The sequence below is a fragment of the Somniosus microcephalus genome, chromosome 11 (assembly GCF_052327205.1).
Source record: "Somniosus microcephalus isolate GS21.2 chromosome 11, FLI_Smic_1.0, whole genome shotgun sequence".
Taxonomy (NCBI): domain Eukaryota; kingdom Metazoa; phylum Chordata; class Chondrichthyes; order Squaliformes; family Somniosidae; genus Somniosus; species Somniosus microcephalus.
In genome coordinates, this window is record NC_140997.1 from 155,220,109 (window position 1) to 155,292,001 (window position 71,893).

Here is a 71,893-nt window from a genome sequence, read left to right on the forward strand (position 1 = left end):
CGCTCCCAGCTGCTGACCCCACCCCCGCTCCCAGCCCCTGACCCCACCCCCTGCTCCCAGCCCCTGACCCTACCCCCGCTCCCAGCCCCTGACCCCACCCCCGCTCCCAGCCCCTGACCCCACCACCGCTCCCAGCCCCTGACCCCACCCCCGCTCCCAGCCCTTGACCCCACCCCCGCCCAGCCCCTGACCCCACCCCCGCTCCCAACCCCGCTCCCAGCCGCTGACCCCACCCCCGCTCCCAGCGCCTGACCCCACCCCCGCTCCCAACCCCGCTCCCAGCCCCTGACCCGACCCCTGCTCCCAGCCCCTGACCCCAGCCCCACTCCCAGCCCCTGACCCTACCCCCGCTCCCAGCCCCTGACCCTACCCCCGCTCCCAGCCCCTGACCCTACACCGCTCCCAGCCCCTGACCCTAACCCTGCTCCCAGCCCCTGACCCCACCCCGCTCCCAGCCCCTGACCCTAACCCCGCTCCCAGCCCCTGACCCCACCCCCGCTCCCAGCCCCTGACCCCACCCCGCTCCCAGCCCCTGACCCCACCCCCGCTCCCAGCCCCTGACCCTACCCCGCTCCCAGCCCCTGACCTTACCCCGCTCCCAGCCCCTGACCCCACCCCCGCTCCCAGCCCCTGACCCCACCCCCGCTCCCAGCCCCTGACCCCACCTCCGCTCCCAGCCCCTGACCCTACCCCGCTCCCAGCCCCTGACCCCACCCCCGCTCCCAGCCCCTGACCCCACACCCGCTCCCAGCCCCTGACCCTACCCCCTCTCACAGCCCCTGACCCCACCCCCGCTCCCAGCCCCTGACCACAACCCCGCTCCCAGCCCCGCTCCCAGACCTTGACCCCACCCCCGCTCCCAGCCCCTTCTCCCAGCCCCTGACCCCACACCCGCTCCCAGACCCTGCTCCAAGCCCCTGACCCCACCCCCGCTCCCAGCCCCGCTCCCAGCCCCTGACCCCACCCCCGCTCCTAACCACGCTCCCAGCCCCTGACCCCACCCCCGCTCTCAGCCCCTGACCCTACCCCTCTCCCAGCCCCTGACCCCACCCCCCGCTCCCAGCCCCGCTCCCAGCCCCTGAACCCACTCCAGCTCCCAACCCCGCTCCCAGCCCCTGACCCCACCCCCACTCCGAGCCCTGCTCCCAGCCCCTGACCACAGCCCTGCTCCCAGCCCCTGACCCTACACCTGCTCCCAGCCCCTGACCCTACCCCCTCTCCCAGCCCCTGACCCCACCCCCTTCTCCCAGCCCCTGACCCTACCCCCGCTCCCAGCCCTTGACCCCACCACCGCTCCCAGCCCCTGACACTACCCCCACTCCCAGCCCCTGACCCCACACCCGCTCCCAGCCCCTGACCCCACCCCCGCTCCCAGCCGCTGACCCCACCCCCGCTCCCAGCCCCTGACCCCACCCCCGCCCAGCACCTGACCCCACCCCCGCCCAGCCCCTGACCCCACCCCCCGCTCCCAGCCCCTGACCCCACCCCCGCTCCCAGCCCCTGACCCGACCCCCGCCCAGCCCCTGACCCCACCCCCGTTCCCAGCCCCTGACCCCACCCCCGCTCCCAGCCCCTGACCCCACCCCCGCTCCCAGCCCCTGACCCTACCCCCGCTCCCAGCCCCTGACCCCACCCCCGCTCCCAACCCCGCTCCCAGCCCCTGACCCCACCCCCGCTCCCAGCCCCTGACCCCACCCCTGCTCCCAGCCCCTGACCCTACCCCCACTCCCAGCCCCTGACCCCACCCCCTGCTCCCAGCCCCTGACCCTACCCCCGCTCCCAGCCCCTGACCCCACCCCTGCTCCCAGCCCCTGACCCCACCCCCGCTCCCAGCCCCTGACCCCACCCCCGCTCCCAGCCCCTGACCCCACCCCTGCTCCCAGCCCCTGACCCTACCCCTGCTCCCAGCCCCTGACCCTACCCCTGCTCCCAGCCCCTGACCCTACCCCCACTCCCAGCCCCTGACCCCACCCCTGCTCCCAGCCCCTGACCCTACCCCTGCTCCCAGCCCCTGACCCCACCCCTGCTCCCAGCCCCTGACCCTACCCCCACTCCCAGCCCCTGACCCCACCCCCACTCCCAGCCCCTGACCCCACCCCCTGCTCCCAGCCCCTGACCCCACCCCTGCTCCCAGCCCCTGACCCTACCCCCACTCCCAGCCCCTGACCCCACCCCCACTCCGAGCCCTGCTCCCAGCCCCTGAACCCGCTCCCAACCCCGCTCCCAGCCCCTGACCCCACCCCCGCTCCCAACCCCGCTCCAAGCCGATGACCCCACCCCCGCTCCCAGCCCCTGACCCCACCCCCGCTCCCAACCCCGCTCCCAGCCCCTGACCCTACCCCCGCTCCCAGCCCCTGACCCTACCCCCACTCCCAGCACCTGACCCCACACCCGCTCCCAACCCCGCTCCCAGCCCCTGACCCCACCCCCGCTCCCAACCCCGCTCCCAGCCGCTGACCCCACCCCCGCTCCCAGCGCCAGACCCCACCCCCGCTCCCAACCCCGCTCCCAGCCCCTGACCCGACCCCCGCTCCCAGCCCCTGACCCCAGCCCCGCTCCCCAGCCCCTGACCCTGCCCCTGCTCCCAGCCCCTGACCATACCCCCGCTCCCAGCCCCTGACCCTAACCCCGCTCCCAGCCCCTGACCCTACCCCGCTCCCAGCCCCTGACCCCACCCCCTGCTCCCAGCCCCTGACCTTACCCCACTCCCAGCCCCTGACCCCACCCCCGCTCCCAGCCCCTGACCCCACCCCCGCTCCCAGCCCCTGACCCCACCTCCGCTCCCAGCCCCTGACCCTACCCCCACTCCCAGCCCCTGACCCTACCCCGCTCCCAGCCCCTGACCCCACCCCCGCTCCCAGCCCCTGACCCCACCCCCGCTCCCAGCCCCTGACCCCACCCCCGCTCCCAGCCCCTGACCCTACTCCCTCTCACAGCCCCTGACCCCACCCCGCTCCCAGCCCCTGACCCCACCCCCGCTCCCAGCCCCTGACCCTACCCCTGCTCCCAGCCCCTGACCCTACCCCTGCTCCCAGCCCCTGACCCCACCCCCGCTCCCAGCCCCTGACCCTACCCCCGCTCCCAGCCCCTGACCCTACCCCGCTCCCAGCCCCTGACCCCACCCCCGCTCCCAGCCCCTGAACCCACTCCCAGCCCCTGACCCCACCCCCGCTCCCAGCCCCTGACCCTACCCCTGCTCCCAGCCCCTGACCCTACCCCTGCTCCCAGCCCCTGACCCCACCCCCGCTCCCAGCCCCTGACCCCACCCCCGCTCCCAGCACCTGACCCCACCCCCGCTCCCAGCCCCTGACCCCACCCCCGCTCCCAGCCCCTGACCCCACCCCCGCTCCCAGCCCCTGACCCCACCTCCGCTCCCAGCCCCTGACCCTACCCCCGCTCCCAGCCCCTGACCCCACCCCTGCTCCCAGCCCCTGACCCTACCCCTGCTCCCAGCCCCTGACCCTACCCCGCTCCCAGCCCCTGACCCTACCCCCGCTCCCCGCCCCTGACCCTACCCCGCTCCCAGCCCCTGACACTACCCCCGCTCCCCGCCCCTGACCCTACCCCCACTCCCCGCCCCTGACCCTACCCCCGCTCCCCGCCCCTGACCCTACCCCCACTCCCAGCCCCTGACCCTACCCCCGCTCCCAGCCCCTGACCCTACCCCTGCTCCCAGCCCCTGACCCTACCCCTGCTCCCAGCCCCTGCTCCCAGCCCCTGCTCCCAGCTCCTGACACTACCGCTGCTCCTAGACCCTGACACTACCCCCGCTCCCAGCCCCTGCTCCCAGCCCCCGCTCCCAGCCACTGGCCCCTCCCCTGACCCCAATTAATGCACCCTGCCCCCGCCACCCATGCCTGCCCCTTGGCTCCTTATGCCTGACCCCTGTCACCCAACCCAGCCCTACCTCCCGCCCTCTCGCCCCTTCCCCCTTCACCTTGCCCCCTGCCACTATCTGCCCCAGCTCCTCTCCACGCAGCCCTGCTCCCAGCCCTGTCCCTGAATCCTGCCTAGTCAGCTGGCCATGCCTTTCCCCCTTCAACTGTCCCTGCCTGCCCACCCCCTTCCCTTACTCTGGCCCCCACCATTATTCTGGCCCCCCTGCCCCCACCCTTACTTTGGCCCCATGCCCCGAACTCCCAGCCCTGGAATCCCAGCCCCTGATCCCTGACCCACGACCCAATGGCTCACTCAGGACAGACAGTGTGGATCTGAACAAGCAGACCCGTTTGATTTCTTGACTTGTCCTGAGCTTACTAATCTTGGCCATGGCGGTTATCAATTTGCCTCCGTGCCTCTAGGTTACTGAAGGGGGACAAGTCAACCAATGACCTTGCTATAATTCCTGGCCTTGCTGATTTATTGGTTTATGGAGGGCTGTGATTTGTTGTTCATCACCGTGGCAGGAAGATGTGGAGGAAGCTGGTTCTGGTTTATTGGGGGCTGTACCTCCCCCTCAGGAACTTGTGCTTTGGTTTTGGCAGAGGCCGTGCTCAGGTGGTGGGGCGTGGCCCCATTGGAGGGAGTGTCTCGATGCGCCATGTTTTAATGTGGTTATACTATGGTAAAATGGGCAATCCATTTCTACACCCAATGAAAAGAAAGAACTTGTGTTTATATAGCGCCTTTCACAACCCCAGGATGTCCCAAAGCACTTTACAGCCAATGAAGTACTTTTGAAGCGTGGTCCATGTTGTAAGGACAGAATCACAGGCGGGGCCTCATTTTAACGTCTCATCTGAAAGACGGCACCTCCGACAGTGCAGCACTTCCTCAGCACTGCACTGGAAGCGTTGGCCTGGATTACGTGCTCAGCTCTCTGGAGTGGGACATGAACCCAAGACCTTCGGACTCAGAGGCGAGCATGCTGCACACTGAGCCACAGCTGACGTGTTAGGCCTCTATTGTGTACAGTCATGCAGGGCCCTTATAGCGATCAAGAGAGAGCTCCTGGACTCCCCATGAAGAACACCAGGAGATTGACTAGTGTGATATATAAAACTACTCTATGAATGGATAAGGCGCACAGGGGGTAACCCAGTCAGAGTGCTCAGATACCAAGGTAGACTTGCCAACTCTGCTTTGGACCTATTCCTGGAGGATTAATCACATGACCTCCAACAACCCCACCCTCACGCACCCGCCATTGGTCGCCCGACACATCCATCCAGGTGGCACCCCGCCTTCCCACTTTGATTGGAGAGCGGACAGACTCTGCTTTTCCCGATTGGGTGATTCTTGACTCTCAAACAGCCTGCTCCAATAGTTTTGTCATTAATAAACAAATGTGCTCAGAGAAAATGGAAAAGGCACAATTTATTTTAATGCCACTACGATTTTTCCGCTCGCACCAGTCTCCTGGAGATTAATCTTTATTTCCTGGAGACTCCAGGCAATCCTGGACGGTTGGCAACCCAATATCCAGGGCTGGCAAGTTTTTCACACACATGGTCATCTTAATGGAATTTTTGAAACTTTACTTCATCGGGGTTAGAGGTTCGGGAGAGGAATGCTGACCCCAACACTGACCCCCTAACCTCGACCTCACAAGGTCAAGAGCCCCTAACACCAGTGTGGCATTACCCCAACTCACACCAGACACTCCTTGTGAGTATGGAGAGTGAAGCCGACCATTTTAGCACCAGTTTTATCACCTGGTTGTGAGTTAGTTTTGAGCTGTGGGTCTGGGTTGTGAAGAAGGTTGTGGGTATCTTCAAAGTTATCTCACCCGAGACCATTAAAACCAGCAGAGTGAGTATGGAGACTTCCATTTCATCAGCCTGGGTTGAATTCGTACCTTGAATCCCAGAGGCCGAAGGTGAGAGGTCAATTTATTTTACTTTGGGTATTTTTGTTCTCCACTCCAATGTTCTCCTCTGCTGGAGGCATGGATTCTTACTGAGCTTACTCACCCTGATTGGCTGATGTTCCTGTGTGAGCCCAGCCCATAAGTATTTTCACTATATTTGACCATGGTTGCTGTAGGGGCAGGAAATTGGGGGTGGAGAGGGGAAGGCAGTGTTGTGTATGCACCTTTAAGAGAATAACTGGTCTCAGACTGCAATACCGGCAGTGACCACCCCTGTATAAAAGGCGCTAGTGAACCTCTGTGTTTTTAGTTTCACTATTGACTTCCACCAGTAAAGACGTGTTTTTGTTTAACTCCTGCTGTCCGTGTCTCAATCATTCACGGACGTAATACTGGCGACGAGCAGATACGAACCTACCTACAGTCTGCACCACCTCCTGGGATCCATTCCTACAGCGAAGTGAGCAGAGGTCGAGGCCAGAAGAAAAGAAAGTAAGAAGCAGTAGAAACGGGCGTCGACCGTGGGCATCCGCCCGTGTTGCAGAGTTGAAGATTGCTGGAGAAGCTGTTGGATGCGGGGCCTGGTTCCTGTCGACGGTGCTTCAGCTAATCGGGCTGGTGGCAGGTAGTGCACTGATCTTTCCTGGGCTGCGGCGGTCGCGAACTCGAGTGGGTGGTTTGCAACGGGGCCGAGCAGCGTTGTCGGGAAGAAGAGAGAGAGAGGGTGGAGCACACAGGGCGCGGCCGGTGCTACGAAGCCGGGCTGCATATAGGCCCGCGAAGAGGGAGGCAAGAGTCCCACAGGGTAGTTCCACGACGGGAAAAAAAAATTTAAAAAAATATTAAACGCGCAAGAAACCGCGAGGAGCTGCAGGTTGCAACAGGAACCGCGGAAAGCAGCGCTAACAACAGCGGGGAAGAAGGCAAAGCGCGGGAGGCGCCATTTTGTTAAATCGGGGAAGAAGGCAAAGCGCGGGAAGTGCCATTTTAGATTTGCAAGATGCCGAAGACTGGCTGTATCACTGCTTTTGATAATACAATAGAGGACTGGACCACGTATGTGGAAAGAGTCGAGGTATATTTCGAGGCAAACGAAATAGCGGAGGACGAAATGGCATCGATATTGTTAAACTTAATGGGCGCTAGAACGTACGGCCTATTGCGGGACCTGATTACTCCAGCCAAACCGAAGGCGAAGAGTTTTAACGAAATTGTTGCTGTCCTACAGGATCACCTAAACCCTGCACCGCTGCTGATAGCAGAAAGATTTAAATTCCACAGGAGAACTCAGCACAAAGATGAGAGCAATGCTGAGTATCTTACAGAACTACGCAAGCTATCAAAGCACTGCCAGTTTGGAGCAGGACTGGCAGATACCCTACGGGACAAATTTGTCTGTGGACTCCTGAGTGAAGGAACACAGAAGAAGTTACTCTCAGAGAAAGAGCTGACGCTAGATAAGGCTTTCAGCATGGCAGTATCGTATGAAGCAGCAGCCAGGGGAGCTGCAGAAATTAAACAAAAACCTCAGGATACGGCACCCACGAAATGACACGGGGATTTGCAAAATGTTATCGCTGCGGCAGAACTAACCATGACCAGAAGGACTGCTGGTCCAAAGACAAAATATGCAGGCAATGCGGGAAGATGGGACACATTGCACGAGTTTGCAGGTCTGGGAAGAAGACCATCGACAACAAAAAGGCTACTAAGGAACCGTACAAGAAAGTACAAAAGATGACGGACAATAGTTCCGAAGACCAGATGAGCGATAGTGAATCCGGGAACAGGAGACTAAGCTGTCTCAAACTTCTCAATGTAATCGCAAAAGAGGATCACCGAACCATTTGGGTCACCCTCATGATAGCAGGGTCCCAAGTTAAAAATGAATTGGATACAGGATCAGCACTAACCATCATGAATCGACGAGACTACGAGCGGCTATTTTCACACATACCCTTGAGAGAGACATCCATCGTCTTGATGACGTATCCGGGGCAAAAAGTATACCCCAGAGGAGAAATAAGGGTGCCTGTCGAATACAACGGCAAGAAAATACGGAAATTGTATCTCTACATACTGCCAAATGGTGGACCACCGTTATTGGGATGGGAATGGATCAGGAAGATAAACTTAGATTGGCACTCCATTCATGCAATGACGGTGGACGATAAAAAAGATGAAGACGTCACTCCTGGACGATTGTCAATAATCTTAGCTAACGCCAAAGAGGTATTTCAACAAGAACTGGGCACGCTTAAAGGCGTAACCGCCTCGATAAAAATAGAAGAGAATGTAGTTCCCAAGTTTTTCAAAGCAAGACCGGTACCATATGCAATTCGCCCAGCCGTCGAGGCAGAGCTGGAGAATCTGGAGAAGGCAGGCGTGTTGTCTAAGGTCGACTGGAGCGAGTGGGCGACACCCATCGTTCCTGTCATGAAGAAAACGTTAAGCAATAAGTCCGGGGAGCCAAGGAAGATTCGCATCTGTGGGGATTTCAAGGTGACGGTGAACCCAATCCTTCACACAGTACAATATCCTCTTCCAAGGATAGAAGACATCTTCGCCTCACTGTCTGGAGGGAAGCATTTTACAAAAATTGACCTAGCACAAGCATATTTGCAGATGGAGGTTGAAGAGTCCTCTAGGAAGTATCTCACGATAAACACTCACAAAGGTCTTTACCAGTATCATCGATTGGTATTCGGAGTAGCATCGGCTCCGGCGATATGGCAAAGAGCGATGGAACAAGTCCTGCGAGGGATTCCGGGGACTCAGTGTTACTTGGACGACATCCTTGTGACAGGTGAAGATGACAGTGAACACCTTAACAACCTAGAACAGGTGCTCACTAGACTACGGGAACATGGGCTGCGAGTCAACCGCCCCAAATGCGAATTTTTAAAGAAACAGATATCATATTGTGGCCACGTGATTGATGAAGAGGGGTTACATAAGTCCCCTGACAAAATTGAAGCGGTTGTTAAGGCCCCAGCGCCTGAAAATGTGTCGCAACTGAGGTCATTCCTCGGATTGGTGAATTACTATCATAAGTTTTTGCCGAATTTGTCGACAATTCTGCACCCACTGAACGCCCTGCTACAAACGGGGGTAGCATGGAAATGGAGCGATGATTGTAGGCGTGCTTTTCAGAAGAGTAAGGACTTAATCACTTCAAGGGAAGTATTGGCTCACTACAACCCAGCACTGCCGATCAGACTGGCGTGTGATGCATCTCCATACGGCATTGGGGTGGTACTGTCACATAAATTCCTTGATGGTTTAGAGAGGCCGATAACTTTTGTGTCATGCTCGTTAACTTCTGCTGAGCATAACTGTGCCCAGATTGACAGAGAGGCCCTCAGCCTAGTGTGGGGGGTGAAGAAGTTCAATCACTACCTGCACGGTCAAAAATTTACTCTACTAACCGATCATCAACCCCTTGTCTCCATTTTCAACCCTCAGAAGGGCGTACCGATAATGACAGCGCAACGGCTGCAGCGGTGGTCCCTTTTCCTAGGGGCACACCAATATGACATCGAGTACAAAGGAACTAAACAGCATGGGAATGCTGATGGATTGTCACGCCTACCATTGCCGACGGTGAAAGAAGACCTTGCAGTGGATCCAATGGAGTTATTCCACTCGACCATAGTCGAATGTCTCCCTGTGACGAATGCAAACATAGAAAAGGAAACACGGAATGACCCGACACTATCACGGGTCTATGATTTAACAGTGAAGGAATGGCCAGCACATGGCGAACCACTGCTGCCAGCATTCTCGCCGAGAAGAGAACAGCTGTCAGTGTGCAGAGGAACCTTGATGTGTGGATCCAGAGTAGTAATTCCACCTAAGTTGACGGATAGAGTGCTCAATGAGCTTCATGAGGGTCATCTGGGTGGGGTAAAAATGAAGAACTTAGCCAGAGCGTTTGTGTGGTGGCCGGGAATCGATAGAGAAATCGAAGAGATGACCAAGAGCTGTGCAGGATGCCAGAAGGATCAAAATGCCCCACCACAAGCTCCTCTGCATCCATGGGAGTGGCCCTCATCTCCATGGCAAAGGGTGCACATTGATTTTGCTGGTCCCTTCATGGACTCGATGTTTTTAATTGCGGTGGATGCACATTCAAAGTGGCCAGAGGTAATAAAAATGCCCTCAACCACCACGGAAAAAACTATCACAGTTTTACGAACCATATTCGCCAGGAATGGGCTGCCTGAACAGATTTGCTCTGACAATGGACCACAGTTTGTGTCTGAAGAGTTCCGGAGGTTCTTAAAGAACAATGGTGTTAAGCATTACACATCTGCCCCATATCATCCAGCCACTAATGGATTGGCCGAGAGGTTTGTCCAAACATTCAAGAAGGCTATCAAGGCAATGTGTAATGAAGATATACCCCTACAACGCAAGGTGGACAACTTCTTGTTTGCCTACCGGAATGCGACACATGCGGTTACCAACCAAACCCCAGCCATGATGTTCTTCAATCGAAGACTACGATGCCGCTTGGATTTGGTTAAGCCAAACGTCCGAAGAGATGTGGAGAACAGGCAGTTTCAGAATATGAATGAAAGGCCGACCAGGAGTTTTAAGATAGGTCAGCCAGTTTTGGCCCGGGACTACCGCACTGAGAAATGGCAGCCAGGAACGATTTGTACACGGCAAGGACCTCTCATGTATACCGTGGACGTTGGAGAGAGCACTGTAAGACGCCATGCCGACCAGATTCTAGAGTCACTGGAAAACGTCAACTCCACACCACGATCTGATACACCTGGCAATGAAATTGACGTACCAATTGCAGCTACCGCAGAATCGGTGATATTGGAAGCAGATGAACCAAACAACGACATTGATCTCGACTCAACATTGCCAGAAGAACCTGATACCCCAAAGAGGCGTTATCCAGACAGAATCAGGAAGCCTCCTCAAAGACTGAACTTATAATTGCTTAAACTTAACCAATGTATCTAGCAACCATAATTGTGATTGTAATTAGTTATCATTTAGTTGTTAAATGAATGTTATGTACTGTTTATCTAAAAGGGGAGGAATTGTTGTGTATGCACCTTTAAGAGAATAACTGGTCTCAGACTGCAATACCAGCAGTGACCACCCCTGTATAAAAGGCGCTAGTGAGCCTCTGTGTTTTTAGTTTCACTATTGAATTCCACCAGTAAAGACGTGTTTTTGTTTAACTCCTGCTGTCCATGTCTCAATCATTCACGGACGTAATAGGCAGCATCATAAGTTTGAATCCTATCCTCACAGCTGCACTTTCTAGAGGGGTGATTAAGAGCGGGAATCTTTGGCTAACTTGTCTCCTCCCTGCCCAAGGGGCAGAGGCCAACTGTATTTCCCCACACTGCTCCCCTGGCTGAGATAAGCTAGCTGAGTGGACCAAGCATTGACCCTGGGATTTTCTATTCTTTTGGCTTCAGTACAAGAGGCGATCAGTCATTGAATTTGCCTCAGTGGGTAGCTCTCTCACCTCCGAGGCAGAAGATTTGTGTTCAAGTCCCACTCCAGAGACTTGAGCACAGAATCCAGGCCGATATGCCAGTCACGTACTGAAGTAGCATTGCATTGTCAGAGGTGCCATCGTTCAAATGGGACATTCAACCGAGGCCCAATCTGCAGTTTTGAGCAGATGTAATAGATGCCAGGGTACTATTGGAAGAGCAGGGGAATTCTACGCGTGTTCTGGCCAATATTTATCAGACTGTAACTGGGGCCAAGAGGGTTAATTTACAAGAACAGGCTGCATAGGCTAGGTTTGTATTCCTTTGAGTAAAGAAGGTTAAAGAATGATCTGATTGAAATGTATATCGTTAATGGAATTGATAGGGAAAAACTATTTCCTCTGGTAGGGGAACCCAAAGCAAAGGGTCATAATGTTAAAATTAAATCTAGGATGTTCAAGGTTGATATCAAGGAGACATCACAAAGTTTTGTGGAAATCTGGAACTCTCTCCTCCCAATGGCTGTTGATGCTGGGGCTCAATTGAAAAATTAAAAACTGAGATTGATGGATTTGCATTAGGTAAGGGTATGAAAGTTTACAGAACCAAGGCGGGTAGATGAAGTTAAGATCCAGATCAGCCATGGTCTATTTAAATGGCAGAACACACTCAAGGGGCTGAATGGCTTACTCTTGTTCCTATTCAGGTAAAATGTAGAAGATCCCATGGCACTATTGGATAGAGAGTTGCACTATTGGATAGAGAGTTTAGCAGTTCTCCTGATGCCCCAATAAACACCCCTCAACCAACACACTCCACTGACTCAAGAAGCAGTCATGCATCATATGGACAAGCGAGGAGCTCTCACCATTTGGCTTTTCCCAGTTTATGTAAGGCTGGGGTGCAGTCCCACATCAATATTACCCCACAACACAAAGAAAATACCGCAGATGCTGGAAATCAGAAATAAAAACAGAAAATGCTGGAGATACTCAGCAGGTCAGGCAGCCTCCGTGAAGAGAGTAACAGAGCTAACATTTTAGCTCAATGACCTGAATAAATGACTCACTGGCAGCAGAGGCAGCGAGAGCAGCCCTGGGTGGAGGCTGAGCGCAGAGACAGAGTACGGTTTAAACAGAGTGCTGCAAGATGGGCGAGTCAGGGCGTTAGGTGGGGAGTGGAAGGAAGAGCTCCCTTGCTTCGCCTTTATTTTTCCTAACTTTTCACCCAGTAGGAATTGGTTCTTACTGTACACCAAGGAAAGGGTCCGAGAGTGGGAGCAGTCAAACAGCAACAACTGCGAAACTGCTAAAGTAGTGAACTTGCATTTATATAACAAGACGTTCCAAGGCACTTCACAGGAGTGTAGTCAGACAGAAATTGACAATGAGCCAAAGACGACTTCAGGGCAGGTAACCAAACTCTTGGTCAAAGAGGTAGATTTTAAGCAGTGTCTTGGAGAGAGAGAGGTGCAGAGAGGTTTGGGGAGGGAATTCCAGACAGGAAGGCACAAGACACCAGAATTCAAACGGGAAAAAATTATCTTTCACCAAACCACTGTTTGACTTCACTAACCACCCTTGTGGAGCTAACCAGTTTGGGTGGTGGGGAGTATGTTACATAAAAATTTAAAAAAAAACTAACCCTTAATGGATGGTAAATGTGGAACACATTCAGCAGAGTTACAGTAAGTGGAGGCCAAGACACACCTACCTGCAGTGGACATTGAGCAAGATGGCCAATTAAGGAGATGCTGCTTTGGTCTATTCCCTTGACACTGGAGAGAGACAATAACCTGCTCACACAACTTCCTAGCTGACTGAATGCTGGGTGCCCGTAACCCCATCTACTTTCTGTACCAAGTGACAGCAGCTCCCTATTACTTTCATCCATTTAAAGGTCACAATATTTGCTCCAGAGGAGCAGGGATTGTCACACAAAGGTCATTAAGGGGAGATTTAATAGAGGCTTTCAAAATTATGAAGATTTTGATAAGGGAGGTGGGAGGAGAAAACTGTTTCTACTGGCAGGCAGGTCAGTAACCAGATGACAGATTTAAAGATGATTGGCAAATAAGAGCCAGAGGGGAGAAGAGGAAAATAGAAGCAGTGAGTAGATATAATAATCTGGAATGCACCACCTGAAAGGGATAACAGGAGCAAAGAAAGCAGAAACAATAGTAACTTTCAAAATGGAATTGGAAATATACTTCATGAGTAGAAAATTGCAGTGGCATGGGGAAAGCAGGGGACTGGGATTAATCAGAGCTCGTTCAAAGAGCCAGTACAGGCACAAAGGGCCTTGCATGTTAGCAGTCTTGCGCTACCATGGAGTTCATCACAGGCAAATTAGATTATTCAACCAAATGTTAGCCTCCAGCTGGGATTGATTATAACCTTCCAAGATTAATCTCGACACTGCTGTGACCAATTTGGGAGCAAAAAAGTCCTTAATAAAGTGTTTTCCTTGTACACTTGTTTTAGTTATAAAAATATTGCAGATGGATAAAAGGCTATTTGACTGACAATTAAGCAGAGAACTGGGCCTGACTAATGTGCCAGAACAGTCGGTGAGGGAGTCGTGGCTTGCAGGGGCTCATGTGGAGGGAAAGAGAGAGCGGGGACAAGTACTTGCTGCAGTGTTACAATAGCAGTAGTGGAATTTTACACTGTAGTTGTGTTGAGCTCCGGGGTGTCTGTGGGATTGAAGGCGGGAGAGGGGCCTCTGAAGGAAAAACATTGGGAAACCAATTTAGACAACAAATTCAAACCACCAAGGCCAGTGTACTTAATCTAGTAAAACGCCAAAGACTATAACTCAAGCACAAGTCACATTTCAAATTTATTAAACCATTTCTTTGACAAATAATGGAAGCGGCCAATTGAGGGAAAGGATTCAGTTGAATTTCCTGAATATTAGGAAGGCCTCCAGAGAGGCGATATCTGGGCTCCAGCTGCCAACGTCACAGCCACAACCAGAAGCACCTCAGAACCTACATCACCTGCAGAGAATGAGAAGCCAATGGGTTCAGGAGTCACAGACTAGAATTGAGGCTTCATAAAAATCACCACTCACCTGGAGAAGAACTCTGAACTTCCTCAAGAGTCTCGACAGCTTAACTGCCCACATTCTTCAGATCAGCATCCAGAATGATCAGGGGTCCAAGGGAGGCCTCACCTTCCCACACAGGCTCCGACTCTGCAACAATTAGTTCAATCCAGTTACAAACATACAACAATAGCCTCAACACCACCACAACATACCAAGCTCAGATAGGACCTCTCTCCTGCCCCTGGAGTGCAGTCTTCCACCAGATCGCAATGTTGGGGCTCTGCAGTTGCCCCCATTGCAACAGGCACAAACCGCATTGGATCCTTCCGCCAGGGACTGGTCCAATTCAGTCACCAGGGACCATCTAAACAAGGAAGCAAGCCATCAGTCAGAGTGCATCTGTATGTCAAAAGAAAGAGGTTCACCATTCTAGGGTAGATTTCTCACCGGTTGGCTGGCTTCTGGAAGGAACAAGCTTTGTTGACTGAATCTGCCCTTTGATCTGCTGCAGCTACTTTCAGGTGGCAACTGATGAAGATCTGCAGAAGAAACATGCAGGAGTTACTTAGCGTCAATGCGCATCATCTTACCATCAACATCTGGCCTCCTCTTACCAAGTCCTGGTCATCCTCAAAGAAGCGGAACGCTTCCAGGTTGAACTGGAGCTTGCCCTGGTGATCTCGTGGTGGCACGAAAGACGAAAAGGAGTCTTCGCCCCGGCTGTCCAGCAGGCAACTGGAAAGAGTGTTGGAAAGAGCTGCATCATTGAGAATGGATCCCATCAGCCAATCAGTTATGGGATTGTGGAGCCCAGCTAAAGCCCTTACCCGTTGAAGTCAATGATGTGGTATCTGGGGGTGGAGTCCTGGTCTGGGCTCAGTGTAGCTACACAGCGGTCAATTTAGAGCCTCAGTGGCATATGGTTCATGGTCACAACAGAGGCCTCGATGTGAATGAGGTCACCCAGGTGGTAGATATTGGAGGCACGCTCTGTAATCCAGTCATCTGGATGAGGGGGAGATTAAATATCGTATGAACAGCACAGAAACAGGCCATTCTGGTCCATGTTTGTGCGTATGCTTCTCAAACATCCTCCAACTCTTCATCTAACCACATTGATCTAATCCCATTCATTAGAACAACAGGTAAAAACAGGCTGGGTAGGCTATTGGCCATCACTTACCAGTCATCAGACATAGGGAGAACAGCAGACTTCCCTCTGCCCCTTTGGTGGAGGAGAATGGGACCCAGGTCGGCTCGATTGCATTGCTGTTCACCGTCTTCTTCCTGCCACGAGACGCCCATCCCCCACAGACACGGCTCTAGCTCCTCTTGCATCGGGCTGGTGCCCCTACCACGCCCGTTTTGGCATGAAAGCATGATGCTGCTGCTCTCCCTGCAGCTTTTCGCCCCCAAAAAAAACAAAACTCCTGCAGCGTTCCTGGCGAAGGAGGACCGGGTCTAACAGGCGCTCCGCGGCTGCGATGGCCATCGGATCTTCGGGGAAACTTCTTTATATCACTGATTCCCTCTCGGGTCGACGTTTCCTTTGTGACACCGGGGCGCAGTGTAGCATCCTACATGCGTAGAATCTCGATATGCAAGCTGGGGACCACGGCTTTTCCCTCATGGCGGCTAATGGCGCAGCCATTCGAACTTTCCGAAAGCGGTGGGTCCAAATCTGTTTCCGCGGTCAGCGCTTCCATTGGGAATTCGTCACGGCCACAGTCTCGCAGGCCATCCTAGGGGCAGATTTTCAGTGTGCCAACGACCTCCTCGTCGATGTCCGGCACCGCCGGTTGATCAACGTGGCCACCTTCCACTCGATTCCGTGCCACCACGGTACCGCTGTGTCGCGCTCTATCGCCTGCATGTTCCCATCTCCGGATGACTTCACTCGGCTCCTCGGAGAGTTCCCGGAGCTGACCAGGCCCACTTTCTCCTCCTCGGCCACGAAGCATGGTGTTGAAGAGCATATCACCACTACTGGCTCCCCGGTTTATGCACAGGCGAGAAGGCTCGAACCCGGCAAGCTTGCGGCTGCGAAAGCGGAGTTCGAAACGATGGAGCAGCTGGGGATTATTCACCGGTCGAATAGTCCCTGGTCTTCGCCTCTCCACATTGTTCCAAAACCGGGCGGCGGCTGGCGGGCATGCGGTGACTACCAACGCCTGAACGATGCCACTACTCCTGATCGGTACCCGATCCCGCATATTCAGGATTTCTCGGCCCATTTGGCAGGAAATTCTATCTTTTCAAAGGTCGACCTCGTCCGTGAGTATCACTAGGTTCCCGTGCACCCGCAAGACGTCCCGAAAACCGCAGTCATCACCCCTTTCGGCCTTTTTGAGTTCCTGCGGATGCCGTTTGGCTTGAAGATCACGGCACAGGCTTTCCAGTGCCTGATGGACTCTGTGCTCCGAGACCTAAACTTCATCTTTGCCTACCTCGACGACATTCTCATCGCCAGCGCTAGCAAGGGAGAGCACATCTGCCATTTGCGTACCCTCTTTACACGCCTCAGTCAGCATGGTTTGGTCATCAACCCGGCCAAGTGCCAGTTTGGCCTGCAGCGGATCGATTTCTTGGGACACCGCATAACATCAGACGGTGCCGTCCCCTTACTGATGAAGGTGGAAGCTGTTACCTCTTTCCCGCGCCCGCCAACCGTCAAGGCCCTGCAGGAGTTCCTCGGGATGGTCAATTTCTATCACCGATTCGTCCCTAAGGCGGCTCAGCTTATGCAGCCTTTGTACAGGGCCCTCAAGGGCAAGTCCGGTAAGGATCCAATCAGCTGGACGGCCGAGATGGACCAGGCATTCGTCAATACCAAGAGCGCTTTGGCCAATGCAACCGTGCTGGCGCACCCACTTCCAGGTGCCACCATCGCCCTTACCACAGACACGTCAGACTGCGCCATTGGCACAGTGCAGGAGCAGTGGGTGAACGTCACGTGGCAACCGCTGGCGTTTTTCAGCCGTCAACTACGGAGAAATGAAAGAAAATACAGCACCTTCGATCGGGAGTTGCTGGCCCTTTTTCTAGCCATCCGCCATTTCCGGTTCTTATTAGAAGGACGTCCCTTCATGGCTTTTGTCGACCACAAGCCTCTAACGTTCGCCATGGCCAAGATTGCCGAACCGTGGTCAGCTCGTCAACAACGTCACCTGACCTTCATTTCTGAATTTACCACGGACATTCAACATGTGTCTGGTAAAGACAACCTGGTGGCGGATTGCCTCTCCCGCGCGACGGTCCATGCGGTTCACCTGGGGATTGACTACACCCTCATGGCTGCGGATCAGGCCTCGGACCCAGAGGTCCAATCATACAGAAACGTCCCCTCTAGTTTCCAAGCGACTGACGTCAGTTTCCAGGCCGCAGGGACCACGCTCCTTTGCGACGTCTCCATGGGCATTCCCCGACCTATCGTGCCAGTCGCATGGCGCCGGAAGGTGTTTGATGCCATACACGGGTTGTCGCACCCTGGTATGAAGGCTTCACAATGGCTAATGTCGGCGAAGTTCGTCTGGAAGGGCATGCACCTTGATGTCCGTGACTGGGCCAACACCTGCGTGGTCTGCCAGAAGGCCAAGGTCCAGCATCATGGAAAAGCTCCAGTGACTACGTTCGCTGTTCCAGAGCGTCGTTTCGACCACGTGCATGTGGACCTTGTGGGGCCACTTCCACCTTCCCATGGTTATACGCATCTCCTCTCCATGGTGGACCGCTCCACTAGGTGGCCAGAGGTAATTCCTTTGGCTTCCACCACTTCGGCAGACGTCGCTAGAGCTTTCATCTCCTGTTGGGTTGCTCGTTTCGGGGTACCGGCGGTCATCTCCTCCGATCGTGGGCCACAATTTTCCTCGGAGCTCTGGGACGCTGTAGCTCAGGGGCTCGGCACCAAGCTTCATTGCACCACCGCCTATCATCTGCAGGCGAACGGCCTGTGCGAGCGCTTCCACAGGTCGCTTAAAGCCACCCTACGGGCCAGTCTTCAAGGTGCAGGATGGGTGGACAGACTCCCATGGGTCCTTTTGGGTCTTTGTACGGTGCCCAAAGAAGACCTGCAATCGTCCTCGGCAGAACTCGTTTATGGCCAGCCGCTCCGAGTACCAGGGGATTTCCTCCCTTCTCCCACAGAGCCATGGTCCGCCTCCCAGCAACTCGTCAGCCACCAGGAAGCGGCCAGATGCTTCGCTTCGGTGCCTACATCAAATTATGGCCTACCGAGCTCCCACGTGCCAGCAGAGCTGAAGAACGCCGAGTATGTATTTATCCGCCACGACGCTCACCGGGATCCGCTCAAGCACCCTTACACTGGTCCTTTCCGCGTCATCGAATCAGGAGACAAATCCTTTTCGGTCGACATCAGAGGAAAGCCGGATCACATTTCGGTGGACCGGTTGAAGCCGGCTCACTTGGACCTGGAACGCCCAGTCATCATCGCTCAACCACCGAAACATGGCCAACCGCCCGCAGCCACTGTGCCAGATCAACCACAGCCACCCGCCAGCTCGACTACACTCGCCGCGCCAGCTCAACCACAACCGCCCGCCAGCTCGACCACCGTCCATCAGCTTCCTCTGCAGGATTAGCGAAGTTGCTCAGACAGACTTGTCAGGCCTCCTCGACGCCTCACTTTAGCTGTTAAAGACAATTCTGTGGGTGGCGCATGTCACGGAGCCACCAAAGGACTCAGATCATTTATATATAATTCCTTTAACAACATGTTAGCTACAGCCTGAGTCTGTATCTTTATTTATGCTGTTTAACTGTACAGAGCGTGGTTACTTTAACAGCGCGGCTAAAACGTGATGATGTCACACCGTTCATCACGTGATTTCCCACTGGTGGGAAAACGTGATGATGTCATGACATCAGCCACGGGACTACAGGGGCAGTCCTCGTGGAGCCTCCAAAGAGAGCAGACCTACATTCGATGTTATCCTGCAGTTTCTTGTTAAAAACTATTTGTTTCATTGAAGTTCGTTTTGTTTGATCGCCTGAGTAGAACTCAAACTTTTAGTTACACGTTCCTACACTAGATTAATTTTTAAAACTTATCAAATTAAATTAAAATCACATTGGCCGGGGTGATGATGCACTCCTGTCCCCGTGGCACCCACTGGTCTCGGAAGGCCTCAAGTGTGCCGACAGACACCGCGTGCTCCATCTCCAGGGCCACCCGGGCGCGAACATAGCCGCGGAAGAGAGGCAGGCAATCGGGCCGAATGATCCCCTTGACCGCCCGCTGCCCGGACCTATTAATGGCCACTTTGGCCAGGCCCAGGGGCAGTCCTATGAGGAGGTCCTCCGACCTGCCCTCTCCCCTCCGCACTGGGTGGCTGTAGATCAGGAGCGTGGGACTGAAGTGCAGCCAAAAATCGAGAAGCAGCCCCTTCAAATAATGAAACAGGGGCTGCAACCTTTCACATTCAGTATAGATATGGAACACGGACTCCTCTAGGCCACAAAAATGGCAAGCAGCCTGGGAGTCCGTGAACTTACTTAAAATCTCATTGCACGGGCCTGCTCCGTGCAACACCCTCCAGGTCAAGTCCCCAATAGGTAAAGGGAGGACTCCCGCGTAGAGAGCCCACCATTGGGGACCTCCGCCTCCGCCAGATGGCAAGATGGCATGTCCGGACGGCAGACGAAGGTGGCAAAGTGGAGAGTGTGCAGGAGCAGCACGTACAGGAAGCCCCTCCACGCAGAACTAAAAGGCACGGAGGGCAATTCCCCGAGATGGCTCAAGTTGTGAGGCAGCGATTCCCGAGAGGGGTTTCGGGGCCGCGCGCCAATGAGGAATTCCGTCCGAATGGGGGTCAGTTCGGACGGGATCGCCCCACGTGCTTGAGCCTCCTCGATACACCTAGTGGAGTCAGGGCCCAGTGCTGCTTTCAGCATCTCGATGGCTTTGGCCGCGAGCCGGACGTTGGCCCAGGACAGGCGCTGCGCCAGCTCCTCCGGCACCATCCAACCCGCTCCTCCACGATCGAGCAGTTCCCCGACCCTGGTCAGCTTACCAAGCACAGCCCTGCCCTCCGCCAGCCGCACGATCCAGCGGTGGCAGAGGTGCGGATTCCTGAGCAGCGGCTCCCGAAGGAGAGCCGCCACTCCTGACGGGGGTGAACCGTGCCTGGAGGCAACGCTGTTCCAGACCCATAGCAGTTCCTGGTAGAAGACAGGCAGCTCCCGCAGGTAGGCACGCGTACGGCCCAATTCCACCAACAGGAGCTGCGTGTCGTAGTTGAGGCCATGCAGCTGGCGGAAGAAATACGTCAGCAGTGCACACCATCGAGGAGGATTCTCGACGTACAAGTATCTCTGCAGGGTCCGAAGACGGAAAGCGGAAAGACGCCGCCTGGGTGCGAAGGCACACCAGCGCCTGACCGCCCTCCCTAAGCGGGAGACTCAGAACCGCGGCAGAGACCCAGTGCTTCCCTTTACCCTAGAAGAAATCAATGAGCTTCTTCTGTATCTTGGCGACAAACTGTAGGGGGTGGCTGGTGTGGCGTGTGCGCCCAGTCAGGTATGCCCCTGACTGTTGGTGAGCGGTTCGAATCGCTCCCACGCCCCTGGGTTCTAGACACCGGACTTAGGTACAGGCGGCGATACAGAAAACTCGAGTAGACAAGTGGTTTGGATGTAAGAAAACCAAGGTTTTATTTAAACAGTAAATAAAACAGTCTTATGAGAAGTCGCTAGTATAAAATACAGGCAAATACAAAATATCTATACTTATACAGGGAATGGGGAACACACAGCACATCGAGGGAAAAACAAGCTACATTAATGATCCCCTTAACCTTATCCCACCGCCTATACCTAACTAGATTAAGCTATGAGAGGCCAGAATTCATGCTCACCAATCCAAAGCAAGGCCAACTGTTTAACGGATGCGCGTTTTTGAGATTTGGTCTTCTGTCCTCTTAGGTATCCCGTCACCACGTGGTCTCAGGGGCGCGGTGTTGGAGTTGCTGCTGCGACAGACTTTCTTCTCCTCCGCTATTGTTGTCATCTCGTCGCGATGGGTTCTCCTCTTCTTCTCCCTCGGGCAGTCGTCGGCGGTAACGTTGTGCCTATAGGGCAGTTGGCAGTTTTTACTGCCTAGATTTTCCTACCCAAGTGTTAAAACGCCAGTATACTTGTCATGGCGTGGACACCTGCGTTTTCGCAGTGCTCAACAGAATGTTCGTCTCACCAGCGCCAGCTTATAACTAGACGCTTGGCCTCATCAATACGTTTTTCGCTGTCCTGCTCTGCTCTTATCGAGTTGTTACCTACTTCTTCGTCTCGATTCGTCTCGCCTCATTCGTTTACTATACAAGTCCTGGACTGCCTACTCACTTTCGTCTCGCCCCTTTTTGCTACCTGGGCATCCTGGATGGCTATGGACTCGGGTCTCGTTCCCCTCCCCTGCAATTGGTATGGTGTCCTTAGCTGATGAAACTCTGCTATGGGGAGCAAGGAGAGAACCCGCCACAAGGCCAGGACACGAGTATGAGCAACGGCAGCCCAAGACCAGATGAGAGGTCAGAGTCAAGAGTCAAGAGAGCAAGAGTCAAGAGAGAGATTGCTACTGAGGGCCTACAGATATACTCCTTTCGAATGGCCCTTATCTGCGCGCCAAATCAGGTTAGTTCATTGTTTCAATTTTGGCGGGCTGTTTTAAATGATTATAGCAATCTAAGTTAACTGGATTTAGATGGCCGTTTACCCCAGCTAATGGCCTGATGTCCGGGCTGTATTGTCATTAATGCATTCTAATCGGCCTGTCCAGCCTTGACTGCTCCCATAAGCTGTTTCCGATTATTTATGCAGGCAACTCAATGGCCTCAAGTATAGGCCTAACTGGTTTTGATCTGTCTACAATCTGACTTAATGCATATTCAATGTTTGCTGTCTGGTTCACAAAACACAAAGTCCTTTTTCACAGGAGCTGCATTTTAAGTTTCGGTTTCCCAAAAGCTGCTTGTGCTGCTACAGAGTCTAAGCCATTTTAAAATCTTGCAGGCTTTTGGTCACGAGGTGCGGACGCAATCTTTTGGGTACCCTTTTTAAAATGTCCATGCAGTGTCCCTTTTATTAATAACCTTGGGTGAATGTGGGAATTTTGTGAATCTTACACTCCCCGCTGTGATACTAAAACTTGCTTGAAGTATCATTCTTACAAAGTGAGAAAAGTTTTCTGACCCTCCATAGTCAACCTTCCCCTGTAATTACCTATCTAATACACCCACGACACATGCACTTCCCTTTCCGCGAAAATGTAGTGTACACAAGCATATATAGGATAAATTACAGACTTTTACACATATCCAAGCATGGAGGGGGTCCAACACCCCTGCACCACTTGGTACACATACATCTTTATTAAACACGTCACAAAAAAACAAAAACTTTATTAAAAACAACAAACACAAAAAAACAATCTTTAATCAAAAATACAAGGAAAAGACTTAAACAGGCGTATCTCCCTCCACCTTCACATAATGTTCCTTCCAGATGCTCTGGTTTCGGAATTCTAATATCTGACTTTTTCCCTTACATTGAATGCAAACTAGATACAACACTATCCCTAACTGGCAAACCACGAGAATGTGGGAAGCCAATCTGATCCACGAAGGGATCTCTATGTTATTGAAAATGTCCCACCAGGGCGGAATCACAATATCGAATATCTTAGCCCCTATCTCTAATGTTTTCTGCTCTAGAGTGTAGGGGGGCATCTTTTTCGAGGTTTACGGTAATTTACCTGCCTTTACCTGGTTTACGTTAATTCACCTGGTCAGGCAGCCTTTTGCTACTACACTCTGACCAATCCCAAACAGCGGTTTCAAATCGCTAAACCCACCCTTCCAGTTCTGACTGGAGGACTTATAATTAATGATATATTAAAATGGACAACTGGTCTGGATGTGAGAAAATCAACTTTTATTAAACTAAAGAAAACTACACCACACGATTTTAGTAATCACTGTACAATTGCTTAAATGGGGGAATACAGACGGCAAAATGAGGGATAAATAGCTACAATGCTAATTAAACAATCTTAGCAATTTCCCTTAAATTACCCCCCCCCTTTAACTCCTTACTAGATTGCCTTGCTGAGGAGTCAGAAACCTGCTCACCTGTGGTCCAAGGAAAAAGAGAGAGATAGCTTCTCAGGAGCTATCTTTATACCATACGGACACAGTAATTACAGTAAACTACTTAACAGGGGAGGACAGATGGCAAAAAATGAGGGATAAATGGCTACAATGCAAGTCTTACAATCTTAGCAATTTCCCCTAAATTAACACCCTCTAAATCCTTACTAGATTGCCTTGCTGAGGAGTCAGAAACCTGCTCATCTGTGGTCCAAGGAAATAAGAGAGAGATAGCTTCTCAGGAGCTATCTTTATATCCTGCCAGCTCCTGCTGTTTGGCGCTGAAAGGGTCTGTGTGCAAATTGGTGCCCAAAAGTTTGAATACACAAGAGAAAGGCTATGATTGGCTGATTCAGAGTGGTTTGAATGTGTCTACGTTCTGGGGCTGAAATGTTCCCGCCCACATCCGGAGTTTAATGGGTGATTCAGAACCTATTCATTCCTTATCAAAGTCCTTTCCGTAGTTTCAATGTGTCCCATTATGTGTAAGTGTTGTTGAATGGGGTTGGATTTCTGTGTAAACAGAAGCCCTTTGTTCTGTGGTTCCCTGAAACCACAGCCTGAGTGCTATGTCAACAAGACAGCAGTTTCAATAAATAAACATCGATTGTCAGCAGGGAAGGGAAATCCCCTTTGATTGACAGAATCTGACTGCTACTGTTTGATCCTCCCACTTACACAGACACTTCGAGCTGCTTCTTTTGTCCTTTTGGCCATGCTTTTCTGACGGCCATTTTCAAACCCCTCTGCAATTTACACAGTTCGAAACTCAGAGGTACCATTTTAATCTTAAAGTCCTGGTGTTGTCCAAGAGTCCTGTGTATGCTTTTAAAACATTGTCCAACCCAGAGACAATTCAAATCACACAATTCTTCGTCCACGATGTGGACCAATATTTTCCGATCTTCAGGGATTATGGGGACTTTTGTGAACCCCTACCATCCGCCCTTTGGATACTTCCAACTTGCTTGTAATATCCACTCGAAGTAGTGAGCCAAATTTTCTGACACCCGACAAACAACCATCCCCGTATTTACCTAATAGCTACCTACCACTAATTCCCCGACCTGTCTATTCCCCTCAAATTTGAGAAAAAACCGTGGTATGGTAGGCATCTACAGATACATCAATTTACAATAAGGGGACTCATACCCCTGCATCACTTGTTACATTATACAATGCAATCAAAATTTACAATCACTTGTTACATTACAACTTATTACAAAATGTTGCAATCTTAGTTATACAATGTAATCAAAATGATCCCAAGCATGGAGAGGATCCTACGCCTCTGCTCAACTTGGGGCTGTAACACTAAATACAAAAGAAAAATCTTGAAAAACATGCTTAAACAAACCCTGACCATCACGTGCCAATGATGGGTAGCGAAATTTGAGTGTGTAATGCTCCTCCCACCCAGGCAGTAAATGTTCCTTCCACCCACCCCCCCTTTGAATGGTCTTAAACTTTTAAAACATGCAGAATGGATTTTACAGAACAGTCTGCTCCGCCAGCCCTGAGCTGTTCCCTTTACCCTTTGTGGAGGCGGGGTACCCCCCATGTTTAAATCTAACTTGGCACAGACCGAGACCAGGGAGTATGGGATCACGACTCCCAGTCCCTCCCCCTCCCATCTTCCCTCGACTGGCTGCAGAAAATGATGGGTGCCTGTGTGGCGGCTCTCACTGGCCCCTCAAACCTGGATCCTAGATCCGGCCACCCACTCATCCTCTCCAGCCACACTTCCACTCAAACCTTGCCGGTGGGCCCCCGGGTGAGTTACTCCCTTCCCCGAATGCACCCACGCGACTCTTGGGTCTCTCTCTCCCCATTACAATCTTTCCTGGGCCATCACCACCCACTCCCGGGGAACGCATCCCTTTGACAAGGTGCCCGCACTTCCCCACCATGACTCCTCAACAGCGAGGTCTCCCGCAAGTGAACTTCTGTCAGGATAGTGCTGGGTTGGGGGACATGCCCCACCCAGCTTGGGCCATCTCTTCCATGTAGGAGGAGTAGGCAAGTTCCTCCGGACCCTGTCCGGTTTCTCCCGAAGGTCGCTGGAGGGTTTCCTTCTGGATTTGTCCAGTGGCGAGGTGATCACCAACATTCTGTATCCATATCTTACTTCGATGCCCAGCTCGGGCTGGGTGAACAGGGTTGCTCCTTGGTTCATTCTCCTGGAAAAACTTAAAAGGACATGCAGCCAGGTCTTTCACTGACCTGCTGCCTTAGGTGGAGACATGGTCGGGTCCCTCGACCTCAGACCAAAATACAAACATTTGGCACACTCATGAACTTAAACTATAAACTTAAAACTGCAAAACTAGTTATATCAAAACTTAAAATTCACCTTAAAAGCACGCTATATTCAAACCAAAGCTATAATACAAATGCCGCCCGTTTCCGTGCGGCCAGGCTAATCTCTGGCACTGTCACAGGTTACTGCTGGCTGCAGCGAAGCTGGACTGCCTCCTGCCTCTGGTCCCTCGCAGCTTGTGGCTACTCCCCGGTTCGGGAGCTTGCTCTCTGTGGCAGGTACTCTGGTGACCATCTTTTCTTGGGCTTGCGGACCTGCTGAGACTTTCTGAGGGGTGTCTCTGTGAGGGAAACGTTAGCTGGCGGACCCTGAGCCTGAGTCACAGCCCTAGCTGGCTGGGAACCTTCTCCCCCGGTACAAACAGCCCGGACTGTATAATGTACCTGGCAGCCTCCCAGTACTACAGGTTTCTCTCCTTTTCCCTACAACTCCTGTGCTGGGGGCAGGTATTCCCTCACCACCCGCTGCTGGTGGCTGAAAATCTTCCTCTCCAGGTCCATAACCTGGTGCCAGCTCCTTCCCTATGTTCGCTGCAAGAGGGATTGCTATCCCTGCCTCCCCAGGGTCCCACATCATGGGGGGGACCACTCTAAAAGCGGTCTGGGAAGCTTGTCCCTTTAAACAGGCGACTGCACCTGCGCAAATCTTCTCCCCGGAGTCCCCTGGCAGAGGCTGTGAAGCCTCTGGCTTCAAGCAGGTGACTGCGCCTGCGCAAACCTCCTCCCCGGAGTCCCTCGGCAGAGGCTGTGAAGCCTCTGGCTTCAAACAGGCGATTGCGCCTGCGTGAGAAAACTGAAAAAGAGCCGCTGTGGTCCCGCCGGCAACTGCATCTGCACGAACAATCTCTTCAAAGGGCTGGGGAACTGCTACACTAGCACAGGCAACCGCGCCTGCGCATTCAGTTTGGCTGAAAAGGGTAGGAAGAACTGTTGGGTTTTCCAAGCAGGCTACTGCACCTGCGCGTATAGATTGGGAAGCGGGGACCTTTAAGAGGCTGGCTGCTCCTGCGTGCATGGCCTCACAGTGAACAGGAGCCACTGGGGGTTCTGAGTTTGCGACTGCGCCTGCGCGAACCTTGTGTTGGCAAACCTCTCCCCTCAGGCGCGCGACTGCGCCTGCGCTGGAAAACTGAAAAGGAACCGCTGGTGGCACGGGCTGGGGAACCGCGCCTGCGCGAGCAGTCTCTGTGAATGGGTTTGCAGCAGCCTGCAGATTTCTAATCTCAGGTTGCTGTTCCTCTGTTTCTGAGCCACATAATTTGTTCAAATTTAAACTTGGGCCAAAACTTAGGTTCCACTGGGACAGGGAAGTGCCCCAATTTGTGGGCTGGACAACTTTTCCCTGGAAACAAGCCACAGCGCCTGTCTTTACAGGCTGTGAACTTGAACTTGTCTTGTCAGATTTATACAATTTTCCTGATTTTCCCTGTGTCCCATCCCTGCCTGTAATCGCTGCCACTGGCCCGGACTCATATGGCCCCCAGAAAGTGCCTGCACGTGCACCCTCCTTGGCCAGCATACCGGCCAGTAATTGTGGGGCGGCAGAGGTGGGTGAGGGGGCCGCAGCACCACTGATGGCTGCTACCTTTCCCTGATTGGCCCTGAGGAAAGATTTTATCGACTCCAGGATGGACTCAACTGTATCGTCTCTCCCAGGCCTTTTACAATCCCTGCAGCAGAAGCCCTCCTCCCCGCACTTGTAACAAGTGACCTTGTTCTGGGAGGGATGGCTCCCCTCCTGGCGCCACTCTTTCTTATATTGAGACCCAGGTTTAACCTCGTGGACTTTACCCTTTTGCTGGGGGGTCTCACTATTCCTCCCATTCCTATATGCTACATGAGCTGCCGGATTACAGCCTCTTCGGTTACTAGGGGGTCTCGGTGGTCAAACCATGTATCAGCCTTTACTTTTATCTGGAGTAGGCAATTGGACACCAGGCAACGAAGCCATTGGGTCCATTGCCGATCGTTCAGGTGTGCCCTATTTTGTCCCCCCATACACGCGCTGTTGTAGACTGGCCACAGCCTGTCTGCAAATGCCTGTGGGGTCTCCCCATCCTTCTGCAGGGTTTTCCTTACGCGATCGAACGGATTGCCGTTGTTTGCACCCATGGCTTCCAGTATTTCCTCCTTCAGATCCTCAAAAACCTTCTGCCCTCTCTTCGCCTCATCTGAAACGGTCTGATAGAGCTTGCTAGCCACAGATAAAAAGCAATATTTTGGCTCTCTCTTCATCATCACAGCTGTTAACTCCGGCTGCCCGTTCTACTTGTTGGAAGTGCATTGAGGGGTTTGCCTTTTCAGAGAGCATGGGAATATGTTTCACCAGGCCTCTGAGCTGTTGGGTATCATAGGGTACCAGATAGGTATGCTGAACAGCCCCATGGTTATTATCGCTCACGGGCGGACCGTACCTCCGTTGTCGGAGGGGGTACACTGGTCCTGGTCCCCGCCTGCCTAGCGGGACCTGCTGGCGTTCTCCTACCACCCCATTGTCCACCCCTTCTTGGTGCCAGAGCTCCTCAAAACCCGGAGCTGTGGGCTGCTGTCTTGGGATCTCTAATTCCCTAGCCAGCCTTTCCCTGGGTGTTGCCTGTGGGGCGGTTTGATTTGGGCTGCTGGTAAAATCCGGCTGATCTGCCTTCAGGCCGATCAGCCAAATCATCCCCCTTGCTCCTTTTAAAGCCATGTTAAGGCTTTCTAACTCTGCCCTACAGGGGCCATGATCTGCTTCATTAAACCTTTGGTCGCAGGCCAGCATATAAGCTGCTATAACTTCTGAGATGAGGCGGACATTCTCTTCCTGCTGTCTCATCTCGCTATCTCTGGCCTTAGTGGCATCCTGCACAAGGCGCTCTCTCTCTGCCTGGCATTTTTCCAACTCTGACTCCCGATTCTTGGCCTCTGTCACCTGCTTCTGCTTCCTCATCTCACCCTTCTAAACCCAGCCACCTATGCTATAATAGGTCAGCTTACACGCTGCCGCGAACATCTGCAGGGCTACCCATAGACTGAAAACAAGAAAAGCAATAGCTGATGCTTTCTCCAGATCCAGACCACTCATCATATCAAGAACTGCCTCCAGTCCTGCCGCGGTCGCCAATTTGTAGGGGGGCATCTTTTTCGGGGTTAACGGTAATTTACATTCCTTTACCTGGTTTATGGTAATTCACTTGGTCAGGCAGCCTTTTGCTACTACACTCTGACCAATCCCAAACAACGGTTACGAATCGCTAAACCCACCCTTCGAGTACTGACTGGAGGACTTATAATTAATGATATATTAAAATGGACAACTTGTCTGGATGTGAGAAAATCAACTTTTATGAAACCAAAGGAAACTACACCACATGATTTTAGTAATGACTGTACAATTGCTTAAATGGGGGAAGACAGATGGCAAAACGAGGGATAAATGGCTACAATGTTAATTAAACAATCTTAGCAATTTCCCTTAAATAACCACCCCCCTTTAACTCCTTACTAGATTGCCTTGCTGAGGAGTCAGAAACCTGCTCACCTGTGGTCCAAGGAAAAAGAGAGATAGCTTCTCAGGAGCTATCTTTATACCACACGAACACAGTAATAACAGTAAACTACTTAACAGGGGAGGACAGACAGCAAAAAATGAGGGATAAATGGCTACAATGCAAGTCGTACAATCTAAGCAATTTCCCCTAAATTAACACCCTCTAACTCCTTACTAGGTTGCCTTGCTGATGATTCAGAAACCTGCTCACCTGTGGTCCAAGGAAATAAGAGAGAGAGATAGCTTCTCAGGAGCTATCTTTATTTCCTGCCAGCTCCTGCTGTTTGGCGCTGAAAGGGTCTGTGTGCAAATTGGCACCCAAAAGTTTGAATACACAAGAGAAAGGCTATGATTGGCTGATTCGGAGTGGTTTGAATGTGTCTACGTTCTGGGGCTGAAATGTTCCCGCCCACATCCGGAGTTTAATGGGTGATTCAAAAACCCATTCATTCCTTATCAAAGTCCATTCCGTAGTTTTGATGTGTCCCATTATGTGTAAGTATTGTTGAATGGGGTTGGATTTCTGTGTAAACAGAAGCCCTTTGTTCTGTGGTTCCCTGAAACCACAGCCTGAGTGCTATGTCAACAAGACAGCAGTTTCAATAAATAAACATCGATGATCAGCAGGGAAGGGAAATCTCCTTTGATTGACAGAATCTGACTGCTACTGTTTGATCCTCCCACTTACACAGACACTTAGAGCTGCTTCTTTTGTCCTCTTGGCCATGCTTTTCTGACGGCCATTTTCAAACCCCTCTGCAATTTACACAGTTCGAAACTCAGAGGTACCATTTTAATCTTAAAGTCCTGATGTTGTCCAAGAGTTCTGTGTATGCTTTTAAAACATTGTCCAACCCAGAGACAATTCAAACCACACAATTCTTCATCCACGATGTGGACCAATATTTTCCAATCTTCAGGGATTATGGGGATTTTTGCGAACCCCTACCATCCGCCCTTTTATACTTCCAACTTGCTTGTAGTATCCACTCGAAGAAGTGAGCCAAATTTTCTAACCCCCGACAAACAACCATCCCCTGTATTTACCTAATAGCTACCTACCACTAATCCCCTGACCCGTCTATTCCCCTCAAATTTGAGAAAAAACCATGGTATGGTAGGCATCTACAGATACATCAATTTACAATAAGGGCTCTCATACCCCTGCATCACTTGTTACATTATACAATGCAATCAAAATTTACAATCACTTGTTACATTACAACTTATTACAAAATGTTGCAATCTAAGTTATACAATGTAATCAAAATGATCCCAAGCATGGAGAGGATCCTACGGCTCTGCTCAACTTGGGGCTGTAACACTAAATACAAAAGAAAAATGTTGAACAACATGCTTAAACAAACCCTGACCATCACGTGCCAATGATGGTGCATGAAATTTGAGTGGGTATTTCTCCTCCCACCCGGGCAGTAAATGTTCCTTCCATCCCCCCCCCCTTTGAATGGTCTTAAACTTTTAAAACATGCAGAATGGATTTTACAGAAAAGTCTGCTCCACCAGCCCTGAGCCATTCCCTTGTCCCTTTGTGGAGGTGGGGTACCCCCCATGATTAAATTTACCTTGGCACAGACCGAGACCGGGGAGTATGAGATCACGACTCCCAGTCCCTCCCCCTCCCGTCTTCCCTCGACTGGCTGCAGAAAATGATGGGTGCCTGTGTGGCGGCTCTCACTGGCCCCTCAAACTTGGATCCTAGATCCGGCCACCCACCCATCCTCTCCAGCCACACTTCCACTCTAACCTTGCCCGTGGGCCCCCGGGTGAGTTCCTCCCTTCCCCGAATGCACCCACGTGACTCTTGGGTCTCCCCCTACCCTTTACAATCTTTCCCGGGCTGTCACCACCCACTCCCGGGGAACACGTCCCTTTGACAAGGTGCCTGCGTTTCCCCACCATGACTCCTCAACAGCGAGGTCTCCCGCAAGTGAACTTCGGTCAGGATAGTGCTGGGTTGGGGGCCGTGCCCCACCCAGCTGGGGCCATCTCTTCCATGTAGGAGGAGTAGGCAAGCTCCTCCGGACCCTGTCCGGTTTCTCCCGAAGGTCGCTGCAGGGTTTCCTTCTGGATTTGTCCAGTGGCGAGGTGATCCCCAACATTCTGTATCCATATCTTACTTCGATGCCCAGCTCGGGCTGGGTGAACAGGGCTGCTCCTTGGTTCATTCTCCTGGAAAAACTTAAAAGGACATGCAGCCTGGTCTTTCACTGACCTGCTGCCTTTGGTGGAGACATGGTCGGGTCCCTCGACCTCGGACCAAAATACAAACATTTGGCACACTCATAAACTTAAACTACAAACTTTAAACTACAAAACTAGTTATATCAAAACTTTAAATTCACCTTAAAAGCAGGCTATATTCAAACCAAAGCTATAATACAAATGCCGCCCATCTCCGGGCGGCCAGACTAATCTCTGGTACTGTTGCAGATTACTGCTGGCTGCAGCGAAGCTGGACTGCCTCCTGCCTCTAGTCCCTCGCAGCTTATGGCTGCTGGTTGGGGACCTCTGTTCTTTGGCTTCTCCCTGGTTCGGGAGCTTGCTCTCTGTGGCAGGTACTCTGGTGACCATCTTTTCTTGGGCTTGTGGACCCGCTGGTACTTTCTGAGGGGCGTCTCTGTGGAGGAAACATTGGCTGGCAGATCCTGAGCCTGATTCGCAGCCTTAGCTGGCTGGGAACCTTCTCCCCCTGGTACAAACAGCCCGGACTGTATAATATACCTGGCAGCCTCCCAGTACTACAGGTTTGTCTCCTTTTCCCTACAACTCCTGTGCTGGGGGCAGGTAATTCCTCAACACCCGCTGCTGGTGGCTGAAAATCTTCCTCACCAGGTCCATAACCTGGTGCCAGCTCCTTCCCTATGTTCGCTGCAAGAGGGATTGCTGTCCCTGCCTCCCCAGTGTTCCACATCATGGGGGGGACCACTCTAGAAGCGGTCTGGGAAGTTTGTTCCTTTAAGCAGGCGACTGCGCCTGCATGAATCTTCTCCTCAGAGTCCCCCGGCAGAGGCTGTGAAGCCTCTGGCTTCAAGCAAGCGACTGCGCCTGCGCAAAACTCCTCCCCGGAGTCCCTCGGCAGAGGCTGTGAAGCCTCTGGCTTCAAACAGATGATTCTGCCTGCATGAGAAAACTGAAAAAGAGCCGCTGTGGTCCCGCCGGCAACTGCGCCAGCGCAAACCTCCTCCCCGGAGTCCTTCGGCAGAGGCTGTGAAGCCTCTGGCTCCAAACAGGCGATTGCGCCTGCACGGGAAAACTGATGAGGAGCCACTGGGATCCCGCCGGCAAATGCATCTGCATGAACAATCTCTTCAAAGGGCTGGGGAACTGCTACACTAGCACAGGCAACCGCACCTGCGCGTTCAGTTTGGCTGAAAAGGGTAGGAATAACCGCTGGGTTTTCCAAGCAGGCTACTGCGCCTGTGCGTATAGATTGGGAGCGGGGACCTTTAAACAGCTGACTGCGCCTGCGTGCGTGGCCTCACAGTGAACAGGAGCCACTGGGGGTTCTGAGTTCGCGACTGCGCCTGCGCGAATTTGGTGTTGGCAAACCTCTCCCCTCAGGCGCGCGACTGCGCCTGCGCGGGAAAACTGAAAAGGAGCCGCTGGTGGTATGGGCTGGGGAACCGCGCCTGCGCGAGCAGTCTCTCTGAATGGGTTTGCAGCAGCCTGAAGATTTCTAATCTCAGGTTGCTGTTCCTCTGTTTCTGAGCCACATTATTTGTTCAAATTTAAACTTTAGCCAAGACTTAGGTTCCACTGGGGCAGGGAAGTGTCCCAATTTGTGGGCTGGACAACTTTTCCCTGGAAACAAGCCACAGCGCCTGTCTTTACAGGCTGTGAACTTGAACTTGTCTTGTCAGATTTATACAATTTTCCTGATTTTCCCTGTGTCCCATCCCTGCCTGTAATCGCTGCCACTGGCCCGGATTCATATGGCCCCCAGAAAGTGCCTGCAAGTGCACCCTCCTTTGCCAGCATACCAGCCAGTAATTGTGGGGAGGCAGAGGTGGGCGAGGGGGCTGCAGCACCACTGATGGCTGCTACCTTTCCCTGATTGGCCCTGAGGAAAGATTTTATCGACTCCAGGATGGACTCGACTGTATCGTCTCTCCCAGGCCTTTTACAATCCCTGCACCAGTGGCCCTCCTCCCCGCACTTGTAACAAGTGGCCTTGTTCTGGGAGGGATGGCCCCCCTCCTGGCACCACTCTTTCTTATATTGAGACCCAGGTTTAACCTTGTGGACTTTACCCTTTTGCTGGGGGATCTCACTCTTCCTCCCATTCCTATATGCTACCGTGAGCTGCCAGATTACAGTCTCTTCGGTTACTAGGGGGTCTCGGTGGTCAAACCAAGTATCATCCTTTACTTTTATCTGGGGGAGGCAATTGGACACCAGGCAAAGAAGCCATTGGGCCCGCTGCCGCTCGTTCAGTTGTGCCCTATTTTGTCCCCCCATACACGCGCTGTTGTAGACTGGCCACAGCCTGTCTGCAAATGCCTGTGGGGTCTCCCCTTCTTGCTGCAGGGTTTTCCTTATGCGATCGAACAGATTGCCGTTGTTCGCACCCATGGCTTCCAGTGTTTCCTCCTTCAGGTCCTCACAACCCTTCTTCCCTCTCTTCGCCTCATCTGAAACGGTCTGATAGAGCTTGCTATCCTCAGAGAAAAGCAATATTTTGGCTTTCTCTTCACCATCACAGCCGTTAACACCGGCTGCCTGTTCTACTTGTTGGAAGTGCATTGAGGGGTTTCCCTCTTCAGAGAGCATGGGAATATGTTTCACCAGGCCTCTGAGCTGTTGGGTATCATAGGGTACCAGATATGTATGCTGAACAGCCCCATGGTTATTATCGCTCACGGGCGGACCGTACCTCCGTTGTTGGAGGGGGTACACTGTCCTGGTCCCCGCCTGCCTAGCGGGACCTGCTGGCGTTCTCCTACCACCCCATTGTCCACCCCTTCTTGGTGCCAGAGCTCCTCTAAACCCGGAGCTGTGGGCTGCTGTCTTGGGATCTCTAATTCCCTAGCCAGCCTTTCCCTGAGTGTTGCCTGTGGGGCGGTTTGATTTGGGCTGCTGGTAAAATCCGGCTGACCCGCCTTCGGGCCGATCAGGCAAATCTTCCCCCTTGCTCCTTTTAAATCCATGTTAAGGCTTTCTAACTCTGCCCTACAGGGGCCATGATCTGCTTCATTAAACCTTTGGTCGCAGGCCAGCTTATAAGCTGCTGTAACTTCTGAGATGAGGCGGACATTCTCTTCCCGCAGTCTCATCTCGCTATCTCTGGCCTCAGTGGCATCCTGCACAAGGCGCTCTCTCTCTGCCTGGCATTTTTCCAACTCTGACTCCCGATTCTTGGCTTCTGTCACCTGCTTCTGCTTCCTCATCTCACCCTTCTTAACACAGCCACCTATGCTATAATAGGTCAGCTTACACGCTGCCGCGAACATCTGCAGGGCTACCCACAGACTGAAAACAAGAAAAGCAATAGCTGAAGCTTTCTCTATGTCCAGACCACTCATCATATCAAGAACTGCCTCCAGTACTGCCGCGGTCGCCAATTTGTAGGGGGGCATCTTTTTCGGGGTTAACGGTAATATACCTTCCTTTACCTGGTTTACGGTAATTCACTGGGTCAGGCAGCCTTTGGCTACTACACTCTGACCAATCCCAAACAGCGGTTTCGAATCGCTAAACCCACCCTTCGAGTTCTGACTGGAGGGCTTATAATTAATGATATATTAAAACGGACAACTGGTCTGGATGTGAGAAAATCACCTTTTATGAAACCAAATAAAACTACACCACATGATTTTAGTAATCACTGTACAGTTGCTTAAATGGGGGAAGACAGATGGCAAAATGAGGGATAAATGGCTACAATGTTAATTAAACTATCTTAGCAATTTCCCTTTAATTACCACCCCCCCCTTTAACTCCTTACTAGATTGCCTTGCTGTGGAGTCAGAAACCTGCTCACCTGTGGTCCAAGGAAAAAGAGAGAGATAGCTTCTCAGGAGCTATCTTTATACCACACGAACACAGTAATTACAGTAAACTACTTAACAGGGGAGGACAGACGGCATAAAATGAGGGATAATGGCTACAATGCAAGTCTTACAATCTTAGCAATTTTCCCTAAATGAACACCCTCGAACTCCTTACTAGGTTGCCTTGCTGAGGAGTCAGAAACCTGCTCACCTGTGGTCCAAGGAAATAAGAGAGAGATAGCTTCTCAGGAGCTATCTTTATATCCTGCCAGCTCCTGCTGTTTGGCGCTGAAAGGGCCTGTGTGCAAATTGGTGCCCAAAAGTTTGAATACACAAGAGAAAGGCTATGATTGGCTGATTCAGTGTGGCTGGAATGTGTCTATGTTCTGGGGCTGAAATGTTCCCGCCCACATCCAGAGTTTAATGTGTGATTCAAAAACTCATTCATTCCTTATCAAAGTCCTTTCCGTAGTTTCGATGTGTCCCATTTTGTGTAAGTTGTGTTAAATGGGGTTGGATTTCTGTGTAAACAGAAGCCCTTTGTTCTGCGGTTCCCTGAAACTGCAGCATGAGTGCTATGTCAACAAGACAGCAGTTTCAATAAATAAACATCGATGGTCAGCAGGGAAGAGAAATCCCCTTTGATTGACAGAATCTGACTGCCAGTGTTTGATCCTCCCACTTACACAGACACTTCGAGCTGCTTCTTTTGTCCTTTTGGCCATGCTTTTCTGACGGCCATTTTCAAACCCCTTTGCAATTTACACAGTTCGAAACTCAGAGGTACCATTTTAATCTTAAAGTCCTGATGTTGTCCAAGAGTTCTGTGTATGCTTTTAAAACTTTGTCCATCCCAGAGACAATTCAAATCACACAATTCTTCGTCCACGATATGGACCAATATTTTCCGATCTTCAGGGATTTAGGGGAGCTTTGCGAACCCCAACAAGAGTGTAAAAATATTTCTGCGAAACTATAACGGCTTTGAGTATTTTGGTAAGGTGTTCTGGGAGAGGGGGAGTTTTGCAGCCAAAATGTGCTACGTACTTCTGCAAATCCGTAAAATTTTCCTTCACAGTGAGGTGAACAGTGGAGGGTTCAGGAATGGGGACGATTCACTCCTGGGCCACTTGAACTTCTGACTCGGGTTTAAAACAGAAACTGCTGTCACTAACCGAACACCAGCTATGCTGTCCATGCTGGTAGTGGGACACGCCTGTGGTGACAGAATATGTCCCACCTCCTATACATGCTACCTGCGGGGGAACATGGCCTTGTGCCACTGCCTCCATGGTACAATTTATAGGTTTCACGCCAGCAGCTCTGAACCCACGCTGTGGTTTTGAATAGGCATTCAACTGCTGGGAAGACAGGATTATATGTGCTCCCCGGCTCTGGCACCCTGAGAGGTCAGTACCTGTCATAGTGTGCTCCCACTTTATGAGGTAAGGTGGGACCGCTGTGAAACAAATGTGCACACCCCCTTGAATGACTCCAATGTTCTCAACCCTGTATACCGGCACGGGTCAGGCTGTCCTACCCATGACCAGCATATAAAAACATAGAAACATAGAAGATAGGTGCAGGAGTAGGCCATTTGGCCCCTCGAGCCTGCTCCGCCATTCGATGAGATCATGGCTGATCATCCAAACTCAGTACCCCGTACCTCCCTTCTCCCCATATCCCTTGATACCTTTAGCTCTAAGAAATATATCTAACTCCTTCTTGAATATATTTAAAGACTTGGCCTCAACCGCCTTCTGTGGTATAGAATTCCACAGGTTCACCGCTCTTTGGGTGAAGAAATTCTTCCTCATCTCTGTCCTAAATGGCTTACCCTTTTATCCTTAGACTATGATCCCTGGTTCTGGAATCTCCGACCATCAGGAACATTCTACCTGCATCTAGTTTGTCCAGACCTGTCAGAATGTTATAAGTTTCGATGAGATCCCCTCTCATTCTTCTAAACTCCAGCGAGTATAACCCCAATCGACCCAAACTCTCCTCATACGTCATTCCTGCCATCCCAAGGATCAGCCTTGTGAATCTTCGCTGAACTCCTTCCATGGCAAGAACATTCTTCCTCAGATAAGGCGACTAAAACTGCACACAGCACTCAAGGTGTGGTCTCACCAAGGCCCTGTACAACTGCAGCAGGACATCCTTGCTCCTGTACTCAAACCCTTTTGCTATGAAGGCCAACATACCATTTGCCTTCTTCACCGCCTGCTGCACCTGCATGCTTAACTTCAGTGACTGGTGCACAAGGACACACAGGTCTCGTTGCACTTCCCCTTCTCCCAATCTATTGCCATTCAGATAATAGTCTGCCTTTCTGTTTTTGACACCAAAGTGGATAACCTCACATTTATCCACGTTATATTGCATCAGCCACGCTTCTGCCCAATCACCCAACCTGTCCAAATCATCATGAAGTTTCTCGGTATCCTCCTCGCAGCACACATGCCCACCCAGCTTTGTGTCGTCTGCAAACTTGGAGATATTACATCTAGTTCCCTTAGATAGATCATTAATGTATATTGTGAATAGCTGGGGTCCAAGGACTGATCCCTTCGGTACCCCACTAGTCACTGCCTGCCACTTGGAAAAGACCCGTTAAATCTTACTCTGCTCTCTGTCCGCCAACCAGTTCTCTATCCAAGTCAATACCTTGCACCCAATCCCATGTGCCTTAAATTTACACGCTAATCTCTTATGCGGGACATTATCGAAAGCCTTTTGAAAGTCCAAATACACCACATTTACTGGTTCTCCCTTATCTATTTTCCCAGTTACATCCTCAAAAAATTCCAGTAGATTAGTCAAGCACGATTTACCTTTTGTAAATCCATGTTGACTTTGTCCGATCCTGTCACTGTTTTCCAAGTGCTCAGCTATTTCATCCTTTATAATGGACTCTAGCATTTTCCCCACTACCAATGTCAGGCTTACTGGTCTGTAATTCCTCGCTTTCTCTCTACCACCCTTTTTGAATAGTGGGGTAACATTTGCTACCCTCTAATCCATGGGTACATTTCCAGATTCCAGCGAATTTTGGAAGATGATCAGCAATGCATCTAGTATTTCTAGGGCCACCTCCTTAAGTACCCTAGGATGTAGATTATCAGGCCCTGGGGATTTATTGGCCTTCAATCCCGTCAATTTCCCTAACACCATTTCCCTACAAATACTGATTTCTTTCAGTTCCTCCCTCTCATCAGACCCTATGTTCTCCAACATCTCTGGGAGGTTATTTGTGTCCTCCTTTGTGAAGACAGAACCAAAATATGCATTTAATTGGTCTGCCATTTCTTTGTTCCCCATTATAACTTCCCCTGCTTCTGACTGCAAGGGACCTACACTTGATTTCACTAATCTTTTTCTCTTCACATATCTATAAAAGCTCTTACAGTCAGTTTTTATGTTCCCTGTAAGCTTACTTTCATATTCTATTTTCCCCTTCTTAATTAATCCCTTTGTCCTCCTTTGTTGAATCCTAAACTGCTCCCAATCCTTAGGGTTACCGCTTTTTCTGGCCAATTTATATGCCCTCTCCTTGGATCTTATGCTATCCCTAATTTCCCTTGTTAGCCACGGTTGAGTCACCCTTTTTGTTTTATTCTTATCCCAAACTGGGATGAACAACTTCTGTCGTTCATCCATGCAGTCTTTGAATGTTTGCCACTGCCTATCGACCGTCAACCCTTTGAGTGACATTCCCCATTCAATCCTACCCAATTTCCTTTATTTAAATTCAGGACTCTAGTCTCCGAGTCAACTACTTCACTCTCCATCCTAATGAAGAATTCTCTCATATTATGATCGCTCTGACCCAAGGGGCCTCATACAACAAGTTTGCGAATTAACTCTCTCTCATTACATAATACCCAGTCTAAGATGGCCTGATCTCTGGTTGGTTCCTCGACATATTGTTCCAGAATGCCATCCCGTAAACATTCTAGGTATTCCTCCTCCACAGTATTTTTACTAATTTGGTTAGCCCAATCTATATGTAAATTAAAGTCACCCATGATGACTGCTGTGCCTTTACTGCATGCTTCTCTAATTTCCCATTTAATTCCATCCCCAACCTCTGTATTACTGTTTGGAGGTCTATATACCACTCCCACTAATGTTTTCTGCCCCTTGATATTTCTCAGTTCTACCCATACAGATTCCGCATCATCAGAGCTAATATCCTTCCTTTCAATTGTGTTAATCCCCTCCTTAACCAGCAATGCTACCACACCTCCCTTTCTTTTTTGCCTATCCTTCCTAAATATTGAATACCCCTGGATGTTGAGTTCCCAGCCTTGGCCACCCTGGAGACATGTTTCTGTAATCACAATCAAATCATATTCGTTTACTTCTATTTGCGCAGCTAATTCATCCACCTTGTTCCGAATGCTCCTTGCATTAAGACACAAACCCTTCAGGCTTGTTTTTTTTAATGCTCTCAGATTTATATGAATTATTATTACTGTGACCATGTTTGATTTAAACCGTTGAGTTCTTTGCCTTCTAATTTTGTTTTTCTCCTTCCTGTCTTTTGCTTTTTTCCTTGTTTCCCTTTCCTCTGTCTCCCTGCTCAGGTTCCCAACCCCCTGCCACTTTAGTTTAAACCCTCCCCAACAGCACTAGCCAACACTCCCCCCAGGACATCGGTCTCGGCCCTGCCCAGGTCCAAACCGTCCCGTTTGTACTGGTCCCACCTCTCCCAGAACCGGTTCCAATGTCCAAGGAATTTGAATCCCTCCCCCTTGCACCATTCCTCTAGCCACGTATTCATTTGTAATATCCTCCTATTTCTACTCTGACTAGCACGTGGCACTGGAAGCAATCCTGAGATTACTACCTTTGAGGTCCTATTTTTTAATTTACCTAACTCCCTATATTCTGCTTTTAGGACCTCATCCTGTTTTTTTACCAATATCATTGGTGCCTATGTGCACCACGACAACTGACTGTTCACCCTCCCCCTCCAAAATGTTCTGCAGCCACTCCAAGATGTCCTTGACCCTTGCACCAGGGAGGCAACACACCATCCTGGAGTCTCGATTGCGGCCGCAAAAACGCCTATCTATTCCCCTTACAATTGAGTCCCCTATCACTATAGCTCTTCCACTCTTTTTCCTCCCAGCCTGTGCAGCAGAGCCACCCATGGTGCCAGGAAGTTGGCTGCTGCTGCCTTCCCCTGATGAGTCATCTCCCCCAACAGTATTCAAAGTGGTATATCTGTTTGAGAGGGGGATGGCCACAGGGGATTCCTGCACGACCTGCCTGCGCCTCTTACTCTGCCTGCTGGTCACCCATTCCCTTCCTGCCTGTACACCCTTTACCTGCGGTGTGACCAACTCGCTAAATGTGATATTCATGACGTCCTCAGCATCGTGAATGCTCCAAAATGAATCCATCCGCAGCTCCAGTGCCGCAATGCGCTCTGTCAGTAGCTGCAGCTGGACACACTTCCTGCACACATGGTCGTCAGGGACACAGGAAGCATCCCTGATTTCCCACATAGAGCAGGAGGAGCACACTACGGGGCCGGGATGTCCTGCCATGACTTACCCTTTAATTAATTAATTAAAATTAAATGAATCCCACCAATTTCACTTCAATTAAATGATATACTCAAAGGCCCTTGCTTAATAGTAGTCCCCGCTACACAACAGAGACCTTAGAAACCACAAAATTTAAGTCTAGAAAAATTTAGAAAGAAAATACTCACCAACCAATCACTTACCTGCTTCTTGGTGACGTCACACTTCGATTACTTTTTGCTTCCCTCTCCCGGAACCTGGATTGGTGAGCCGCCTGTGGCGCTCTTTATGTGCTGCCTCTGATGCTCCCTCGAAGGTCCGCTGCCTCTCCACTCTCTCGGGGCTCTGGGCCTCGCTGCTTGCCGCCTCTGGTGCTCTTTATGTGCCGCCTCTGGTGCTCCCTCGCAGGTCCGCTGCCTCTCCGCTCTCTCGGGGCTCTGGGTCTCGCTGCTCGCCGCCTCTGGTGCTCTATATGTGCCGCCTCAGGTGCTCCCTCGCAGGTCCGCTGCCTCTCCGCTCTCTCGGGGCTCTGGGTCTCACTGCTCGCCACCTCTGGTGCTCTTTACGTGCCGCCTCTGGTGCTTCCTCGCAGGTCCGCTGCCTCTCCGCTCTCTCGGGGCTCTGGGCCTCGCTGCTCGCCTTCTCTGGTGCTCTTTATGTGCCGCCTCTGGTGCTCCCTCGCAGGTCCGCTGCCTCTCCGCTCTCTCGGGGCTCTGGGTCTCGCTGCTCACCACCTCTGGTGCTCTTTACGTGCCGCCTCTGGTGCTCCCTTGCAGGTCCGCCACCTCTCCGCTATCTCGGGGCTCTGGGCCTCACTGCTCGCCACCTCTGGTGCTCTTTATGTGCCACCTCTGGTGCTCCCTCACAGGTCCACCGCCTCTCCGCTCTCTTGGGGCTCTAGGCCTCACTGCTCGCCGCCTCTGCTGCTCTTTATGTGCCGCCTCTGGTGCTCCCTTGCAGGTCCGCCGCCTCTCTGCTCTCTTGGGGCTCTAGGCCTCACTGCTCGCCGCCTCTGGTGCTCTTTATGTGCCGCCTCTGGTGCTCCCTCGCAGGTCCGCCACCTCTCTGCTCTCTTGGGGCTCTGGGCCTCACTGCTCACCGCCTCTGGTGCTCTTTATGTGCCGCCTCTGGTGCTCCCTCGCAGGTCCACCGCCTCTCCTAACTACTACTCCCATGATCGTGTGGTTGGACCGCCCACAATCCACGGGGACTGGGTAGTCTTCGGAAGCTAGCAGGTGTTGGCACGGGCTTAATGCATTCTCAAGTGGGTGGAGGGCTGCGACGTGTTTGTTGCGGATCCAGGAGGGGACTAAACCCTGCTTTAAATCCTCCAGATTACTGTGGCCCTCTCCCAGAAACCATGCCCCGTATAGCACGCACACCTCATTCTGCACAGCCTGGTCAGAAGCATTTCTGTCCTCCCTTATGAGAGCTTTTACTGTCTTTGCGTGCTTTTCCAACTCTGCTATGATCTCCTTTAAATGGGCCGTTATGGCCTGGTCCTCATGCAACTCTGAGCCCACTACCTTGTTCTCATCCATTAATATCTTCCTTAACTGTGTTTTTAAACTATTTATCTGGGTCTGTAGCTCTATGTCATCCAAACTGTTGATGACAGAGGGCTCAGTATTAAACGCAGTAAAAACATCATTCCATACTCCCCTTCTTTGCCTCCCTGCATTACCCAAAAACTCTCGGTGTGTGGTGTACAGTTCGGTTTTGTCCACATGGGTGAAATCGAACCCAAAAAACTTCTTGAACATGTCCTTTAATAGGGCCTGGTACAGCAGCTCTGTTTCTTTGGGACACCACTCTGGTAAATGTACCTCGGTGAGATTTCAAATCACGGAGGCTACCGCGTAGTGTAACCCCTGGTACAGCATCTGGTCAGCAGGCACTAGTACCAACCCATTCCCTGGTCCCTTGGTGGTGGTGGGGCACCCTTCCCTGTGTATCCTCACCACCTGCGCCATGGGCAGGGGCTTTTGGGGGCGGGTAACAAGCTCAGTGGCGTTGACTGGGATTGGGGAGAATGGGACTGCGCACAGCCCTTCCCCGGTGTTGTGCCACTGCCGGTGGAAAACAATGGATATGCCTGAGGGGCAGACCTCCTCTGACCCCCACATTGGTTCCCACCACTTGTCCCAACACACACTTAATCCCCCATGAGTCCCTGTAATTGTCCGGTGGATATTGTTCCCCAACTGTTCCCACTCGACTGCAGGGTTCCTCATATCTTTACTCAGCTTTCTGAGCCACCACCACCTATCCAGAGGAATGTGTCCCTTGCACGTTAAACATATACGCTTCCCTACGGTGACGCTAACCCTTGTGGTAACAACCCGCACCCTGGGACACAGGAGGGAGGCCTCCCCGTACATGAACCCGGTCTGACTGGAGTACTGAGACGAATTGGACCCCAGCCACCCTGGCTACCTTCCCTCGTGGACGTAGACGGCGGTCTCCTCGGCATCCCATTCGCCGCTTCTGTCGGTTGCTATCGGCGCTCTATCTCTGGAGCACCCATAGATGTGGGAGTCTTGCACATCCCCCCTCCTTTCCAGGCTCAGTCCCATCAGGGCAAGTAGGATTATGATCCCCTTCATCCCGACAGTCTTTCTGTAACAGATACAAAACATACAGCCAGGTCCCCAAGAGATTCTCTGGCTTGGTTGAAACATAATCGAGCCTTGCGGCCTCGACTCAAATACATACACTCTTAGCAGATTCCTTACTTAATTAACACTACCCATCACCTTACTTAACTTAAGCTAAAACACCCAAACTTAAGCTAAATACCTAACTTAAAATATAAACATACATTACCTAAACTATATACACCCGCCGCCCGTCTCCGGGCAGCCAGGCTAATTTCTGGTTGGACTGCGGCTCACCGCTACCTCCAGCGTGGCCGCACCATCCTGCACTGTTGGTCCTTCGCAGCCCGTGGCTGCTGGCTGAGGACCTCTGTCCTTGGACCTCCCCCTGACTCGAGGGGCGGCCCTTGGTGACTGGAGAGCTGGTGACCATGGCTTTCTCAGCTGGGGCGTCTGTGGGAACCTTCTAGGGGCCTTGGCGGGTGAGGCTTTCTTGGCCGATGGGCATTTAACTCGAACCGCTGCTCCCTCAGACTTGACCTCTCCCGAACCTGGGCTAGGGGCAGGCAACTCATCGCAGCCTGTTGCTGCAAGCTGAGAGTCTCCGTCCCCAGGCCCCATGGCTGGATCCGGGGTGGGGTTTTTGACCTCAGGTCACTCCCCCCACGTCTGGATCTCAGAAGAGTGGGGGAGTGTCCCAATCGATGAGCGGGATGGCCCCTCCCTTTAAGCAAGCCACAGCGCCTGCCTGTGCAGTCTGTGAATTCGCTCCTGCTGCAGGCTGAGGATCTTTATCCTCAGACCTTACCCCAGCTGGCTGTTTTCCCCTTTCAAGTTTAACCAGCTTGCACTGATTAATATAACCAGCAGCCTGTTTTAGAGTCTGTCCTAAAGGTTCGTCCGCTGCCCCGAACGGACCTTCTAGGGACTCCCCATTCTCTTTCCTTACCGGGACGGCCTCACGGACGGGATCTCGGGCCTGGACCTGCTTTAGGTCCGGGGCCAAAGCTACCCCCTGTGTGCCTCCCTTGTCCCGGACTGCGGCTACCGGGCCTGCTCTACAGGGATCCCAGAAATCTCCTTCCCTGGCCCCCTGCTCGGCTACCTCATTGGTCCTTTGGTTATCCTCCCATGTGGTAGGGAGGGATCCTAAAATTTGGCCAAAAGTTTGACCATTTCCCCAGCCTGCTCGTTCCCTGCAGCTCCCATTGGGCTAAATGGGACCTCGTTAGACCTGGGTGGATTGGTCGGGTCTTCCGAATGGACCACCGCGCTGGAAGCTCCAGTATCCACCGAATATCTCCCCTGCACCGTCTCCACCTGCATCTTAACACAGGGCCTGCTCCCCTCATCGTTTTCAAGGGGACACAGTTCGACAGGCTGCGCTGGCTCTAGTCAGGGCTGTGGGTTGGATGGGGCTGACGGGGTCAGAGCACCAGTAGCGGCTGCTACTCTCACTTGGCCAGTCAATATGGACATCATGGCGTCCAAAAATGACTCGACCGCGGCGGGAGGGATTCCTGTCTCTGCCTTTTGGGCTGGGGCTGTGGAAATCTTTCCCTTGGTATCTTTCCAAGGGTTTTTGCACTCCTTCCTCCAGTGTACTTCCTTCCCACACCTGTAACAACTGAGCTTTGTGTTGGGGGGGTTATTCCCTTCCTGGTGCCACTCTTTCCTACCCGGTCCGGGTATAACCTCATGCACCTTCCCCTTAGGTGGCTGTGCATCGGCTCCCCTACCATTTTTATAGGCCAGAGTCACCTGTCTGATCACCGTAAGTTCGATGGTCTGGGGGTTTTTGGGGTTGAACCAGACTTCTGCCTTGGCCCGGACCTGTGGCAAGCTGTTCACCACCAGGCAACGGAGCCAATGGGCCAGGAGATCCCCGTTCAGGAACCACCGGTTCGGTGTTCCCGGACAGGCCCTCCGGTACACCGGCCACAGCCAGTCCGCGAAAGCCTGCGGGGTTTCCCCTGGGAGCTGGACCGTCTTCTCCATACAGGAGAAAGGACTTCCCTCATTCATCCCCATGGCCTCCAGAACTGCATCCCTAAGCTCCTCGTACCAGCTCTGCCCCCTTTTACACTCGTCGGAGAGGGATTGGAAGTGACTACTCTCCAGGGAGAATAGCAGCATCTTGGCCTGCTCAGCGCCATCGCAGTCGTTGACGCTGGCTGCCTGCTCTATGTCCCTGAAGTGGATCGAGGGGTCTCCCTTTTCGGAGAGCTTCGGGATATGGTTGACCATAGCCCTAAGCTGTTGGGTGTTAAAGGGTAATACGAATTGGTTTTGGAGGGGTCCCTCATCGTCGCCATCGACGGGTGGGCTGAGCCTCCAATGCCATGCTCGGCACATCGGTCCCGGCTCCAACCTCTCTGGAGGGGGTTGCTCCACCTCCGCTTCCACCTCTGGCTCCACCCCTGGCTCCACCCCCCCTTGCTGCCAAACCTCGCTGAAAGTTGGCGCTATGGGTGGTGGTGGTGAGATTTCCTCTCCCTCAACCGGGTCATCCCTGGGCACTACCGGTGACGTTGGAACTGTCCTCCCATTGTTCCCCATAAAATCCGCCTGACCTGCCTTTGGGCTTATGAGGCATACCATGCCTTTTGCCTTCCAGAGGGCCCAGCTCAGATTTTCTATCCACTCTTTACATGGGCCGTGGTCTGCCTCCTCAAACCCGTGTTCACTCGCTAGCTTGTAAGCTGCCTTTACCTTCTGTACTTTCTCTTCCTGTTCCCTAATCTGCCTTGCCAAGCGAGCGTTCTTCTCCTGCAACCTTAACTCATTTCCCTTGGCCTCGGTGACTTGGCACCGTAAGTATTCCAACTGGGCCTTGTGTTCTCCCATTAAATGCACTCTCTCCTAATTCAAGGCCTGCAAAGCTACTAATAACTTCTTCCCTGCCAGAGCCTTATCCTGGATCTCCAGGGCTGACTCCCTTAACTCGACTGCCTGTGCTGCAACGAGCCTGTCCAAAAGCTGCACCTGCTTTTTGAAACACATCAGCCAAACTGCCTTCTCTAAGGACTTCTTGTGTTCCTTTCCCTCTGTCCATTTAGCTGCTGCATCTACCGGATGCCCAGCCCTTAACAGAGTGGTGATCCACTTCTTAGTGATATTCACCTTGCTAAACACATAATCAGAAATCCTTTCCTCCATCATGGTTTGCTCATCCGAACCATTGTCCAATGTATCGCAACCCTGTTGCCAGTGTCCTGCCATGGTCGCCATTTTCTGTAGGGGGTGGCGGGTGTGGCACGTGAGCCCAGTCAGTTATGCCCCTGACTGTTGGTGAGTGGTTCGAATCGCTCCCACGCCCCTGGGTTCTAGACACCAGACTTAGGTACAGGCGGCGATACAGCAAACTCGAGTAGACAAGTGGTTTGGATGTAAGAAAACCAAGATTATATTTAAACAGTAAATAAAACAGTCTTATGAGAAATCGCTATTATAAAATACAGGCAAATACAAAATATCTATACTTATACAGGGAATGGGGAACACATGGCACATTGAGGGAAAAACAAGCTACATTAACGATGCCCTTAACCTTATCCCACCCCCTATACCTAACTATATTAAGCTACGAGAGGCCAGAATTCATGCTCACCAATCCAAAGCAAGGCCAACTGTTTATTGGATGCGCGTTTTTGAGGTTTGGTCTTCTGCCCTCTTAGGTACCCCGTTGCCATGTGGTCTCAGGGACGCGGTTTTGGAGCTGCTGCTGCGAAACACCTTCTTCTCCTCCGCTATCGTCGTCGTCTCGTCGCGATGGGTTCTCCTCTTCTTCTCCCTCGGGCGGTCGTCAGCGGTAACGTTGTGCCTATAGAGCAGTTGGCAGTTTTTACTGCCTAGATTTTCCTACCCAAGCGTTAAAACGCCAGTATACTCGTCGTGGCGTGGACACCTGCGTTTTCGCAGTGCTCAACAGAATGTTCGTCTCACCAAGCGCCAGCTTATAACTAGATGCTTGGCCTCATCAATATGTTCTTCACTGTCCTGCTCTGCTCTTATCAAGTTGTTACCTACTTCTTCGTCTCGATTCGTCTCATCTCGTTCGGTTACTATACAAGTCCTGAACTGCCTACTCACTTTCATCTCGCCCCTTTTTCCTGCCTGGGCATCCTGGATGGCTATGGACTCGGGTCTCCTTTCCCTCCCCTGCAATTGGTATGGTGTCCTTAGCTGATGAAACTCTGCTACGGGGAGTGAGGAGAGAACCTGCCACGAGGCCAGAGCACGAGTATGAGTGGCGGCAGCCCAAGACCAGACGAGAGGTCAGGGTCAAGACTCAAGAGAGCAAGAGTCAAGAGAGCGATTGCTACTGAGGGCCTACTGTTATACTCCTTTCGAATGGCCCTTATCTGCGCGCCAAATCAGGTTAGTTCATTGTTTCAATTTTGGTGGGCTGTTTTAAATGATTATAGCAATCTAAGTTAACTGGATTTAGATGGCCGTTTATCACACCTAATGGCCTGATGTCCGGGCTGTATTGTCATTAACGCATTCTAATCGGCCTGTCCAGCCTCGATGGCTCCCATAAGCTCTTTCCGATTATTTATGCAGACAACTCAATGGCCTCAAGTATAGGCCTAACAGGAAGTTGGCTCTGGTTGTTGGAGGTCATTCATCTCAATCACATGACATCACTGCAGGAGTTCCTCAGGGCAGTACCCTAGGCCCAACCATCTTCAGCTGTTTCATCAATGACCTTCCCTCCATCATAAGGTCAGAAGTGGGGATGTTCGCTGATGATTGCACACTGTTCAGCACCATTCGAGACTCGTCAGATACTGACGCAGTCCGTGTCCATATGCAGCAAGACCTGGACAACATTCAGACTTGGGCTGACAAGTGGCAAGTAACATTCGCACCACACAAGTGCCAGGAAATGACCATCTCCAACAAGCGAAACTCTAACCATCTCCCCTTGACATTCAATGGCATTACCATCGCTGAATCCCCCACTATCAACATCCTGGGGGTTACCATTGATCAGAAACTGAACTGGACCAGCCATATAAATACTGTGGCTATAAGAGCAGGCCAGAGGCTGGGAATTCTGCAGCGAGTGTCTCACCTCCTGACTCCCCAAAGCCTTTCCACCATCTACAAGGCACAAGTCAGGAGTGTGATGGAATACTCTCCACTTGCCTGGATGAGTGCAGTTCCAACAACACTCAAGAAGCTCAACACCATTCAGGATAAAGCAGCCTGCTTGATTGGCTGTCCATCCACCACCTTCAACATTCATTCCCTCCACCACCGGCGCACTGTGGCTGCAGTGTGTACCATCTACAAGATGCACTGCAGCAACTCGCCAAAGCTCCTTCAACAGCACCTTCCAAACCCGCGACCTCTACCACTTAGAAGGACAAGGGCAGCAGACGCATGGGAACATCACCACCTACAAGTTCCCCTCCAAGCCACACACCATCCTGACTTGGACCTGTATCGCCGTTCCTTCATTGTCGCTGGGCCAAAATCCTGGAACTCCCTTCCGAACAGTATTGTGGGTGTACCTACACCATATGGACTGCAGCGGTTCAAGAAGGCGGCTCACCACCATCTTCTCAAGGGCAATTAGGGATGGGCACTAAATGCAGGTCTAGCCAGCGACGCCCACATCCCATCATTGAATAAAAAATAAAAAAAACTGGTTTTGATCTGTCTACGATCTGACTTAATGCATATTCAATGTTTGCTGTCTGGCTTCCAAAACACAAAGTCCTTTTTCACAGAAACTGCATTTTAAGTTTCGATTTCCCAAAAGCTGCTTGTGCTGCTACAGAGTCCAAGCCTTTTTAAAATCTTGCAGGCTTTTGGTCACGAGGTGCGGGCGCCATCTTTTGGGTACCCTTTTTAAAATGTCCATGCAGGGTCCCTTTTATTAATAACCTTGGGGGAATGTGGGAATTTTGCGAATCTTACAAAACGCAGGGGGCGGGATTAAAGTGACCAACCGGTACCACAACATGGCGGCCATCAGCTGGTTTATGACCAGCGCTCGACCCCTGTAGGACAACACTCAGAGCAGTCCTGTCCAGCGTCCTAGTTGAGCGGTGACTTTGGCCTCCAGCTCTTGCCAGTTCGCCGGCCAGGTGTCCTCGACGGGGCTGAGGTAGACTCCCAAGTAGAGGAGGTGCGTGGTGCTCCAAGCGAAGGGCCTGAACTACTCCGGCAGGGAGTCCACCCGCCACTGGCCCACCAGGAGTCCAGAACTTTTCTCCCAGTTGATCTTGGCGGAGAATGCGTCCGAGTAAATCTGCTGGCATTGTCGCATCCTCCACAAGTCAGCGGGATCCGTGACCATGAGGAGCACGTCATCGGCGTAAGCCGAGAGGGCCAACTCCATGCCCGGCCCTTGCAGAGCCAGTCCCGCCAACCTCTTCCACAAGAGGCGCAGGAAAGTCTCCACGCAGACGGCATATAACTGACCGGACATGGGGCATCCCTGACGCACCCCCCTCCCAAAGCGAAGGGGCACCATCAAAGACCCGTTAACTTTTAGCAGACACTCCGCGATGGCGTACAGAAGTCAGATCCGGGCGACAAAATGCGTCCTGAACCCGAATGCGCGCAGAGTTCTGAAGAGATACTCGTGATCAACCCTGTCGAACGCCTTCTCCTGAGCCAGGGAAAGGAAGGCGACCAACAGACTAGCCCTCTGGGAATGGTGGACCAGGTCCCGGACCAGATGGATGTTATCATGGATAGTCCGGCCCGGGACTGTGTAGGACTGGTCGGGGTGGATCATGTGGGCCAGCACGGTGCCAAGGCGGGCAGACATGACCCTGGCAAAAATGTTATAATCCGTGCTAAGGAGGGAGACCGGGCACCAGTTTTTTAAAAGGTGGAGATCGCCCCTCTTGGGCAGCAGGAAAATGACTGCCCTGCGCCAAGAGAGGGGCATCGCCCCGGTCGCCAGACTTTCCCCCAGGACCCGCGCGTAGTCGTCCCCCAAGATGTCCCAGAATGCCCTGTGGAACTCCACGTTCAGCCCGTCCAGCCCTGGGGACTTTCATCTCTAGAGCTGGCCGAGGGCACCGGTCAGCTCCACCAAGCTTAGCGGAGTGTCCAATTTTTCGGCGCCCTCCGGGCCGACCTTCAGCAAATCCTCCCACAAAACTCTGCGCGCATCCTCGCTGGACTGATCCGGAGAGAACAGAGCCTCGTAGTAGGCCCGGGTCTCCGCGCTGATCCCCTCTGGATCCGAGACCAGAGATCTGTCGTCGGCCAGCAGCCCCAAGAGCTGCTTACGGACCCCCCGTCTTTTTTCCAGCGAGTAGAAGAAGGGGGAGCCGTAGTCCAGGTCCTGGAGGATCTGGATCCGCGACCTCACGTACGCGCCTCGGGGCCCGACGATCTGCAGGTCCTTCAGGGCGCACTTCTTCTCTTCGCACACCTTCCACAGGGCCGGGTCCTCGACGACTTGACCGAGACGGGACTCCAGGTCGAGCACCTCACTCTCCAAACGCCTGACCCGGGCCTCCCGCCTCTTGGTCGACCCCCTCGCGTACCCCTGACATAATAGACGGATGTGAACCTTGCCCACGTCCCACCATAGCCTCAAGGAGGGGAAGCCCCCCTGCTTCCTTCTCCAGTCAGCCCAGAACCGACGAAATGAACCCCGGAACTGCTCGTCCTCCAGCAGCAGGTTATTAAATTGCCAGTACGCGGACTGCCCCGGCGCGCGCAACGGAGCGAACTCCGCCCACACCAGGTGGTGGTCCGTGCACGGCACCGGCCGCACGGAAGCCTATTTTGGACTTTCCTCCTCCGGGACGGGAGGTATGAGGTGTGCTTCCTGCTGGAAACCCACACCGTTCCAGAGGACGAGGCCACGTGGCTCCTGGAGTGACAAGGAGGGGTCAGCATGAGTCACCTCTCCAAATATTCCAGCGGAGTGGCCGTCTTGCTGGCCCCACATTTTCAGCCAGAGATCTTGGAGGTCAAGGAGCACGTGCCGCGCTGCATGCTCCAGGTCATTGTTCACCTGGGGGGCGTGCCGCTCCATCTAGTGAACGTGTACGCCCCCGCGGCTGGTGCGCAGCAAGTGCACTTCTTTGAAAAGTGTCCACTCTCCATCGATGTCAGCGAGTGCATCATCGTCGGGGGGGATGTTAATTGCACCCTCGAGGCGAGGGACCGTTCGGGTCCCCCGCGCAGCCTGGCGTCGGTGGAGAAGTTGAGGGACCTGGTCAGGTCCTTCGACTTGGTGGATGTCTGGCGAAATCTCCATCCCGACTCCAGCGCCTTCACTTACGTGAGGTCTGGAGGAGGAAGGTCCAGAATCGACTGCCTTTACATTTTCTGGGCGTATGTCTCCTGTGTTCCAGCGGCTTCCATGCGGCCGGTGCCATGCATGGACCATCACCTGGTGTGGGCGGAGTTCGCTCCGTTGCGCGTGCCGGTGGGTGTCCGCGGACTGGCATTTTAACAACCTGCTCCTGGAGAACGAGCGGTTCCGGAACTCATTTCGTTGGTTCTCGGCCGACTGGCGAAGGAAGCTGGGGGGCTTCCTCTCCTTGAGGCTATGGTGGGACGTGGGCAAGGCTCACATCCGTCTCTTCTGTCAGGAGTATGCGAGGGGGTCGACCAAGAGGCGGGAGGCCCGGGTCAGGCGGTTGGAGATGGAGGTGCTCGACCTAGGGTCCCGACCCGGCCCGCATGCGGAAAGTGTATGAAGAGAAGAAGGGCGCGCTGAAGGACCTGCACCTCGTCGGGTCCCGGGGCGCATACATGAGGTCGCGGATCCAGATCCTCCGGGACCTGGACCGCGGCTCCCCCTTCTTTTACTCACTGGAAAAAAGACGAGGGGTCCGTAAGCAGCTCTTGGGGCTCCTGGCCGACGACGGACCCCTGGTCTCAGATCCGGAGGGGATCGGCGCGGAGACTCGGGCCTATTACGAGGCTCTGTTCTCTCCGGATCCGTACAGCGAGGATGCATACAGAGTTTTGTGGGAGGACTTGCTGAAGGTCGGCCCAGAGGGCGCCGAAAAATTGGACGCTCCGCTAAGCTGGGCAGAGCTGACCGGCGCCCTCGGTCAGCTCTCGAGGGGCAAGTCCCCAGGCTGACCGTGGAGTTCCACAGGGCGTTCTGGGACGTCTTGGGGGCCGACTATGCGCAGGTCCTGGGGGAAAGTCTGGCAACGGGGGAGATGCCCCTCTCTTGGCGCAGGGCGGTCATTGTCCTGCTGCCCAAGAGGGTGCGATCTCCGCCTACTTAAAAACTGGCGCCCAGTCTCCCTCCTTAGCACGGACTACTAAATTTTTGCCAGGGCTATGTCTGCCCGCCTTGGCACCATGCTGGCCCAGATGATCCACCCCGACCAGTCCTACATGGTCCCGGGCCGGACTATCCACGATAACATCAGTCTGGTCCGGGACCTGGTCCACCATTCCCAGAGGGCTGGTCTGTCGGTCACCTTCCTTTCCCTGGATCGGCAGAAGGCGTTCAACAAGGTGGATCACGGGTATCTCTTCGGAACTCTGCACGCATTCGGGTTTGGGACGCATTTTGTCACCCGGATCCGACTTCTGTACGCCGCCGCGGAGTGTCTGATCAAAGTTAACGGGTCTTTGACGGCGCCCCTTCGCTTCAGGAGGGTGGTGCATCAGGGATGCCCCATGTCCGGTCAGTTATATGCCATCTGCGTGGAGCCTTTCCTGCGGCTCTTGCGGAAGAGGTTGACAGGACTGGCTCTCCAAGGGCAGGGCGTGGAGGTATTCCTCTCGGCTTACATCGATGACGTGCTCCTCATGGTCACGGATCCCACTGACTTGCGGAGGATACGAGAATGGCAGAAGATTTACTCGGATGCATCCTCCACCAAGATCAACTGGGAGAAATGTTCCGGACTCCTGGTGGGACAGTGGCAGGTGGACTCCCTGCCGGAGGAGTTCAGGCCCTTCGTCTGGAGCACCACGCACCTCCTCTACCTGAGAGTCTACCTCAGCCCCACCGAGGACGCCTGGCTGACGAACTGAAAGAGCTGGAGGCCAAAGTCACCGCTCGCCTAGGACGCTGGACAGGACTGCTCCGAGTGTTGTCCTACAGGGGTCGAGCGCTGGTCATAAACCAGCTGGTGGCCGCCATGTTGTGGTACCGGTTGGTCACTTTGATCCCGCCCCCTGCGTTTGTCACCAATATGCAGAAGAAGCTCATCGACTTCTTCTGGGACAAAGGGAAGCACTGGGTCTCTGCCGTGATTCTGAGTCTCCCGCTTAGCGAGGGCGGTCAGGCGCTGGTGTGCCTACGCACCCAGGCGGCGACATTCCGTCTTCGGGCCCCGCAGAGATACCTGTACGTCGAGAATCCTCCTCGATGGTGTGCGCTGGCGACGTATTTCTTCCGCCAGCTGCACGGCCTCAACTACGACACGCAGCTCCTGTTGGTGGAATTGGGCCATACGCGTGCCTACCTGCAGGAGCTGCCTGTCTTCTACCAGGAACTGCTATGGGTCTGGAACAGCGTTGCCTCCAGGTGCAGTTCACCCCCATCAGGAGTGGCGGCTCTCCTTTGGGACCCGCTGCTCAGGAATCCGCACCTCCGCGACCCCTGGTTCAGGTGGCTGGCGGAGGGCAGGGCTGTGCCTGGCAAGGTGACCAGGGTAGGGGACCTGCTCAGTGGCGGAGGAGCGGGCTGGATGGTGCCAGAGGAGTTGGTGCGGTGCCTGTCTTGGGCCAATGTCCGGTTCGCGGCCAATTCCATCGAGACGCTGAAAGCGGCACTGGGCCCCGACTCCACTAAGTGCATCGAGGAGGCTCACGTGGGGCGATTCCGTCCGAACTGACCCCCGTTCGGACGGAATTCCTCATCGGCGCGCGGCCCCGAAACCCCTCTCGGGAACCGGCGCCTCACAGTTTGAGCCGTCTCAGGGAAATGCCCTGCATGCCTTTTAGTTCTGCGCGGAGGGGTTTCCTGTACGGGCTGCTCCTGCACACTCTCCACTTTGCCATCTTTGCCTGCCGTCCGGATACGCCTTGGCGTGCCATCTTGCCGTCCGGCGGAGGCGGAGGTCCCCAATGGAGGGCTCTCTATGTTGGAGTCCTCCCTTTATCTATTGGGGACTTGGCCTGGAGGGTGTTACACGGAGCAGTCCCGTGCAATAAGATTTTAAACAAGTTCACGGACTCCCAGGCCGCTTGCTAATTTTGTCCATGTTTCATATTTACTTGGAGTGTGAGAGGTTGCCGCCCCTGTTCCACTTTTTGAAGGGGCTGCTCCTCGATTTCTGGCTGCACTTCAGTCCTACGCTCCTGATCTATGGCCACCCGGTGCAGAGGGGAGCGGGCGGGTTGGAAGACCGCCTCGTAGGACTGCTCCTTGGCCTGGCCAAAGCGGCCATTAATAGGTCCAGGCAGCGAGCCGTCGAGGGGGTCGTTCGGCCTGATTGCCTGCCTCTCTTCCGCGGCTATGTTCGTGCCTGGGTGGCCCTGGAGATGGAGCACACGGTGTCCGTCGGCACGCTCAAAGCCTTCCGAGACCGATGGGCACGGCAGGGACTGGAGTGCATCATCACCCCGGCCGGGGTAATTTTAATTTAATTTGATAAGTTTTAAAAATTAATCAAGGGATTTTAAGCTTTTTTACAGTCAACTTGTTCGGTCGGGAGAGTGGGAGGCTCCGCTCAGCGATGCAGAGAGCCCTGCAGATGGAGAAGAGTGTCAACCAGAGTCTGCCGGATCTGCACAAACCCTCCACTAGGAGCGCCGACCCTCACCTGTGTGAATTCCTGGAGATCCGCTATCTGGATGAACAAGTGAAGACGACCAAGAAGCTTGGAGACCTCATCACCAACTTGTAGAGACTGGGACCCCTGCCTTGTAGGCATGAGGGCTTGTGACTTTGTACAAAGAGATTGAGCTCTGTAAATGTCATTCACTGTAAAATGTTCAAATTTGAAACAAATTAAACAAATCGACTGTAAATTATTAAAAATTTAAATAAAACTTAGCAAATTAAATTGAAATTGTATTGGCCGGGGTGATGATGCACTCCAGTCCCTACAGCGCCCACTGGTCGCGGAAGGCCTCGAGCGCTCCGCTGGACACCGCGTGCTCCATCTCCAGGGCCACCTGGGTGCGAATGTTGTAGGGGGTGGCGTGTGCCCAGTCAGCTTCACCTCTGACTGTCTCTGAGCGGTTCGAATCACTCCCACACCCCTAGGTTCGAGACACCGGAATTAGGTACAGGCGACGATACAGAAAATCGAGTAGACAAGTGGTTTGGTGCAAGAAAACCAAAATTTTATTAAAGGCAGAATAAAAACACAATCTTACTGAGAATTACTGATATAGTTACAGGCACAATGTATTCCACTGAGAAGAAAAGGGTGTAAAAGAAAAGACAGCCATCCGTGGCTAAGTAAAGAAATTAAGGATAGTATTCGACTAAAAACAAGGGCATATAAGGTAGCCAAATCTAGTGGGAGGATAGAGGATTGGGAAAAATTTAAAAGACAGCAAAAAATAACAAAAAGATTGATTAAGAAAGGGAAGATAGATTATGAAAGTAAATTAGCAAAAAATATAAAAACAGATAGTAAGAGTTTTTATAGTTATATAAAAAGAAAAAGGGTGGCTAAAGCAAATGTTGGTCCCTTAGAGGATGAGACTGGGAAATTAATGGTGGGAAATATGGAGATGGCAAAAACACTGAATGAATATTTTGTATCAGTCTTTACAGTAGAAGACACTAAGAATATCCCAACACTGGACAAATAGGGGGCTATAGGGGGGGAGGAGCTAAACACGATCAAAATCACTAAGGAAGTGGTACTCGGTAAAATAATGGGACTCAAGGCGGATAAATCACCTGGACCTGATGGCTTACATCCTAGGGTCTTGAGGGAAGTGGCGGTAGGGATTGTGGATGCATTAGTAATAATTTTCCAAAACTCCCTGGACTCAGCAAAGGTCCCGGCAGACTGGAAAACTGCTAATGTAACACCCTTATTTAAAAAGGGCAGTAGACAGAAGGCTGGAAACTATAGACCGGTTAGCCTAACATCTGTGGTAGGTAAAATTTTAGAGTCCATTATTAAGGACACAGTAACAGGACATTTGGATAATCATAATTTAATAGGACAAAGTCAGCATGGTTTTATGAAGGGGAAGTCATGTTTGACAAATTTGCTGGAGTTCTTTGAGGAAGTAACATATAGGGTGGATAAAGGGGAACCAGTGGACGTAGTGAATTTAGACTTCCAAAAGGCATTTGACAAGGTGCCACACAAAAGATTATTGCTTAAGATAAAAAATCACGGGATTGGGGGTAATATTCTGGCATGGATAGAGGATTGGCTATCTAACAGAAGGCAGAGAGTTGGGATAAATGGTTCATTCTCAGACTGGCAATCAGTAACTAGTGGTGTTCCGCAGGGGTCCGTGCTGGGTCCCCAACTCTTTACAATCTAAATTAACGATTTGGAGGAGGGGACCGAGTGTAACATATCAAAATTTGCAGATGATACTAAGATGGGAGGGAAAGTAGTGAGTGAGGAGGACATAAAAAACCTGCAAGGGGGCATAGACAGGCTAAGTAAGTGGGCAGAGATTTGGCAGATGGAATACAATACTGGAAAGTGTGAGGTTATGCACTTTGGCAGGAAAAATCGTAGAGCAAGTTATTATCTTAATGGCAAGAAACTGGAAAGTACTGAAGTACAAAGGGATCTGGGGGTCCTGGTGCACGAAACTCAAAAGGTTAGTATGCAGGTGCAGCAAGTGATTAAGAAGGCCAATGGGATGTTGGCTTTCATTGCTAGGGGGATAGAATATAAAAATAGGGAGGTATTGCTTCAGTTGTACAAGGTATTGGTGAGACCGCACCTGGAATACTGCATACAGTTTTGGTGTCCACACTTAAGAAAAGACATACTTGCTCTCGAGTCAGTACAAAGAAGGTTCACTTGGTTAATCCCGGGGATGAGGGGATGGACATATGAGGAGAAGTTGTGTAGATTGGGATTCTACTCATTGGAGTTCAGAAGAATGAGAGGCGATCTTATTGAAACATATAAGATTGTGAAGGGGTTGGATCGGGTGGATGCGGGGAGGATGTTCCCGATGATCGGTGAAACTAGAACTAGGGGGCATAGTCTTAGAATAAGGGGCTGCACTTTCAAAACTGAGATGAGGAGGAACTACTTCACTCAGAGGGTGGTAGGTCCATGGAATATGCTGCCCCAAAAAGCTGTAGAAGCTACATCATTACATAAATTTAAAACAGAAATAGACAGTTTCCTAGAAGTAAAGGGAATTAAGGGTTACGGGGAGCGGGCAGGAATTTGGACATGAGTCTAGGTTCGGATGGGACATGGCCCTGTGGGTAGCGGAGCGGGCCCAGGGGCCGTGTAGCCTGATCCTGCTGCTATTTCGTGTGTCTAATTCTGTTAGATTCAGGAGATGGTTCTGTGATAGCAGATTGGCGGTTAGGATCAGATCAGCCATGATCTTATTAAATGGCGGAGCAGGCTCGAGGGGCCGATTGGCCTACTCCTGCTCCTATTTCTTATGTTCTTATGTTCTTATAAACAATTACACTTATATGGGAATGGGGAACACACGGCACATTGAGGGAAACAAATACATTAAAAATCCCCTATCCTTATCCCACCCCCAATACCTAACTAGATTAAGCTACGAGGGGCCAGGAATTCATGCTCACCAATTCGAAACCTGTTGATTTAACTGGTTGTGGGTTTTGAGGTTCACTCTTTTTGTCCTTTGGGGTTCGTCGTCGTCCTGTGGTCACAGGGCACGGCGATGAAGTTGTTTGAGCGAAGCACCCTCCTTTTCCTCCATTGACGTCTTCATTAGGTACTTCGTCGCGATGGGTCGTCTTCTTCTTCGGGCAGTCGCCGACGGTATTGCTGCGGTTGGGGGTTTGGTTGGCGGTTTTTACAGTTAATGATTTTCCTATCCAAGCTTCGAACGCCAACTTATTCTTAAATTGGGCTTTACTGTCCATGCATCAAACGCCAGCTTATAACTAGGCCGTTTGTCTTGATTTCGCTACCCATGCTTCGATCACCAACTTATTCTTAAATTGGACTTTACTCTCCATGCATCAAACGCCGGTTTATAACTAGGCCGTTTGTCCCCCAACGCGTCTTCCCGCTGCCCATCTCTGCCTTTACTGGTTTTACCATTTTTCTAGTCTCGTCTCGTCTGTTTGTGGCCCCGTGTGTCCTGTGCATCTTCAAATTCGGGTCTCGTTCTCCTCCTGCGTTTTGCCCTGGTGTAATAATGGGCCTCCTTGGTGTAAAGCGGTGTGGGGAGAGAGAAGAGGGCCCGCCACGAGGCACGAAGCGAGAGCTAGAGGCAGGAGCCTGGAGCAGGAGGCAAGCGGCAAGAGCTAAGAGATAAGAGAGCGATCACTACCGGTGGGCCTACAATTATACCCGGTTCTTCACCCATTATCTGCGTGCCAAATCAGGTCAGTCCATTGTCTAACTTTTGGCGGGCTCGTTTAAAATGACAGCCATTTACTTTAACGACTTCTGGGGCGGTTGTCTCCTGGTAAAATGGCTTCGATATCCTGGCTGTTTGTCATTTATGAAACTTAATCGGTTTTCCTGGCTTGGCAGCTACCTGTGAGCTGTTACCGATTATTTATGCGAAGAGTTGATGGCTTTCAGATTAGAGCCATCCTGGCTTGATCTGTTCCAAGGTGAAGAATGCATATTCTGTGTTTACCTAGCTGTCTGGCTTTACAAAGTCTTTTCACAGATTCCTGCATGTTAGGTTTCGTTTCAGGGCCTGCCTTTTTGCAGGGCCTTGCTTTTTAAAATCCTGTCGGTTTTGGTCACGAGGTCTCAGAAGCCATTTTGGGTACCCTTTTTAATAACTTGTCCATACAGGGTCCCTTTATCCATAACTTTTGGGGGAATGTGGGAATTTTGAGAACTCTACAATGTGGCCGCAGAAGAGAGGCAGGCAATCGGGCCGAATGACCCCCTCGACCGCCCGCTACCTGGACCAGTTAATGGCCACTTTGGCCAGGCCCAGGAGCAGTCCTACGAGGAGGTCCCCCAATCTGCCCAATCCCCTCCGCACCGGGTGTCCAATAATCAGGAGCGTGGGACTGAAGTGCAGCCAAAAATCGAGGAGCAGCCCCTTCAATAATGGAAGAGGAGCTACAATCCCTCACACTCTGTATAAACATGGACAAAATAGGTCTATGGGAACGAAACAAGTTCAGCTTTTCTTTTTTGATGTACTGAAACAGAATATAAGGAAAGAAACATGTACAGCCTCTTAAAGAACATACACTGTATTCAACCGATGTAAATTTAATCATACTTTACAACTTCAAATAAATACAGACCTATATTTTGTTAAGTGCTATGATAATTTTTAACTAAAAGAAGATTACGTCCATCTCCGTACCATTGCCTGACTCTGCACCTGCCGCAACTCATGTGCTGCTGAAGCCCTCATCCATGCCTTTGTTATCTCTAGACTTGACGATTCTAATGCTCTCCTGACCGGCCTCCCATCTTCCACGCTGTGTAAAGTTGAGCTCATCCAAAACCCATTTCCTAACTCGCACCAAGTCCCATTCACCCATCACCCCAGTGCTCACTGACCTGCATTAACTCTTGGGCCGGTAACGCCTCGATTTTAAAATTCTCATCCTTGTTTTTAAATCCCTCCATGGCCTCATTCCTCCCTATCTCTGTAACCTCCTCTAGCCCTGCAACCCTCCAAGATCTCTACGCTCTTCCAATTCTGGCCCCTTGTAAGATTTGCAAAATTGAACATTGTCCTATAAGGTTCTATTGGCAGAAGAGGCCTTAATTTTTAAAGACTATTTTAAAAGAAGCCCAGAAAAAGGGGCATACAAAATGGCCACCAGACCCCGTGACCAGCTTTTCGAGACACTTTAAAATGGTTCCTGCAGTCCCCAGACAGACTTTGTGGATTCAGCCCACAGTAAGTTCTGGAAGGCCGTTTCGGAGAAAATGAAACCAGACAGAACCACATACATATGGATTGGATGCAGAACCAGTCAGGTTGGCCTGTAGATAAAGGCCATCTATATGTTTACCCAGACAAAGGGAAACAGTTTTATATTCATATAAGGGGAGCACCAAAGACCCATTAAAGACATCAAGAAGACATTCATAACAATACAGGGTCATTCCAGACCAGAGATGGCCGTTACCGGCCATCCCAAAGTAGTTTAAAACATAATAACTACCCCGCTGTGCTACAAGCCCGCCAAAAGTTCAACAAAGACTAACCTTGATTTGGCGGGAGATAAAGCCCTCTTTTGAGAAGTATATCTGGAGACCCGGGGTAGCGATCGAGGTTGCTTCAGCTGGGGGATCATCCTTCGCAGTACGCCAGCTAGGAAGGGCTGGAGAAGGAAGAACATCGCCAGCCATCGACAACGCAGCCCTGTTCGGTACAGAATTCGGGTGGAGATGACGAGGTTCGAGATGGGAGATCAGGTCAGCATCTAGCCCCAGGGTAACTATCGGGAGATCATCGATCAACCCCGGGACGCTGACGAGACAGGAAGAGACCTACATGAAAATGGTCAAACAGTAGGTCTCGCCCCGCATCGACTTCCAGGCCTGCTGGCATCCAGCCTGTCCGTGATCTTCACCTCGAGGGAGGAGAAGGTGTGTCACAGCCCGCTGCGTTCTGCTGACCACGTGGAGACAGGACGCCTGAAAGGATCAAAACGCAGACCTGTTTCAAAACTCTATACTTTCCAACTGGATGAGTGAGTGTGGTGTATGTAACCTGTTCCACCTTAAGAGAACTTAAGCCTGTTCCACCTTAAGAGATGTACTACTTTCTCTGGCTGCTGTATACGTAATACCGGTGGTGACCACCGGTATATAAGTACCGTGTAGTGATATTGCTGTTATTATAGCCCTGACCTCCAACTAGTAAAGACCTGTTGAAACGTTATTCTTGTAGTCTGTGTCAGTAATTAATCTTAAATACAACTAGAACACACAGACTTAACAGTGGCGACGAGTCTGATTCTTACCCTGCGGCACTTTATATCCACGGCGGCTTCGTCCACAGAACGGGCGTCGAAGAGAGGCATCCACCCTCATCACCCTGCTGGAAGACACGTCGCGCGGCAGGCATCGAGAACCCGGAGTGCAGAAGATATCCTGAACTCGAAGCCTCCATCAGCGGCAGTCAGCTATCTTCCTTCTACCTCGGTGGTGGGTAAGCCGGTCAGCGACGCGAGCAGAAAGTCGGCCGCGTTGGCTGTACAGATGGGGAGGGATGACGGAGGAATAAGGGCGGTGAGATCGATCGCGACCGGAGATAAGAGCTGGGCCGCATTCGGGCCAAAAGGCGCAGCGCGGGGACATCGATCGCGGCTGGTGATAAGGGCCGGGCCGCATTCGGGCCAAAAAGGCGCAGCGTCTGGGGCGACTGAAGGCGCGAGAGCCGCGGTGAAGGCGAACGCACACTGGTGCTAATAACCGGGCTGCAAGAAGGGCTGCGAGGCGCGACATCGGGGAAGCGCGAATGCCCGATGGAGCCGCGGTGAAGCGGAGACAGCGTCGGGGGAGTTACTAACCGCTGGGAAAGGAGAGCAGCAGCGGCACGCCAAACGCCATTGCAGCCAGCGGGTGAAGAAGGCGAGCGCGGGAAAAACCGCCAAGCGCGGGAAACCGCCATTTTGTAGGCGGAGGACGAAGACAAGAGCGGGAAGCTGCCATCTTGGAAAAAGGGAAATCACTAAAAAAAAAAAAAAAAATTGCAACAATGCCTAAACATGGGAACATTAATACCTTTGATAGCGACATCGAAGATTGGGCCACGTATGTAGAACGCATACAAAATTATTGTAAAGCAAATAAAATCCCAGATGATGAGAAAGCACTAACTTTATTAAACTTAATGGGTGCGAAGACATACGGGCAATTGAAACACCTTTTATCACCAGATCAACCGGCGGAGAAGACGTTCGAGGAGATTGTTACTGTCCTGAGAAATCATCTAAACCCCACGCCGCTGATGCTAGCGGAACAATTTAAATTTTACAGCAGAAAGCAGCTGAAAGATGAAAGCAATGCTGAATATTTAATGGAATTGCGTAAACTAGCAAAGTACTGTCAGTTTGGAATGGGACTAACAGGTGCGCTAAGAGATAAATTTGTGTGTGGATTATTAAAAGAAGATACACAAAAGCGACTGCTCGAGGAGAATGAGTTGATGCTTGAGAAAGCGGTCACTATGGCAGCATCACACGAAGCCGCAGCGAGAGGCACGGCAGTAATGCAGCTACGGTCACCGGAACTCAGTACAAATCAATTGGTTTTGAGTACTGTAAAATGTTATCGTTGTGGAAAGACAACGCACGATCAGAACCAGTGTTGGTTTAAAAACCAAGAATGCAGAACGTGTGGCAGGCTTGGCCACATAGCTAAAGTATGCCGGTCAGGAAAGAAGACCAGCAACAAAAAGTCACCGCAAGGAAAATACATAAAGGTACACAAGGTGACAAAGAACAGTTCGAATGAACAGAAGTCAGATTCAGACGCCAGCAGTAATGAACTGGGTAGCTTAAGAGTACACAACGTTGGTAAGGATGCAGATCTCCAGACAATTTGGGTCACTCTTCAGATAGCAGGAGTCCAAGTAAAGATGGAATTGGACACTGGATCGGCATTGACGGTCATGAATAAGAAAGATTACAAAAGGTTATTCCAACATATTCCCCTACAGGATACGGAGATTATATTGAAAACATACACGGGGCAAAGAGTGTACCCCATCGGAAAGATAGAGGTAAAAGTGGTCCACAAGGGCGAAGAAAGCCAAGTAATGGACTTATATGTGCTACCTGAAGGAGGTCCACCACTACTGGGACGGGAGTGGATTAGGAAAATGAATATGGACTGGCACTCCTTAAAGGCACTAACGGTAGATTCCGGGGAAACAGATGTCAAACCTACACAATTGTCTAGAATATTGGATGATGCTAAAGAGGTGTTCCAGCAGGGACTGGGAACACTGAGAGGAATTACGGCAAACATCAAGATTGATGAACATGCACACCCAAAATTTTTCAAAGCCAGACCGGTACCCTATGCAATACGACCTGCTGTAGAAGCGGAACTGGAAGCGCTAGAATGTTCAGGTGTACTGTCTAAGGTAGATTGGAGTGAGTGGGCTATGCCCATTGTTCCCGTTATGAAACGTCCTTCGAGCAACAAGCCAGGAGAACCAGGGAAGGTTCGCATCTGTGGAGACTTCAAGATCACCGTTAATCCAGTGCTTCACACGGTGCAGTATCCGCTTCCGCGGATTGAGGATATTTTTGCTTCGTTGTCTGGCGGGAAACACTTCACCAAGATAGACCTGGCGCAGGCGTACTTGCAGATGGAGGTTGAAGAAGAGTCACGCCAGTACCTCACGATCAACACGCATAGAGGTTTGTACCGGTATAATAGGCTGGTTTTTGGAGTGGCATCGGCTCCAGCAATTTGGCAGAGGGCCATGGAGCAGGTATTACAGGGAATTCCAGGCACACAATGTTACCTGGACGATATTCTGATTACAGGAGATGGTGATGAAGAACACCTCGCAAACTTGGAACTGGTGCTCAACAGACTGAAAGAGTATGGACTTCGAGTTAATCGGCAGAAATGTGAGTTCTTTCAGAAGCGGATCTCGTACTGTGGTCATGTCATTGACCGGGAGGGGCTTCATAAGTCTCCTGACAAGACTGAGGCAGTTGTAAAGGCTCCCGCTCCGGATAATGTCTCTCAGTTGAGGTCGTTTCTAGGATTGATTAACTATTACCATAAGTTTCTACCGAATCTATCCACGGTACTGCACCCGCTGAACGCTCTTTTACAGAAGGGGGTACCATGGGAATGGAGCGAAAACTGTAAGAAGGCATTTCGCATAAGCAAAGAATTGATCACCTCAGAGGAAGTGTTGGCTCACTTCAACCCGACACTGCCTATTCGGTTGGCTTGTGATGCTTCTCCATATGGTATTGGGGCAGTACTCTCACACAAGTTGCCAAATGGCACGGAAAGGCCAGTCGCGTTTGCATCCAGATCATTGACCTCTGCTGAGCGCAACTATGCGCAGATCAATAGGGAGGCTCTCAGCCTTGTATGGGGAGTGAAGAAGTTTAATCATTACCTGCAGGGCCAAAAATTCACACTTCTGACAGACCATCAGCCGTTGGTATCCATTTTTAACCCTAAGAAGGGTGTTTCGGTGATGACAGCACAGAGACTCCAGAGATGGTCCCTTTTCCTAGGGGCACATCAATACCAAATAGAATTCAAAGGTACAAAGCAGCATGGCAATGCTGATGGGCTGTCGTGCCTGCCACTACCTGAAGAAGAAGAGACGACGAAAGTTGACCCTGTTGAGTTATTTCATTCGACCTTCATCGAGTGTTTACCAGTCACCAATGCAAGTATTGAAAGAGAAACCAGGAACGACCCGACACTGTCCCGAGTCTACGAGGTGACAGTGAAGGGATGGCCAACACATGGTGATCCTCTGTTACCGGCATTCTCGGCAAGGCGAGACCAGCTGTCCGTCTGCCATGGTACTTTGATGTACGGGACAAGAGTGATTATTCCTCCCAAGTTAAGGGAAAGAGTTCTAAAGGAACTGCATGAAGGTCATCTGGGGGGAGTTAAGATGAAAAGTCTTGCTAGGGCTTATGTATGGTGGCCGGGTATTGACCAACAGATAGAGGAGTTGACGAAAAGCTGCGCTGGGTGCCAAAAAGTTCAAAATGCACCTCCGATCGCACCGCTACACCCATGGGAATGGCCTTCATCCCCATGGCAACGCGTACATATTGACTTTGCTGGTCCATTCATGGACTCCATGTTCCTAATTGCGGTGGACGCACATTCCAAATGGCCAGAAGTGATCAAGATGAATACCACTACTTCAGAAAAGACAATTGCAGTGTTAAGAACAATATTCGCAAGGAACGGATTGCCAGAACAGATATGTTCGGACAACGGACCACAGTTCGTGTCGGAAGAATTCCAAAAATTCTTAAAGAAGAATGGGGTGAAACATTATACCTCTGCCCCATATCATCCGGCGACAAACGGGTTGGCCGAGAGATTTGTCCAAACATTCAAAAAGGCAATAAAGGCCATGAACGATGATCAGATTCCGCTACAACACAAGGTGGACAATTTCCTAATGGCATATCGAAATGCCGCTCATGCAGTGACTAACCAAAGTCCTGCCATGATGTTTTATAACAGGAGGTTGCGGTCCAGGTTGGACTTGTCAAAACCAAATGTGCGGAGGGAAGTGGAAAACAAACAGTTCCGGCATATTAATAACAAGACCACTCGAAGTTTCGATGTAGGACAACCAGTGTTGGCAAGGGACTATGGAAACGAAAAATGGCAGTCCGGAACAATTCGGGCCAGACAAGGACCTCTGATGTACACAGTAGATATTGGTAACAATGTGATAAGGCATCATGCGGATCAACTGGTAGAATCGAGAGCAAGGGTCGAACCCATGGTTGCGACAGAGACAACTGTGGAAGACGTTAATGAACCTGAAGCATCTACCTCAGCAGGGAATGTACCTGATGATGACGTCCAATACATAGGAAACCAACTAGAGGAGTCACCTCAGCAACAAGAATCAGAGACCACTGAAAGGCGTTATCCAACCCGAATCAGAAGGCCTCCTGAGAGACTGAACCTTTGAACTGTTTATACCTGAAGTTATATATGTATATATGTTATTATGTTATGTTAAATGGGGATATGACTGTTAAGCTAAAAAGGGAGGATTGTGGTGTATGTAACCTGTTCCACCTTAAGAGAACTTAAGCCTGTTCCACCTTAAGAGATGTATTACTTTCTCTGGCTGCTGTATACGTAATACCGGTGGTGACCACCGGTATATAAGTACCGTGTAGTGATATTGCTGTTAGTATAGCCCTGACCTCCAACTAGTAAAGACCTGTTGAAACGTTATTCTTGTAGTCTGTGTCAGTAATTAATCTTAAATACAACTAGAACACACAGGCTTAACAGTGAGCATGTTTCTGGCCCCTCACAATCTGATCTAGCTAGGTTTAGGGGGTGGGCATTTAAGGGGTAATTTTAACAATGAGTTGTTATCCCTCGATGTTCCGTGTGTTTCCCCATTTCGTGATGACTTTTGTCAAGTATAATATGCCTGTATATATCTTAGCCAGTACTGTATTATGATTTGTTTTTCACTCCCATGTACCTTATTGGTTTGCAGTTTGATTTGTTCCTTTATGCAATAAAGTTTCATTTTGTTTTTCATTAAACCTGGTCTATAGAGTTTTCTCTACACTGTAGCCTCAAAGTCCAGTGTCTAGAACCTAAGGGGTGAGTGGGTCGAACCACTCAGGTTTTACTGTGCAAGAGAGAGAGGCCTCTAGAGAGAGAAACCTCTGCGATCTAAAACCCCTTACACTCTTGCGCATCCTCGATTTCCATCGCTCCACCATTGGCAGCTGTGCCTTCAGCTGCCTTTGCCCTAAGCTCTGGAATATTTTCCCTAAACCTCTCCTCCTCTCTAACACTCTCCTCCTTTAAGACTCTCCTTAAGACCTATCTATTTGACCAAGCTTTTGTCTCCTGTCCTAATATCTCCTTATGTAGCTCGGTGTGAAATCTTGTTTGATAACACTCTTGTAAAGCGCCTTGGGATGTTTTACTACATTAAATGCGCGACATAAAGGCAAGTTGTTGTTGTTTATAAACTGCACGTGGCTCACTTGAAAACCTTTTTGCGCAAGGCCCTAAAACAATTGGGTCCCCAATGGAGGGCTCTCTATGCGGGAGTCCTTCCCCTTTTCTATTGGGGACTTGGCCTGGAGGGTGTTGCATGGAGCACTTCCGTGCAATAAGCTTTTAAGTAGGTTTACGGACTCCCAGGCCGCCTGCCTTTTTTGCGGCCTAAAGGAGTCTGTGTTCCATGTTTACATAGAGTGTGAGAGGTTGCAGCCCCTGTTCCATTATTTGAAGGAGCTGCACCTCGATTTTTGGCTGCACTTCAGTCCCACACTCCTTATCTTCGATCACCCGGTACGGAGGGGAGCGGGTAGGTCAGAGGACCTTCTCGTGGGACTGCCCCTGGGCCTGGCCAAAGTGGCCATTAACAGGTCCAGGCAGCGGGCAATCGAGGGGGTCGTTTGGCCCGACTGCCTGCCTCTCTTCTGCGGCTATGTTCGCGCCCAGGTCGCCCTGGTGATGGAGCATGCGGTGTCCGCCGGCACGCTCGAGGCCTTCCAAGACCGGTGGGCGCCACGGGGACTGGAGTGCATCATCTCCCCGGCCGATGTAATTTAATTTAATTTAATTTGATAAGTCTTATTTAAAGTTCTTTTAAGTTACAGTTATTTGGTTCAACAAAAAGAGGCCTAACATGATTGGTGACCTCAATTTGATCCAGATCGAAACAGGTTGAACTCACCGACTGCCTGACGCTGTCTGCAGTGATCTGTTGAGGTCAGGAATCTGATTGGGTGAGGTGAATTGGTCAAGTCTTGGTTTATATTTTAATAAACCAATAGAGGTGATGCTGGATTGCCCCAGTTCCACCAACAGAGGGGCAACTACACAAGTGCCCCTCGAACTGAGGCGGCTCCACCAATATAATTAAACATCAACTCCAATTAAATTAAAATAAACTCATAATTTAAATCATAATATTATTACTCATGTCGATATGACTTTCCATTCCCTGCTGTCCCCACCGGTTGTGGGAGGCCTCAAGTGTACTGGTCGGGACCGCACGCTCCCGCTCCAGGGTCACCCGAGCATGGACAAGACCGTGGAGGAGAGGCAGGGAGCCAGAGCGACCCCTCCCCACGCACGGGCTGCACACAGCCTGGGACTGTGAATGTCCATCTTCGCCAAGCCCTTGATCAGAGGTCAAGTTAATGCAGAATTTTCCTTCCCTCTGGATTATCATTGGAGAATGTTGCGGCAAGTGAGCCTCCCACAGGCCCTGCTCCTGCCCATGTCCCCACCCCCGCTCCCAGCCCCTGACCCCATCCCCGCTCCCAGCCCCCGCTCCCAGCGCCTGACCCCACCCCCAATCCCTGCCTCCACCACCCATCCCTTGGCTCCTGATGCCTGACCCCAGTCCCCCACCCACAGCACCACCTCCCACCCCCTCGTCTCGCCACTCGGCCCTGCTCCCAGCCCCGTTCCTGAACCCTGGCTAGGCAGCTGGTCGTGCCCTGCCCCCTGCAACTGTCCCTGCCCCCTGCCCCTCCCTTCCTGCCCCCACACCCTTCCCTTACTCTGTCCCTCATCCTGGACCCCTTGCCCATTCCCCAACCATCCCCTGCCCCGAACTTTACTCTGTCCGCTTGTTCTGAACCCCCAGCCCTGGAATCCCGGCCCCTGATCCCTGACCTGTGACCCAATGGCTCATTCAGGACGGACAGTGTGGAACTGAACCATACAGGCAAGCAGACCCATTTGACCTTTTGACTTGCCTGAGCTTACTAATTTTGGCCATGGCAGTTATCAATTTGCCTCCGTGTCTTTAGGTTACTGAAGGTGGACAAGTCAACCAATGGCCCTGCTATAATTCCTGGCCTTGCTGATTCATTGGTTTATGGAGTGCTGTGGTGTGTTGTTCATCACCGTGGCAGGAAGATGCGGAGGAAGCTGGTTCTGGTTTATTGGGGGCTTTACCTCCCCCTCGGGAACTTGTGGTTTGGTTTCAGCAGAGGCCGTGCTCACGTGGTGGGGCGTGGCCCCATTTCTACACCCAATGAAAAGAAAGAACTTGTGTTTATATAGTGCCTTTCACAACCCCAGCATGTGCCAAAGCATTTTCCAGCCAATGAAGTACTTTTGAAGTGTGGTCACTGTTGTAATGACAGAATCACAGGCGGGGCCTCGGTTTAACGTCCCATCCGAAAAACGGCACCTCCCTCGCACTGCACTGGAAGTGTTGGCCAGGATTACGTACTCAACTCTTTGGAATGGGACATGAAACCACGACCTTCGGACTCAGAGGCGAAAATGCTACCCACTGAGCCACAGCTGACATGTTCGGCCTCTATTGTGTATAGTTGTGCAGGGCCCTTATAGCGATCAAGAGAGAGCTCCTGGACTCTCCATGAAGCAAACCAGGAGATCGACTAGTATATATGATATATAAAACTACTGTATGAATGGATAAGGTGCAGAGGTGGTAACCCAGTCAGAGTGTTCAGATACCCAGGTAGACTTGCCAACTCTGCTTTGGACTTATTCGTGGAGGTTTAATCACACGACCTCCAACAGCCGCACTCCCACGCACCCGCCATTGGTCGCCTGACACATCCATCCAGGTGGCACCCCGCCTTCCCACTTTGATTGGAGAGCGGACAGACTCTGCTTTTCCCGATTGGGTGATTCTTGACTCTCAAACAGCCTGCTCCAATAGTTTTGTCATTAATAAACAAATGTGCTCAGAGAAAATGGAAAAGACACAATTTATTTTAATGCCGCTGTAATTTTTCCGCTCACAGTAGTCTCCTGGAGATTAACCAGCTGGTAGCATTACAGAATCCTGTCTCATCTCTAGGTGTTCTAAGTTTACCAGATCAAAAAAGGTATGACAGCAGGTGTTCTGTACTTTGTCATTTTTACGAGGGCAGAGGTTCCTTACTTTATGCGCTTCTTTAAGTGTAAATTAGAATACCTTATCCAAGGTGAACCATTGCATTTGTTACCAAAGGTCAGCCTGTCGGAGCCCTTCACCTTGTTAGAATAAGGTTATTTATTCAGGGTGAACAACTGTCTTATCCCAATAGCCAGGATTCTTTCACAGCGATTTCATCGTTAATTTTCTAAATTTCCAAACCCGGTTTGTCATGTTTTAACAAGGCCAGAATTCTTTCATAAGATGTGTATTTTTCTGAATAGGTTTTATGGTTTATTCCTTCACACAGGGGCGATGTCAAGCAAAACATCACAAAGGTTTGTGGAAATCAGGATCTCCCCAAATAGCTGTTGATGCTGGGGCTCAATTGAAAAATTCAAAATTGAGATTGATGGATTTGTGTTAGGTAAGGGTACGAAGGTTTACAGAACCAAGGCAGGTAGATGAAGTTAAGATCCAGATCAGCCATGGTCTGATTAAATGGCACACACACACACGAGGGGCTGAATGGCTTATTCTTGTTCCTATTCAGGTAAATGAAGATCCCATGGCACTATTCAATAGAGAGTTTAGCAGTTCTCTGGATGCCCCAATTAATACCCCTCAAACATGCTCTACTGACTGAAGCAGTCATGTATCATATGGACAAGCAAGGAGCTCTCACCATTTGGCTATTCCCAGTTTATGTCGGGCTGGGGTGCAGTCGCACATCAATATTACCCCCTTCAACTTGCACACCTTTGATACGAGTGATGAGCAATTCTCATTTTAGACCAGTGGATTTGTAATGAACCCACCAAGGGAATCATGTTCCCAGTTGCTGCTTCTGCCAGAGAGCTTGGCCTGTGCACATTGCTTTCCCTTAAACACCATCACACTAGCTTCCACTGCTACACAAGAGGCACAAGTCTGGATTGAATTAATCCAACTTGCAGAATGGACAGACTCCTTCGAAAGCTCCTGGAGTTATGGCTGTTAACACAAACTTGCATTTATATAGCAAGACGTCCCAAGGCACTTAACAGGAGTGAAAACAGACAGAAATTGACACCGAGCCAAAGATGACTTCAGGACAGGTAACCTTGGTCAAAGAGGTAGATTTTAAACATGCGTCTTGAGGAGAGAGAGAGGCACAGAGGTTCAAAGAGGGAATCCCAGACAGCTGAAGGTACAAGATGCCAGAATTCAAATGGAAAAAAAAATTGATCTTTTACCAAACCAATGTTTGACTTCACTAACCACCCTGTGCAACTAACCAGTTTGTGTGGTGGGGAGTATGTTACACAAAAATAAAAATCACAACTAACCCTTAATTAGCAATCTTGTTGTGTGAGGCCCCTTGGGGAGGAGCAATCATATGAATTCTTCATTAAGATGGAGAGTGAAGTAGTTGACTCAGGGACTAGGGTCCTGAATTTAAATAAAGGAAACTACAATGGTATGAGGCACGAGTTGGCTAGGATGGATTGGGGAATGTTACTCAAAGGGTTGACAGTGGCTAGGCAATGGCAAACATTGACAGATTGCATGGATGAACTACAGAATTTGTTCCTCCCTGTTTAGCATAAAAATAAAACAAAAAAGGTGACTCAACTGCAGCTAACAAGGGAAATTAGTGATAGCATATGATCCAAGGAGAGGACATATAATTTGGCCAGAAAAAGCAGCAAACCTGAGGATTGGGAGCAGTTTAGGATTTAGCAAAGGTGGACAAAGGGGTTAATTAAAAGGGGGAAAATAGATTATGAGTGTAAGCTTGCAGGGA

General features: G+C 51.4%; 1 protein-coding gene across 1 annotated transcript; it reads right to left on the reverse strand.

The window, feature by feature from the left end:
- Nucleotides 1-14,195: 14,195 nt before the first annotated feature.
- Nucleotides 14,196-21,355, reverse strand: LOC147110952 (zona pellucida sperm-binding protein 3-like). Its single transcript, XM_085999987.1, has 6 exons — nucleotides 21,283-21,355; nucleotides 15,159-15,216; nucleotides 14,946-15,066; nucleotides 14,779-14,870; nucleotides 14,544-14,695; nucleotides 14,196-14,281 (listed from the first exon to the last, which is right to left on the reverse strand). The coding sequence occupies exons 1-6, from the start codon at nucleotides 21,353-21,355 to the stop codon at nucleotides 14,196-14,198; spliced, it is 582 nt and encodes a 193-aa protein (XP_085856113.1).
- Nucleotides 21,356-71,893: the final 50,538 nt, after the last annotated feature.

Excerpts from the sequence above, each read along its gene's own strand:
- LOC147110952 (XM_085999987.1), bottom strand. The coding sequence starts at position 21,355 with ATGACAACAATAGCGGAGGAGAAGAAAGTCTGTCGCAGCAGCAACTCC. Across the intron at positions 15,067-15,158 it reads CACATCATTGACTTCAACGG|TTGCCTGCTGGACAGCCGGG; the intron begins GTAAGGGCTTTA and ends CACTCTTTCCAG. Across the intron at positions 14,871-14,945 it reads TTGAGGATGACCAGGACTTG|ATCTTCATCAGTTGCCACCT; the intron begins GTAAGAGGAGGC and ends TTTCTTCTGCAG.